The sequence below is a fragment of the Nelumbo nucifera genome, chromosome 1, assembly GCF_055504915.1.
Source record: "Nelumbo nucifera cultivar China Antique chromosome 1, China Antique-T2T, whole genome shotgun sequence".
In the NCBI taxonomy this organism is placed as follows: Eukaryota; Viridiplantae; Streptophyta; class Magnoliopsida; order Proteales; family Nelumbonaceae; genus Nelumbo; species Nelumbo nucifera.
This window is the reverse complement of record NC_142649.1, coordinates 164,925,134-164,997,222: the sequence shown is the minus strand read 5'-3', so window position 1 is coordinate 164,997,222 and position 72,089 is coordinate 164,925,134. Positions and strand designations below refer to the sequence as shown.

Sequence of the window (72,089 nt, the reverse complement as noted above, 5' to 3'; positions counted from 1 at the left end):
TAAGGGCAGAAAAGGAATTTCTTAAAGGTATAAAGTGAGGTGGAGTGGAAGGGTCATGGTACTTTTAATGGGTCCCTTAATGGTGGTGCATTCCTGAAAAAAGACATCCTTGAGGTAAGAGTATGTGAGAAGTATTGTCAACACCTCTTTCTTCTCCCTACAAAAAAGGCTAAGATTATGTGGTGATGCATGAGGACAACACTACTCTGGGTGATCTGGGAAGAAAGGAATGCCAGATCTTTTAAAGATAAAAGTCAGACAAAAGAAACACTAATTAAAAATATCGTGTGAGGGTTATTGATAAAAAATCTATGGAGGTATTTTCTCTGTTCACTGATGATATCATTGGAAATTGGCAGATTGTGGTGTGTTCATCTTTGGCAAGGACAACTAGAAACAACTCTTGGTCCCCTCCAACCATAAATGCCATTAGGCTAAACTTTGATGGTTGCAGCTTGGACTGTCCAAGAAGCTCTAGAATCAGAGGAGTGTTTAGACAAATAATGGTAATGTTTTAGCTACATTCTCTTGTTCATTAGGTTTTGGGGGCCTCCATGGGCAGAATCATAGTTGTCAAGGTGACGAGGCGAGGTTAGGCGACGCCTAGGCGATGGAATCTATAAGTATAAAATCTATAGCCATATAATCATATTCATATATATATTAATGATAGGTTCGACTGTTAAAAACTGAAGTGAGAAGTGAGAACAATGACTGAAGTAGTGAAGGGAGGAGAGGAGTATAGGGTGGAGCCTCTGCTTTTTCAAAATAAGCAAAAAAAAAAGATGATGAGTGGAGAACATAGTTTTCAAGGCGCCAAGGCGAGGCTAGGCGACAGGGGGGCGCCTTGTCGCCTAGTCGCCTAGGTGGGCACCTGGGCGACGCCTAGGCGATGAATTTTTTTAAGTGAAACCATATATCCTAGGGTAGTTACCTAGGTTCCATAACCATCTTTCCTTAATAATTATTCATAATTTTCATAAGAGAAGTATAAATTTCATGTTTAAGTCCAGAAAATCAACATTTTATGAGACGAAAAAGAACAAAGGAAAGAAAATTCAAAAAATATAGGGGCTGAACCCCTACTTTTGTTATAGGAAAGAAGAAAAGAAAAGGTGGAAGAAGAAAATCTGTTGATTAGACAAAATTTTAAGTTCTTCCCTTGCTTATTGGTTCAGGTTTTGAAAATTTTGAGGGTTCAATCAAGGATCAAAATTTCGATACGATATGCCCCTCGCATCGGGTGTATTGTATTGTATCTTTGGGGTTCCGATATATATATATATATATATATATATATATATATATATATATATATATATGAAATTGAAAACCAAAGAAATAAAAAAATAGGGGGAGTATCGTTATAAGTACCGGTACACCTCTGCCAATACACAGAGGTGTATCGATACTTTGAACCATGAGTTCAATACAGCTGTTAGCAATGTTTGCGTTGATTAAACCCTAAAAAAATAAGAAAATAATAAAAAGAAATTAGTATATAAACACGTAAAATGAATATTCTAGTTTAATAATATCTATTTTATAATTATGATGTTAAAAAAATTAATAATATAAAAGTATTTTATACCCAATGCACAAAACTGCTTGGCGATTGGGCGAGGCGAGGCAAGCCTCCAAGGGCGCCTTGTCGCCTAGGCGTCGCCTTGACAACTATGTTTTGGCCCATATATAAAGAGATGTTTTTGATTTGAGGATTGAGAATCAAATGTTATTTGATGAAGAATGATATTAAGAAGGATGAAAAAACTTGTTTAGGCTTGCCTCAAGGGGCTTCATCGAGGGTTTGGGGGCAAAATCTCCTGCCCTAGCCAATGTTCTTAAAAAAGCACATGACTGGGCTGAGGCACAAGGCAACACCAGGTGTGCACCTGGTCTTAGGCGTGACACATACCTTGAAATGTGTCTAGGCACACCTGAGTCTTGCATCTTATATCATTTGAAGTATCTGACATGATACGATTTCCTTGTATTGGGTATCATATCTTGGTAGTGGAAGGAGACTCCACAAGGTAGTAGTGTGCTGGTTCAAGCAAAACAAAGAAATGTTAAGGGTATTAGTGCTTTCAATTGAGCCAAGAGTCCAAGGAATCAAAGATTGGTCCATATTACATAAGCTGGTTTTTTTTCCCTTCCTTTTTTGGGGGTTGGTCCCTATAATAAATTTAAGAGGGTCTACAAGACTAAGGCTAAAAGAAGATTTTCTTTCTTCTACTGAACGTGGTGATCAAGCTGGATGCTAATGACATTGCCTCTATAACCACATGCAAATACATACACATTTCTCCTCATCCATCATATTATCACTTGGTAATCTCCTTCTATTCTCTTCTCAAGGCACAAGACATTTATCAGTTCTTCAATAACCATGTAGAAAGATAAAGATCAGCATTGTTAACTTGCTATTGCAATCGGAAGTCTAACTTCATCAACAACTCCATAGTCCATATAAATCAATGAAACTTCTCATGTTTATTTGAGGGTTTAAACAGTTTTTTTTTTAAGTTTTATAAACATATATTTTAGCTAACAAAATATACTTTACACAAAGATTGTCATACTGGGTTATTTCGGTCTAACTGTCTAAGAAGACTTCAATAATTTAAGTAGGAGAAGCCTCAGTACAAAAGGGGTGCAAAACTCTTCCCTTTTAAAGCTATTTCTCATTGAATGTTTATTCATTGCTGTCTCCTTGTGGCATTATTTTTTGAGGTTGATGTGCTGTGGGCATTTGATTACTTAGCATCTATGCAATATTGCAATATACCAAACTGACAATGGTAATACCTGTAAATGCGTTATTTTTTGTGTCAAACATGATGTTTCTTATCATGCATCTTGATACGATTTCGTCTTTACAAGCATCAACTTTGTACCTGCTAATTAGAAACTGAGAACAGGGTTGCAAGATTAGACGTGCATTAGCTAAATTACACCTTTAGTGATAACCTTATTATATAGTCTATTATTTTAATTCTTCTAATATTGTTTTAATAATTATGAACCTTGACTTTTTTTGGTGTGTGGTTCCCTAAACAGAAACTGGGAGTGAAGATGATGGTCAATATGCTGAGGATGATTTTTTCTTGACTGGAAGCTCAACTGATGAAGCAGATGCAGATGATGAATGGACAGATAAAAGTACAAGGTATTGGCATTTAATATATATGAAGAAATATGGTGCACCATCCAACTCTTTGTTCATATTTCTTGGTATTATTGTTTTGCAAAATGTTCTTTAATCTCTTCTTTATTAACCAAAGTAGTATCCCAGAACATATTTATATTTTGTCAGTCCCTTTGGACAGACATACAGAAGCAGCATAGTAAAGGAAAAGAAAACATGGGTAAGTTTGCAACTTCCCTTTGTGATAACTACCACAGCTTTGTGTCCTTAATTTTCAAAGTTGTCAATGTACAAAATTATGTTTTCAAGATGTCAATGCAAAGCGAGGCATCCAAGCAGATGCTAGGCACTGAGGCATGATGAGTTTCTGCAATTAAAAAAATCCAAATCCTAAGTTGTTAAAACATTTACGTAGTCTATTTACGTGATCTTAATTTAGATCTTAGAGTATAAAAATTCTTAAAAAAGGAAAAAGCCTTCCAGTAAATAGATGCAGAAAATATGAGTTCAAAATTGTTCATAATTATTAAGTATTTTAGTATATCATGTTTATTTTAATAGAATGAGTCAACCAACGAAAATATGCTGGTCATGTTTGAAAAATGCCTACCAAGCATCTTTAGAAGCCTGCTGATAAAAAAATTCATCTTTAGAAGCCTAGCCTTGTGCTTAATGGGCTGAGCAAGCACCTTTTCTAAGATACTTGAGACATTGCAATTAGGTGACCTGCCAAAACTGCCTACTTGCCTAGGCATTGCCTTGATAGCAATGATTGTTTTTAAAATTGAATTGGATGTTCTGTTCATGCTTGCAGAATATTATACAGAGTTATTGATAATTTTTTTTTTTTTTTATACAGAGTTTCTTTGAGAATGTAACATGTGCACTTCCATGTATCAAAACGAAGCATATAGATGAATACCCACATATAGCCAGAGCCCACTTATTGCTATTCCTTGTAACAGTGCGTAAAATGTACATATACAATAAACTGGAATAAAAAAGTGAAGATGATTGAACTTTCCTTGAGCATTATTACATGGGCAGCCATGACTCATGAACACAATTATTGTTATTCCTTAATAACTGTTTATTTGAAGGTGACTAGATTCTCAATAATTGGGGCCATTAGTTGGTGTAATGGTAAAATCTTGGGCTGGCAAGCATGATAATGTAGGTTCAAATCTGAGAGTGGCCACTTTGTGCAAAAAATGGCAAAGGTTAGGACCATATCCAGTCTACCCCTCCCAAGACCCCAGATAGCTGGGACCAACATTGGGCAATGGCCTTATTAGATTCTCAGAAACCCTTGCATCCCCACCCCAACCAAAAGAAAAGAAAATTAAAATGTTGTCTACAATCCAAGGTTCTAAATATCGATACGCCTGATACGCCGGTAGGGGCGTATTGGGCAGTATCAGTACTTTTTTTTAACGTTTTTTTTTCAAATCTGGTTCAGGAGGCCGGTTTAAGGTTCCTCCACCCCTGAACCGGTCTGTAGGGGCGTATCGGGGTGCTCCCGATACGATACGTATCGGCCGATATGGGCTGATACGTGTTGATTTTTTTAACCTTGCTACAATCAACTTACTGCAAGGGTTGTTTGCCATATGTTGCTTTTGCTTGAACCCTTGAGCTGCTGCCCTTAGCAAAGATGCATGATTGTGTTGCCATCATTTTGTTTTGTTTCGCAGAGAACAAGCATCAAGTGCTTCTGGGAAAGCAGCATCTGGTATGTCCAGTGATGAAAAGAATCAGGTCAGATTTTTTGTTTTATTGATCAATAAATCCGGTCGTCTATCTAATATGGGTATTTGGCACAATCATAGGAGGATATATATTAAACTATTAATTATTACTAATTTTCCCTTCACTTTATTGTACAGAGGCAAAAGTCTGCCCGAGCACTGATGCCACCTCCTCGCCCATCAACCAATTCGTTAAGAAGTGGAGGCCATGGTCAAGTGGGACTTGAATGTTCATCAAGAAAAAGATCATCCAGGGGGAAGGTTTACTTGTCTACAAACAACACATCGCATAGCAGGAGTGGTTCTTCCTCCAGAAATTGGGGATCCTCAAATGGACAGACAGGTCAAAGTAGTAATCTAAGTTCCAATTCTGATGCTCACAAACCCCGAAGAAAAAGGAGGCCAAAGAAGAAAAAACAACAGGTTTATTTCTTCAAACTAAAAGCATGTTAAAGGATCTTGATTTTCAAAAATGCGTTATATGGATTTATTTATAAAAAAAAAGTGCTTTATGGAAGTTGTTATTGACATTGTTGTTATTGTGAACTAGAAATTCGGTTTCTGTTTTGATTTTGAATTACTTGATGTCTGCTTTGGTGGGATTCTGAAGATAATGAATGCCCACTAGTTTAGGTTTTTCTTGATTGGATCTCCTTTCTCATGGTATCTTGCCTAAGAGTGTCATTGGCAATACTTTTTATCTGATCTTAGCTTCATGAGTTGTTTGAGTGCACAAGTGCTTTTCAAAGTGTCAATAAGACATCCAAATGCTGACATGGATATGGACCCACTAGTTTTGGAGTATCCTGATAAACAGATGACTGTTACCAACTATCTACTAGTTAGGTCCAAATTCTTGATTTCCTACCTTGACTCTAACCCTCAATACCAGAACTAAATGCTAGAAGAGGAGAGTGTAAAAACTGATAAAAAAAAAGAGAAGGGTGTAAAGATAGAGGAGGCGGAGTGTGGAGAAGATCTTGTTTCAATTGACGAAGTGTGTAAAGTTGGTAATAAAGTGGGTCTTACCAGGGTAGTTGAAAATGAAATAGAGGTGGGCAAGAAATTAAGAGTTTTCTTTCATGGAGGTAAGAGATGGACAGAGAAGCGTTCATGAAGCTAGAAGAAAGGAAAGAATAGAATGCAAATTTTAATAGCTATAATGCGTAGTCTAACAAGTAACCTGGAAAATTGGGGAGGAGAGGGTGTAGTTTAAAGAAATTTTATGAGGATGGTTTTGGAGGGTTGAAATGTAGATAGAGTTGCAGGTAGGAGGTTTGGTGGAAAGGGTAAAAACATTAGTCTTGTGTTTATTGTTTTGCTTGTTCTGGTCATATTTGGGCTGTTATATCTTTTGCCTTTCATAGTTTCTTTCTCACTTCTGGAATAAAAAGCATTACACTCTTCTGATTTAATAGAATTATTTTACCGTTGCTAATAGAAAAGAAGGATCTGTGACAGAATTCTCATTTTCTTACATCTTCAGCATTAAATGTTTTTTCTCAAAATAAAAATGGTTTGTTCTACCAGTTTTGTAGGCATTTTGTTGACCCCAATCTCTTGAGTACTATTATTGCATATTAACTTTGCTTGGAAATATAGGAAACTTCCAGTGTTTTGATCATCTATATGGTAGGATTTAGATGCCGACTTTCTTTTTAGGTGTACATGCCGAGATTGGTTTAAAAGTTGATGCATGAAAGTTTGATTCTTACCTGAGATTTTAACACTTAAGTTTTGATAATGGAAATTGAGTTTTTAGTTCTTGGTTCCTAGTCATTTTGCAACCTATCCTATTTTTGCTCATACACCCTAATTGATCTACTAATTTTCTATTTGGTTCTCCTTTTCACCCCATATAAACCTTGGATAGAATCGTAGGACCAGGTTTGAGCTCCATTTAGTTGAGTTTTTGAAGTAATTACGTTACATTACCCTCCACAAACCTCCCATTACTTTACCAATAATCTTGTGTACCCTTGGAAATTTGAATAGCCATAACTCAATGGTGATCCCAGCTACCCAGGATTTTGGGATGGTTGAACTGGATACGGATTTAATCTTTGGCATTTGTTTTGCACAAAGTGGCTGCTCTCAGACTAACCTGCCTGCTCACTCATGTAAGCAGTCAGCCCAAGATTTTTACCATTGCACGAAGCAAATTGTTATTTTGCAAATGACTAAAATGCCACTAACCTGAGGTACCTACTTGAAGTAACAAAATGTATGAGCATGAGGGCAGAACAATGTTATCTCTTGGTACATTAGATGGAAAGTCCTGACAACTGTTAGGTTTCCAATTCATAACTTCTGGGACAACCCAACTCAATGTTTAGATCTTGGCGCAGAAAGCCAGGTCATGGTGCTTCTTATTTTATAAAGTTTATAAATATGTGTATGACTTTGGATAAACTGTTCAATAAAAATACATCATGTAATGCCAGTTTCACAACCAGTCTACGATCCTGCATCAGAGAATGAATTGCATAGAGAGGTTCAGAATCTCAAAGCTTGGGAGATGATGAGGCTGAAGTTTGAAAGAGGCAGAAGTGGTAGGAAGCTTGAGGCAGGAGTTTCAAAAAGCAAAAGCAGCAGAGAGGGGTAGTGGAAATTAAGGGTGTCAATGGACTGGTTTTGGATTGGACCCCATCCAGTCCAAAAGCAATTTGGACGGATTGGATGGACCAATCCGGTCCAAAATATTTATTAGATTGGATTGACCTGGTCCGTCCATAACAAATTTATATTGGATTGGGTTGGATTAAGCCAATATCTGGTCCATTGATATAAGATAAGAATATATGTATCAATGGACTGGGTTTGGGTTGGAACCAATCTAAATCAAAATGAATTTGAACAGATTGGACAGTCCAGACATTAAATTGGACCGGTCCAAATTGGTCCAAAACATTCATTGGATTGGATTGGACCTGGTTCATTATAATGGACTCACATTGGACTGGATTGGATTGGACCAAATCCAGCCCAATTGACACCCCTAGTGGAAATGACGTGTTTATAGGATGGGTGTTGGCTGTGTTCATGCCTTCATTGGAGGGTGATGGGGTTTGTGACTTTTGGATATGTTCTGGATTGTTTGGGTATATTGTTGTTGACTTTTTGAGGGTCTAAGTTGGGTTCTGTCTGTCTGAGTTCTTCAATCTGGCTTTAGCCTTTTTGTCCATGGTCTTCTTGGGTATAGCAGCTGCTGTATAGGTGATTGGGTGTGGGTATGGTCCTTTTTGTTGTCACTTCAGAAACACCACAGAGGATGCACTAGCTAGATTACTATCCTTTGTCTTCATCTGATAATGTGTTAAGATCTTGCCAAGAGCCACCAATCCTGATTTTGATTTCATGCACCTCTAATCAGCTTGCCATAAAATGGCTTTATGGAAGTCACCTTCTGTTTTATTTTATTTTTTTTGTTTGGTACAACAGAAGTCACCTTTTGGGTCATCCATCCGTTATCCTTTTGTCTTCTAGGTTCCAGCTGGATTAACTCTTAGGTATACTCAGTATCCTTGTACATTCAATTTTCCAATCTAATAATTATCTACCAAAAGATGGATTGTATACCACTCGCTCCTTTTTTCTCTCATAGCAGGGATCATTGTATTAGCATCTAACTCACTTGTATGGATGGCTAGAGTCTTGTACTTCTGGTTACCAGCTGCCGTTACTTTTGTGAAGCAAAATATCTTCAGATATCAGATGAATTCTTTTTGTGTTCTACTAATTACTCCATTCTTTTATATAGTAGTTCATCTAGATTCTCTTTGTATAGAATCATCAGAGCAATGAACAAGGACGATGAATTGATTTAGAAGGTGCCCAAGGGGATTTCTGTGGAAGCATAGATTGAGTTATTCTTCATGAGTGAATCAAATTCCACTTTTCAAATTGAGTCAATTAATTATAGATATTAGTATGTCTTTGTTGTCAGAGGTTTTGCTGGAGCTGAAACATGGTGTAACACTTGGTCCATTTCATTACTTGAACATCTAGAAATCTCAACATATGGGGGCCATGACAACTTAATAGGTGGGGTATTTGCTACAGCTAGGGGTGAGCATTATTCGGTTAAAACCAAAAACAGAAAATTTTGGTTTTGGTTTTTTCGGTTAGGTTAATTTGGTTTTAGGGTATTCTAGTTTTCAGTTTCAGTTTTCAGATGTGAAAAATTAGTTGACAAAAAAAGTGAATTAACTGAATTTCATTGTCGGGTTATATATATATATATATATCAATTTCAGTTTACCCTCTAATAATTTTGGTTTATTTGGTTCGGTTTTTAATTGAATAAACCAAATGCTCACCCCTAGCTGCACCAATCCTTGATTCAGATTAAAGAGTCACTTGATTTAATCTAGCAAAAAATACAGTAGGAAGGATGCTGTCAGAGAAAGTACAGTCTTATGCCTACAATGTAACCATTTCAATAATAAACTACTTCATCGTCTTCTTTTATTCATATATATATATATATATATTTCTCCAAGGGGCTACACAACGGGGGTAGCCCATCCCCCAACCCAGGTGCAGGCAGGATTTGATCCCAAGTCTCCGCTTCAACCAGCAGGAGACCTTACCAACTAACCGGTTGGCACCTTGCTCTTCTTTTATTCGTAATTAAGTAACTGGATTTGGATACTTTTTTTGTGGAGTAACTGATGATCGAGGCATTGCTTATCATATCCTCAGTGCAATTAATGATAAAGAAGAAAGTTATTTTGGAGAAAAAGTAGTGGTACAATTTATGAAAGAAATTGATTACTTATATATTGACATTTTAGAGAAAATTCTGAACTATGTATTCTGTAAACCTGTCTCTTCTTTGAGCGGTACATCTGTATTGATAGCTATAATCTTTACATGTATCGAGTCATAAGTTCATATCTCTAATTTAATTTATTCTTTTATTTTTTACATCTTCAGGCATGAAGAAAAAGCGCTGTATCAGAGAGTTCCTATGTTGCAGTTTTGTGTTATATTTATCCAGACATGAATGGGAAGGGCACTTCAATGGAGGATTTCACTTCTGTTCTTAACCTTGGTTCGGTTGGTGTTCCCACTTCAATGTGGATCTTCATACAAGCTTCGATCCCATTCTAATCATCATATCTCATTGAAAATAGACGCCTTGCATTTATTGGGTCTTATATGATGGTTAAGGTTCCTTGTTGAAAATTATTTATAAGAAATGAAGCTTTCTTACTCAATTTTGTCATGAAGTTGTAAGATTCCATGTGATTCCATTGAAGTTGGATGTATATGAGCTTTCCTTCTTTTTTTTCTAATTTGTTTTAGTGCAGCCTGTGCGTAGTCTGCAGATAAGTGGGGTTGCAACTTCTAAATTTTGGTCACTAATGCTGTGTTTGTGTTTAATGTGAGCTGTCTGTGTTCTCCCACATTTCCCAAAGAATATTAATTTTATGAACCAGGCAATCTGCTTAAAACGAGTTTACCTGTTGATCTGATCAAGACTGGTCATCAATGGAGTAATGCTTGGATGGGAAATTCACTCTCCCATGTCAAAATGGTCCTATTTGCTTTTATTCATGGATTCATTTGTGAATTTCTTACAACGGCTATTCATTAAAAAAAAAATCTTACAACGGCTTGGCATTGGCTCTCCTTTTTCCAGTACTCTATCGGATTTTTAAGGCATTGGCACGTTGCATGGGTGGAATATTGAAGTATCTTTACCATACAATTCGTCCACGGTCCACCTTAGAACTTCATAAATGTTAGTTTGTATTCTATCATATTGGTACTTGTTATTGGTTTACATCGATACTCTTTACTCTCGAGTCTTTACTTCAGTTTCAGTCAACACCCAATTACTACTATTTAAAACCAATTCTCATTTAATATTAACTATAAATTAATTAAAACAAGGAAAAGGAAAAATTAAAGAAAATGATTATTCATGTCCCATGTTGATAAAAGTTTCTTTAAAGCGGAGTGGGTGTTTGTTTTGGCGATGTGGCTCCTTGTTCCTCAATTAAATGGTATCTGTACGTGTTGAATAGATCACGAATGAGAGTCTGACGTTGTATTCAGATGTTTGCTTTTTTTTTCCCTTTCATTTACCATATCAATCACGTGTGAAGATATGTTGTCATTGTTCGTCTTTCACCAAAGTCCAATGATATACAGAACTTTATCAATATCACCACCATTTATTAGTTATTGGACATCCCTCCCTCTACAACTCCAACGCCCTCCACCACCCCCACCGGTCCTCCGCCTCCAAGGCGTGAGCAGCCACCACGTTGTACAGCATGAATCCATTGGTGATCTGAGCTTCGGTTGTGTTGGCGCTACTTTTGGGTTGGGTGAGAAGCAGTGCATTTAGTTTAGTCCAACGTCCATTTTCTTAATTTTGCCATTTCGTTTCTCTTGATCATAAAAAATCTCCCGCAAGCTTTTCTGTGGTTCTGCAGCCGCTAGATCTCCTGTGAGGGTTGAGCATAGAACTCTGTTTAGTTAGCTCATCATATGTATGGTGTTGGTTCTGTTTTAAAAGTAATTTTCTAGCAGTAGGCACTCTGGTTTCATAGACCTCTTCTGGGATTCCAATTCAGGGGGACGCTCAACAGTGGTGATGGACCTGATGGTAAACAAGTGACTACTCTCAATAGATGTCCATTACTTCCGTTATTACCGACTTAATCCATTTTTCTTCTGCATGTTTAAATTACAAAAAATATTAATTTACAGGTGTCTTTTTTCAGATTAAGGATTACAAGTATGATTGTTTTTCTTATTTCTTTTTACAGATTAAGTAATATCACCTCCTAACTCTCTTACATTACCTTTATTTGCTCAACTAATCTAGAACTACATAATCCAAAATTCAGTACAACCATCAAACATTTCATTTTACTTAACAACTAAATGGATAAAAATATAAAAAATTAATAATTAACTTCAACCGAATTCACACCATGTAACTATAATGTACAGAACAAAAAAATAAATAAACAACCCCATGCTCAGCATGGGTTACTCCGCTAGTAATAATTTAAAGCAAAGGTGAAAGTGTGTATATATATATATTTATTTATTTATACTTATATTTATATTACCTATAAAAGTGTGAACAAGGTATTGGCTTCGGCAATTTTTGTTTACTAAAATACCCCTTCTCTTGAATTTGTTTCATCTCCATTGTAAGGGCAGAAAATGTAATTAAAATAATACTATTAAATACATTCAATTACTTCTCATTAAGTCGTTAAATAAATCACACCCTCTCTCATTGAATCCAACATTAATACTTATGTTTCTCTCTATAAATTCTACTAATAAATCTATACACAATAATTATTAATACAATGAAATTTGATATTTTTAAAATAAACCTAGAAATGAAGTCATATTTTTCCATCTAGGTGGTGGGTAAGTAGTTCAACCATTTAGGTCAAATGGATAATTTTATGATGTCATAAATAAATAATAAAAATTTAAAAATACAAAATATAGAAATTAAAGAAATTTTAAAAAATTGGATACAATTATTTTATTATATATTTGTCATATTTAAAAAATAAGTATGATATAATAGACATAATTTTATTAATGATTGACACTAAATATACAATTTAAAATCGATGGGAAATGAAACAATTTTCCTATCTAGGGGGTGGGTTAGTGGTTCAGCCGTTTAGGTCAAATGGCTTAACTCATGATGTATAATTAAAAATAGAATTTTTAAAATAGAATAATACAAAAAATACAAAACAATTTTCAGCACATCTATTATAGGGGTGAGCATAATTCAGTTAAAACCGAATTGAAAATTTTGGTTTATGATGTCATAACTAAGTAATAAATATTAAAAAATATATAGAATTTCAAAGAAAAATATAAGCTTTTTATAAAGCATTTTGATACAATTCTAATGTTATATATTCATAATAATAAATATGAAAATAAGAATTACTTTTATTAATGATGAAAATGGAATACAATATTTAAGTAGAAAATGCAATTAAAATAATACTATTAATTGCATTCAATTATTACCTCTCATCAAGTCTCACATTTAAGTCATTAAATAAATCACATTCTCTCTCTCCCTCTCTCTCTCTCTCTCTCTCACACACACACACACACACATTCAATCCAACATTTATACTTTTGTTTCTCATCATTAAATTCCACTAATAAATCAATACACAATAGTTATTAATATAATGAAATTTTATATTTTTAAAATAAACTTAGAAATGAAATCATATTTTTCCATCTAGGTGGTGAGTAAGTAGTTCAACCATTTTGGTCAAATGGATAATTCCATGATGTCATAAATAAATAATAAAAAATTATAAATATAACAATATAGAAAATAAAGAAATTTTGAAAATTTTGGACACATTTCTATTATTATATATTTTTTATATTAAAAAAATAAGTATGATAAAATAGACATAATTTTATTAATGATGGACACAGAATATAAAACTTAAAGCTGATGGAAAATGAAACAATTTTCCTATTTTGGGGGCGGATTAGTGGTTCAACTTTTTAGATCAAATGGGTTAACTCATGATATATAATTAAAAATAAAATTTTTAAAATAGAACAATACAAAAAATACGAAACAATTTTGGGCACATCTATAATATTATATATTAATCATATAAATAAAAAATAAGTATGATGAATAATAACTATTTTATTAGTGATATAAATTAAATGAAAATTTTAGAACCAGTCTAAAAATGAAAACAATATCATATTTAGATGGTAGGTTAACAATCTGATCTTCTAGGTCAAATGGGTCAATCTATGATGTCATAACTAAGAAATAAATATTAAAAAAATATAAAGAAACTTAAAGAAAAATATAAGCTTTGTATAAAGCATTTTGATACAATTCTAATGTTATATATTCACAATATTAAATAAAAATAAATATGAAAAATAAAAAATACTTTTATTAATGATGAAAATGGAATACAAGATTTAAAATCAACCAAAAAGTAAAATGGTTTTTTCCATCCAAGTGGTGGGTTAGTGGTTCAATTGTCCATACCAAATGGATCAACACATGATGTTATAATTAAATAATAAAACACAAAATTATAGAAAAGTGTAGATGAATTTGGGTACATTTTATGATATTATATATTCATCATATAAAAAAAGTGCGATAAATGAGAATTATTTTCATTAATGATGAAAAATGGGATAAAAATTAGAAAAAAATAAAAAATTAATGTCTAACACATGACTCCACTAACCATGTCAAATGGTTCCATGATTTAATTAGCTTGGCCACCATAGGCAAGTGCTTTGGTGGTAAATGAACCTACAATCTTGAATTGGGTGGTTGGTTAATCAATCTAATAAATTGATTTGACCCCAATATTAAAATCCAATATCAAACAATATATTGGGATTTCATTTTCTCTTGTTAAATAAGTAATTTTTGTTATTCCATAAATTAAATAATAAAAATAAAAAATATAGAATTTTTTATAAATTTTATGAAAAAATTTGAACATGTATTAATATTATATATTTTTCATATTGAACAAAAACATATTTGAAAAAAATGAGAATTATTGTTAGTAGAAATAGAAATAACTAAAATACAAAAAAAAAAACAAATTAATGTATTAACCATAGTCCATTTTCTTGGTTAAATAGGTTAGTGGTTCTACTTGTAAGGACCTAATTTGGTTCTTGACCAAGTCAATGGTTTTTTTTTTTTTGCAATAAATTGGTTTAGGTTAAAACTTACTAAAAAAATGTATCCAATTGACAAACCAATAAATCCAACTCTATGGTTCAACCGCATATTGAAAACTTTGATAGAAATTATAAGAACATTTGAAGTTAGGTCTTTGAGTTGAACGAAAATATGTACATTGCCACGTGCAATACATGTACACTTTTTTATGGAACCTTTTTTAGCCTAGGTATCCGTTTGGGAGTACTAGAGCATTGGTTCAACTACTACTCAACTAATTTGGAGAAGCTTTAGTGGAAATTTCAAAGTCATGCTTTTAGTTTTTTAGGATTCTCACCATGGTTTTCAAAATCGGACTGGACCAGAAAAACCAGTAACCATTCAGCCCCCTGGGTCTAGTTATACTGTAAATCATTATTTATTAAATAACCGTTGAAAAGGTCAAAAAATCACTAACCAGGGTAGTCGAACCGCTAAAGCGTTCAACCCGGGCAGCGGTTCATGGGTAGCGAAATTCATTTCCATTCGATTTAAGAAAAAAAAATGCCATTCGTGTCCCCCGATTCCAGCCTTACGAGTTAGGGTTAGAACGAAAGTTCATTTTTATTCTAACCCTTCCAAGTTTCAGCTTTCCTCTCAAATTTCATACTTTGACGGCACGACCGACGACCTATGGCAGCTACGACCGGCATCGACCGACGACCTGCGGCAGCTACAACCGGCATCGACCGACAACCTGTGGCAGCCACGACCGACAATGAATCACGATGGTCAGCGACTACGGCGGATTTCCTTCCTCAAAAGGGCTTCATCTACGGTGGTGAGCAACAAGGAGTAGCGGCGGATTTCTTTCCTCTTGTAATCAACAACAACAAGGAGTAGCGGCGATCGACGATCGGCGATTTTGCAACAGTAGATTTCCTTCCTCTTGTAATAAGTAGTAACAAGGAGCAACGATGATTGGCGATTTTGCAATGGTGGCTGACCTTCCTCTTGTAATCACCAACAACAAGGAGCAACAAGGAGCAACAACGACTGAAAATTTTTGCAGCGGCGGCTGACGGTGAGCTTTGAATTTTTTGCTTAATTTTTATCGGAAAACTCAATATGATAAAAATTTTCATATGCAAATTATCATATTGGTTTTCATATGCAGATTATCATGGTTCAGGAAAATTGCTTAATTTTATTGGAAAACTCAATATTAAGACAACACCATCATGATTGATTTTCATATGCAGATTATCATGATTCATGAAAATTGCTTAATTTTTATTGGAAAACTCAGTATGATAAAAAATTTATATGCAGATTACCTTATTGGTTTTCATATGATAAAGCAACACCATATTGGTTTTCATATGCAATCCGTAAGGATTGCACCCATAAACCAAAACCATGAAAATTGATTTTTATATGTAGATTATCATGATTCACGAAAATTGATTTTCATATGCAGATTATCATATGCACCCATAAACCACCCATGAAAATTGATTCTTGATTTTCTACATTATTAATTTTTGATTCTTTATTCATGCAAGGATATATTGAAGCAAGATTACATTGCATATATTTTGTGTAAATGAATGTGCTTGTATGGAGTGATTTTATATTTTGGTTGGTTCCTTTAGTTAATGAATGTGCTATTCTAAAATCTAAATTTTATATTTTGTGTTTGTACGAAGGGATTTATTTTTGAGTTGGGTTTCTTTGGTTGAATTAAGATGATGGAACCCCAAAGTCCAAATACTAATACATCTGATCCAGCTCCATCACAAGAGTCTCCATTTCATCAAATGCTAGAGCAAAAATTGGCTATGCTTGGGAGCATGTTTTCCTTAAAGTTGACTCTCTTAATGGATCAAAGCCAATGACATGTCTTTGTTGTTAAAAGACTTTTAAAGGGAGAGGGATTAATAGGATGAAACATCTTTCCCAAAGGAAAGGTGATATTGCAATTTGTCATAAAGTACCCTATGGTGTAAAATAAAAAATGGAGCAATCGTTGAATGAAATCAACGAAAAAAAGAAGAAGTGAAAATCAACCAGTGAATTTTGTTGACACTAGAAAACAGTGTGGAATGAATGATAATGATGAAGGTGTTGAGATTAGGGAAATAGATCCACCTAGTACACACGATACTTATCAAAAGAAAAAACCAACTACATTATCAGGAAAGGGAAAAGCATCTTCAGGGCTAATAACTAGCCATTTTGCTTCACGAAAACACTCCAGGTGCACAACCTGGTATTAAGAGTGTATTGGTATCTAAGGGAGCAATTAATCATGTGGATCTTGCTATTATGAAGTGGTTGTGTGATGCTTGTATTTTCTTGAATGCTTTGCGTTCAAGATATTTTTAGCCTATGTTGGATGCACTTGTTACTATTGGTTAAGGTACAAAGCTCCTTCATATCATAGTTGTAGGACCAATTTGTTGAAGGATTTAGTTCAGGAGGTTCAAATGTCAGTTGGTAAACTCCGTAAGGACTATGCTACATATGGTTGCACTATAATGATTGACAGTTGGATAGATACACGTAGTCAAACATTGATTAATTTTTTTAGTGTATTGTCCTACAGGAATTACATTTGTGAAGTCTGTAGATGCTTCTAAAACAGTCAATAGTGCAGAGAATTTATTTATTTTGTTTAAGAAAGCTATTGATTGGGTAAAATTAGAAAATGTTGTTTAGGTGGTCATTGACAATGCTGCAAAATTGTTGGAAGCAAAATTTCCATGGATATATTGGTCACCCTGTGCAGCACATTGTCTAAACTTGATATTAAAAGAAATTGGGGAAATGGATAATGTTGCAAATGTGGTTCAATGTGCATCTAAAATTACCAAATTTTTCTACAATCATATTTTTGTACTCTCAATGCTAAGGAAGAAACCTAGTTGGACTAAAATAGTACATCCTGGAGCCACTTGCTTTGCAACAAATTTCATTGCATTGGATAGCATTTTGAAGCATATGCATGATTTGAAAATTTTGGTGACAGACCAGAGTTTTATTGACTCTTGGTATGCCAAAGATGCAAAAGGAAATGAAGTAATAAAAATAGTCTTGAATTTTGAATTTTGGGCACAATGCAAAATGATTGTGGGTTTCACATCACCTCTTATTAGGGCATTGAGAGATTCTAAGTATAGGCCTGCAATGGGGTATATGTATCATGCTATGTTGAAGGCAAAGGAATCATTGAAAAAAGTATTTTAATTATAAAAAAGCTGAATATGGCCCAATTATGAAGATTATTGATAGAAGATGGAATAGACAAATGGGTTAGATGCTTTATCTTGTAGGGTATTATTTTAACCCGACCTTCTAATATGATCGAAATCAAAAGTTAAATCCTCGGCCATTATGTCTACAATTTTTAATGTCATTGAAAAACTTGCAATCAAATCAGATGATTTGAAGATAAAGTTGAACAAAGAGCTTATTATTTTTGAAAGTTGTCGTTGTAATTTTGGAAGACTTTTCTCAGTGAAGACATTTAAGTCAATGCCTCTAGCTAATAAATATTTTTTTTCTTATAACATATTTATTATTTCAATTTTATTTTATAAATTAAATCAACTCTATTTCATTGCATATAGGTGAATGGTGGTTGAGATTTGGTTGTGGCACTCCAAATTTGAAAAGAATTATTGTACAAATCCTTAGCCAGACGTGTAGCTCATTTGGATGTGAATGCAATTGGAGTGTTTTTGAATGCATACACATGAAGAAAAGGAATAGGTTAGAGCACCAGAGGCTCAATGACCTAGTATATGTTCATTGCAACTTGCATGTGATGGATGGGTAAGTGTTTTATGTTTCATGATTAGCTATTTTTTTATGCTTTCATTGCATCTAATGTATCATTTATTGCTTTGTAGGGGAAAAATTGAAAGTCTTGACCCAATTGGGCATGAACATGTTGATGTTGTGGAAGATTGGATAGTGTATGATAATGAGAACCCTCCATTACTTGATGGTTATGAAAATGATGATATGTTTAAAGTTGTTGAGACAACATTTCCAATAATGGAATCACTATCAAGAAAAATAGCTAGGACTGATGGTAACTATTATTGATATTATCTCAATGACATTTCCATACTTGATTCTTTTGACTATTTTTTAAGTTCTAATTTTTTGTTTTTGTTCTTTAGATGGTGATGATGAATTTTTCATTGAGCAAGGGGGAATCATGGAGGAAAATACAGTCAACACCCAACTTGGAGATGCAGATAAAACACAACCTCCCGAAGATGAAGATGAAGATGATGGTGAAATACCACATGGCTTTGGTTGGTAGTTGGTACCATTGAGAAATGGGGCCAATGTATCTTGATAATTTGGATGATTAGATTAGTGAACTCTATGTTGAACTTGAAGTTTGATTTGTGTTTAATACTTGTTGAACTTGGTTTGTGATCTTTTTATTACTTGTGATTGTGATCTTTTTATTTTTGAGTATCTAAGTATTATGTTTGATGAATTAAAAATGAATGATGTTATGGCAATATTTATAGAATCTTTTGCAAATCTTCTTTTCTTGTCTTCTTAGTATTTTTGAATAGGAAGTCTAGAGGAAACTCTGAGAGACTTGACCATCTAAAGGGGTTCCTTTCCATTTGTATAGGTAAGGGCATTTATAAAGTAAGTCTTGCTTTTATTTAGTTTTACTTCTTGTTATGTACAGATTCATTGAGTTGCAATTTCTGATTTACAGTTGATTGCATATGACCATATGCCAGGAATAAAAGCGACTTGGTTAGAGTAGAGAACTAGAGAAGTTTGATTTTCAAAAGGCTCAAAGGTACTTGAGTTTTTCCCTCCTTTTCTAAGGTATGATAGATTATAATGGCATGAATGTTTAGGAAAACATTGCTTGAACATTGAAGTTCAGCGAACTTTATGTTTATATGAACTAGATAAGCAAATTGTTTGAACTTTAATGAACTCTAAGTTTATATGAACTCAATATTTTCTGTTTTATTTTTTGTTATTTTTTTTATATTTTTTCAGTATTTTTCTATATTTATTTGTAATTTTTCGTTTTATTTTTCTGTATTTATTTGCACTTTTCTATTTTTGTTTCTGTATTTATTTTCACTTTTCTGTTTTATTTTTTTGTAGTTTTTAGTATTTTTCTATATTTTTTCAATTTTCAATTTTATTTTTCGGTATTTATTTGCACTTTTATGTTTTATTTTTCTGTATTTTTTGTATTTAATTGCACTTTTCTGTATTTATTTGCATTTTTTGTTTTGTATTTATTTTCACTTTTATGTTTTATTTTTTTGTTTTTGTTTCTGTATTTTTCTCTATTTATTTGCACTTTTTCTGTTTTATTTTGCTCTATTTATTTGTATTTTTCTGTAATTTCTTTATTATTTCTGTGTTTTTTCTATTATTTACAATTTTCTGTGTTTTTTGTTTTTTTTTTTGTATTTTCTGCACATGTATGAGTATGACTGAACACATCCTAATTTATCTTTATCTTTTTCTGTATTTTTTAGAATGTTTCTATACTTTTTTTTGTATTTTCTATTTGTTATGTACTTTGTTATTTTTGTATTTAGATAGTTTTATTTTTCTGTATTTTTTTGAAAATTTCTGTATTTTATTTTTATATTTTCTATGTTTTTTGTATTGTATTACTTTTGTATTTAGATAGTTTTATTTTCTGTATTTTTTCAGGGTTTTATGCTTGTAATTGTTGATGTTGGACCTTAAAGTGGGGGTGAAAGTCCAGTGGATTTGGTTGAGTTTAAGCTCAATTTAGCTCCAACTCTAAGAATTGAGCATAAGGCTTGAGCCCTTCAACCCAAGTCAATCTGAACTGAAATTTGATGCACTCGGGTTGGAGATCCCCTTCCCTGCTTGAAGCAGATCTGGGAGTTAAAGATGCCATTTGATAGATAATTTGGGATCTGGGAGTTGTAGATCCCCTTCCCTCCATCCCGTTTGATAGATTTGGGAGCTAAAGATGGTGCTCCATTTGATAGATTATCAATTCTCCACTGATTTTTAAAGGTAAATAGCACCGCCAATTGGGAATTCACCGGACGCAGATGCAGCGGATGAGCACCACCAATTGGTTCCCTGGCAGCTAACGGAAACTGATGAAGGAAGATTTGGTCCGACCTCGTGACCACTCAACACGTGGCAGAGGAAACAGCTCGGCACGACAGTACGCCCAAGGCGCGAGCTCCGAAAGGAGGAACCAGTGGTCCAAGCTCCCCAAAAGGAGCCCGAACCCTCCCTTTGATCCCGAGCCTTACGAGGAGCGCAAAGGGTGAAAACCCGAACTGGCCCGCCCCGGGGTAGTTCGGGCCACACCTCTATCCGAACTCAAGACTTCACCTCGCACACCACTCCAGCACTTCGTCTCCAGGACGCCGAACTGAACAACCGTACCTGACCTGACACCAAAGGAGTCCGTATCCTGAGGCGGCGCACCTGACTGACTTAGGATCTGACACTTGACAGCCGCACTTCAACGGCCACCTGCCACCGCCACCTCCAGTCACAGAGACGGCTCCGACAAAGAGAGCAGTGGCGGTTGTCTGCCCCAGCAGAGGTGGTGACACCCGAACTGGCAGAAGTGCAGAGGTAATGATACCCGACCTGACAGGAGCTTGGGAGTGAGTGCACGAAGTGGTTATAAAAGGCTCTCTTCCCCCCCCCCCCCCCCAAGAAGGAGGTATGTGATAACATTGCGCCAGCTAGTTTTTTATCTTGCCTTTGAGGAAATACTAACTTGAGCTTCGGAGCACTCTCACCGAGTTCTTCGCCGGAGATTACTCGCTTTCTCCTCCGTTTCAGGCACCTTTTGCTCCAACCAGAGGCAAGATCGTTGACAGCTAGGACCGGCCGGATTGCGCTCCATCAATTGGCGTCGTTTGTGGGAAACGCTTCTAAAAGCCTCCCTCTAAAACTCTCATAACCCCTTTTTTCCAAGAAACCCCAACACTCATGGCTTCTTCCAGCAATGCCGGACGTAGCACGGAGATGAATGCCACCGGGGAACAACTTCAAGTCCCTGTGGTGTGCATTGGACAGTTCACCATCCCCCTTCCAGTGGATGGGATCCCCGGCCTGAATGTGCCACGAACAGTGGCGCCCGTGAATCATCCCGCCATGAACGTCCCCCTTCCTCTCCCTGTTGAGACAACCTTTACCAAACCAACTATTGTCCCCCTGGCGACTAGCCAAAACCAATTTGATGACTTGATGCAGTGCATGCGGGCAATGCAAGCCCAAATGCAGCAGTTCCAGCAGCACCAAGTACTGCACCACATCTCTCAGTATCACTATCAGTAGCAGTTCCCCCAACTGCCTCTGAACCAACCACAGCTTCCCCCTCGGCACCCCGCTCCAAAGCCGGTTAAGCCCTCCCCTCAGGGCGGACACAATCACCGAGGAGAAGCCTCCCAACTTCAAAACCCCCCCAAGAGCCAGGCCTCATCCCCGGGTCGGGGGGAAAGAAAAATCACCCCCGCCTCACAGCTCACCGGCGGGTCGGGAACCTCGCCTGCCAAGTCAGCACCTCGGCACTCCAAGTCTGAGCTCCCGCCCACAGAGAACCGATTCAGCGTCCTAGCGGCGGACTACCAACAGTCCGGGCCCATCGAGCTCGGCAACACAGAGGCTAGCAGCACCAGTACCAGGCCCACCCAGCAACAAAGCCACCGGCAAAGTCGCCGAAGTGCCACCTGTGTCCTGCCCGAGCTCCGAGGTAAAGAAGAAACAAGGTCAGACGAGGTAAAAGCTGCCCCTATTCTCTCAGTCCCTTCCCCCCTCTCATCAGAGCTCCTTGCGGTCCCCATGCCCAGAGATTTCAAACTCCCCCTTTTAGACAAGTATGATGGGTCCTTCGACCCCAACGACCACGTCGATGCCTTCCAGTCCCAAATGCACCTGGCAAGGGCCAGTGAATCATGCATGTGCGTGGCCTTCACTACCACCTTCAGAGGTGTGGCCCGCACGTGGTACAGGAACCTGGCCCCCGCATCAATAAGAAGCTGGACCCAGTTCGTGCAGGTCTTCACTGTGCACTTCGTTACCAACAAGCGGTGCCCCAGAACCGAGGAGAGCATCTCCGGAGTAGTCTAGAGGGAAGGAGAGTCCATCCAGGGCATCATCAAGCGGTTCAATGATGCGTTCTTGCAGATACCGCGACTGGACCCCGCGGTGCAGCTCGCGGCAGCCAAGAGAGGAGTGACACACAAGGAGTTCAAGTGGCACATGGTAATAAACCAGCCCGCGATCATAGATGAGTTCCTCAAGCTCGCGGATAAATTCATGAGAATAGAGGAGGAGATCAACCAAAGGACCGAAAGCGGGATCGAGAAAAGGAAGAGGGAAGGCGAGCCCTCCAACCCGGATGACAGAAGGAAAGATCCAGCCCGGGAGACGCCGAGCCAGCCGTTCCAAGCTCCCTTAGCAGCTCGGACGGACTACACACCCTTAAACGCGAAGCGGGCTGAGATCTTGATGATGATCAAAGACGCCCCCGTACGTAAAATGGCTACCTCGCCTAAAAGGAAACCCAAATGAGAGGAACAAAAAACTTGTACTGCAGTTTCCATAGAGACCACGGTCATAGTACCGAACATTGTAATAATCTCCAAGACGAGATAGAGGGACTCATCCGTCTTGGGTACTTGAGAAATTTTGTACAGCATAATAATAATAATAATAATAATAATAATAATAATAATAATAATAATAATAACAATAATAATAATAATAATAATAAGACAGGTCGGCAAGGGGAGCACTGTAAGGATGCCCTCAAGTCCAGCAGTAGGCCGGCCGAACCATCGCAAAGACAGCCTCCAGAAGAGAGGCCAGTTCGGGGAACCATCCACGTGATAGTGGGAGGTTCGGTGGTAGCGGGTTGTACTTCGGCAGCGGCCCGGGCGTCAGTTCGCGAAGCTTCCCGAGAAGAACAGAACCCTCCGAAGTGGCCAAAGACGGAGGAACCGATTTTCTTCACGAAAGATGATGCGCGAGGGGTCCACTACCCCCACGATGATGCGCTTGTCATAAAACTAAGGATCAGCGACTTCGAAGTCAAGCGCGTACTTGTTGACTCAGGCAGCTCGGCAGACATTCTCTTCAAATCAGTGTTTGACCAGCTTCAGTTGCAGAGAAGCGAGTTGAAGCCCGCAAACACTCCCCTGGTGGGCTTCAGCGGAGAGGAAGTCAGGCCCCTCGGGAAAATAACAGTACCTGTGGAAGTCGGCACATGGCCCTGTACGGTCAGACTCAACCACGATTTCCTGGTGGTCGCGACCCCCTCCCCATACAATGCCATAATAGGGCGGCCAATCACTCATGTCCTACGGGCAGTGGTCTCCACCTACTACTTGGCGATGAAGTTTCCTATAGACTTCGGTGTGGGGGTAGCGCGGGGCGACCAACTTGAGTCCCGCAAGTGCTATGTTGCCACCCTAAAGGGAAAATTCAAGGTGGCCGACGACCTCGAACTGGAGCGGCCTACGGAGCAAGGCGAAGAACGAGCTTCACCCACAGAAAAAACGATCGCAATCCCAACTTCAGCTGCGGACCCAGCTCGGACACTATAGATCGGTGCTTCCGTCCATGAACCTCTACGAACTGAACTGGTGAGTTTCTTACTTCAAAATTTAGATATTTTTGCATGGTCTACGGCCGATATGCCTGGTATTGACCCCAGCCTTATAACTCACAAACTTAATACTGACCTTGTAGTCAGACCCATTAGATAGAAGAAACGCAACTTAACCCCAGAGCGCTGAAGGGCGGTTGACGAGGAGGTCGAAAAGCTCATCGCAGCAGACTTCATAAGGGAAGTTCATTACCCGAGCTGTGTAGCCAACCCAGTACTGGTAAAAAAGGCAAACGGCAAGTGGCGCATGTGCGTTGACTACACCGACCTGAACCGAGCTTGCCTGAAAGATTGCTTCCCCCTCCCTAGAATTGACCACCTAGTGGACGCGACCTCGAGACATGAGTTGCTAAGCTTTTTGGACGCCAACTCGGGCTACAACCAAATCAGAATGGACCAGTCCGATGAGGAAAAAACCACCTTCGTAACCGAGTTCGGCCTGTACTACTACAAGGTCATGCTCTTCGGACTAAAGAATGCTGGGGCGACCTTCCAAAGACTTGTGAATAAGCTGTTTCAACCCTTAATTGGCACGAAGATAGAATGTTATGTAGACGACATGGTCGTCAAGACACAGTTTTCGGATGAATTAATACAAGACTTGGATTCTGTCTTCCAAATTCTGCGTCAATTTAGCATGAAACTGAACCCAAACAAGTGTGTCTTCGGAGACACCTCGGGTAAGTTCCTAGGGTACATCATCAACCGGCACGGTATTGAGGCCAACCCAGACAAGATAAAGGCCATCCTAGATATGAGACCACCCCGAAAAGTAAAAGAGGTTCAGAGGCTAAATGGCCGCATAGCTGCTCTGAGCCACTTCATGTCCAAGTCGGCAGATCGCTGCCTGCCTTTCTTTAAAGCAATCAAAGGCAAAGGTTTCGAATGGACCCGAGACTGCCAACTCACGTTCGACGAGCTAAAGAACTACCTCGTTAGTGTACCGGTCTTAACCAGGCCCGAGGAGGGCGATGTCTTAGAACTGTACCTCTCGGCAAGCGACGAGGTGGTCAGTTCGGTATTAATAAAAGAAGTAGATCGGGTCCAATGACTCATCTATTATGTTAGTAAAATTCTGCAAGGAGCAGAGACGAGATACCCGTAGATAGAAAAGCTGGCATACGCACTGATAATTGCAGCTCGGAAACTCCGCCCATATTTCCAGGCTCACATTGTCATCGTCTTGACTGAGAAACCTCTGAGGCAAGTCTTATTCAAGCCCGAGGTTTCCGGTCGGCTGACGAAGTGGGCCATCGAGCTCAGCGAGTACGACCTCCAGTATATGCTATGAACTGCTATTAAGGCTCAAGCCTTAGCAAATTTTATCGCCGAGTGCACGTTCAGCCTCGAAGTCCCTAGGCCGGTTGAGCCCGAGATTCGCAGTTCGGGTGAGCCCAGAGCCCCTAGGCCAATAGAGTCCGAACCCCATGAGGTAGCAGTCAGGGTAGCATCTCTCCTAGTTAGGCCAAACACGAACTGGGATGAGGAGCCCTGGATCCTTCACGTAGATGGCTCCTCGAACCAACAGGGCAGCAGGGCTGGAATAGTTCTACGCGGCCCGGGTGGCACGAAATTGGAATACGCACTACGCTTTGAGTTTGCGGCATCCAACAACGAGGCGGAGCATGGGGCATTGATAGCCAGGCTGGCCCTAGCGCAAAAGGTAAGAGCGAAACACATAGTTATCTGTAGCGATTCCCAGCTTGTGGTCAACCAGGTTACGGGCGAATACGAAGCACGCGAGCTAACTATGATCGCCTACTTAGCAAAGGTAAAGGAGGCTCTGCTCAACTTCCAATCACACTTCATCAAGCAAATCCCGAGGTCGGAGAACACTGAGGCTGACGCCCTGTCCCGGTTAGACAGCATCAGTCACAACGCCATGAGAACCGTGTACATAGAGGACTTACCTCAGCCTAGCATTCTCGGTGGGGCAGAGGAGGTCGCTCCCGTCCTTGAAGCAGAGCCGAGCTGGATCGACCCACTAGTGAGCTTCTTGCTAGATGGGACCCTCCCTGCGGACCGCAATGCAGCCAGAAGGGTGCAGCGCCAGGCAGCCAAATATGTCATAATAGACGAACGGCTGTACCGACGGTCCTACATGCTCCCCTACCTGCGTTGCTTGCGACCTACCGAAGCCGAGCTCGTACTCCGCGACACTCATGAAGGTCTATGCGGCAGACACTTGGGGGGCAGGGCCCCCGCCCAAAAGGCACTTCGACAAGGGTACTACTGGCCAACGATGAAGGCAGAGGCCATCAAGCTCGTCAGAAAATGTGACAAATGTCAGAAGCATGCCAATATCCACCATCAGCCTGCTGCCGATCTCAAGTATCTCACTAGTCCATGGCCCTTTGCGCAATGGGGCATCGACCTCTTGGGGCCATTCTCGCCAGCAACAGGTGGGAGGAAGTTCCTAGTGGTGGCGGTAGATTACTTCACAAAGTGGATAGAAGCTGAACCTCTCGCAACAGTTACAACTCGAAACGTACAGAACTTCTTTTGGAAGAACATAGTATGTTGCTTCGGGTTACCTCGGGTACTGATCTCCGACAATGGCAAACAGTTCGAGGACATCAAGTTTCAGGAATGGTGCCAAGATATGGGGATTCGGCAGAACTTCACATCGGTCGCGCACCCGCAGGCAAACGGTCTAACAGAAGTGATGAACAGAGCTATCCTCCGCGGACTGAAAGCGCGACTAGACTGAGCTAAAGGGTTGTGGGCGGACGAGCTACCAAGTGTTCTATGGGCTCACCGAACTACGGAAAAAACCGTCACAGGAGAGACCCCCTTTAACCTCACCTACGACACTGAAGCGGTAATCCCGACGGAGATCGAAGTACCTACACTGCGACTAAAAGCATATGACGATAAGACAAATGGAGACGAGCTACGTACCAACCTCGACCTACTAGATGAGGTAAGAGACCTCGCGTACATCCGGATCGTAGCTTACCAGCAAAGAGTAGCTCGGTACTACAATACCAGAGTAAAAAAGCGGAACTTCCGCATCGGCGACCTGGTTCTCCGTAAGATCATGGCACTCGAGCCTGGCGTGGGCAAACTTGGACCGAATTGGGAAGGGCCCTACCGAGTAAAGAGAGCGCTCAGGGGAGCATACGAGCTCGAAACATTAGAGGGGAAACAAGTACCTCAAGCGTGGAACGTCGTTAATTTAAGACGATACTACCTATAAATTACCAAGCGAAGTGGACTAGGAGTCGCTATCAGAGCCTAAGGGTTAGAATGACAAGCTAACAAGGACCTCGGCATGGGCAAGCACAGGCAAAAAATGCTAACCAAAAGCTCAAGCAAAATGCTAACAGCGAACTAATAGAGACATCAACATCTCAGAGGCCAAGTGTTAACACCAAAATAGGCCGCACGAGTGCAGTAACCCGGGCAAAAAACGGATTGGGCATATGGTCAGTTCGGCAATATGGTCAGTTCGGAAGAAAGAGTGACAACAACACTTAACCAAAAAAAAATCATTCCATTGCAAAATACTTTGTTTACATTCCAAAAAAAAAACAACAGAAGCGAGCTCACAGACCCGAAGGTACTTCTTCACCATCGGAAGGCACTTCAACGATACCCGAAGGTCCTGCCTCATCCTCAGAATCTGGTTCACCGTCAGCAGCGTTGGCCATCTCCTGAGTAATGCGTGAAGTGGTTATGGCGCTAATATCGAGCTCGGGGTACGTATTCTGGATCATCCATCGGCTCAATTTAAAGCTCCTTCTGTACGAGCCCACCATCAGGTCGTCAAAGCGCGGCGAGGCGATGTAGTCATCGATGACCTTCTTCTTGGCATCCTTGATACCCTGAGAAAAGATCTTTGTCCTCTCTCTAATATCCTCTCGAAGGTATTCGACCTGATGCTGCAAGTACAACCTCAGGTCCGCCATGTGCTTCACCACCAGTCCCATGGCCTCGGTGTCTCTCTGAGACCTCACCAGCGTGGCCTATGCAGCGCGAGAAGCCACTTCGGCAGTACGGGAAGCCTCTTTGGCAGCTCGTGCCCGCCTCGAGCTCCTTTCTGCTTGGGCCGCTAAGGCATGGATGGAGGAGTTCACCTACCAAAAGGAAAAATAACGAGAATGTTCAAAGAGCAATAGCAAGAAAGGTAATGACAAGGAGCCTGACAAAAAGTTGCTGACTTACCACCATGGCATAAGAGGCAGCACGCCCGACTACATGGTTCAAAGGAAGCTTGGTCCATGCCGTGACCTCCTCAGGGTAAACGGCCTCCCTACTTTTTTGAAGAGCGTGGTTCGGCGACAACACGCTCCTAAACTTGCCTTGGCCTCCCGATCCTGAAGGTCCAGCTCGCGTATAAGCAGACTCAGTGAAAGGAGGAGCCCCTGTATAAGCAGCCTCGGCATAAGGGGCCCCTACCGCTTCTTGTACCGGAGGGGCCATCTCGGGCTCCCTGGGCGGATCCACTGGCGGGTAGCCCGGTACCTCGGGCTTCGCATCTCGGGGCAGTTCGGCACGAGTCTGTTTGGCAACTCGCTTCCTTCTCTTCATGACATGAAACAGGTTCCCACCGCAAGTCTTCTCAGCATCCATCACACCTGCAAAAGGAGCTCGACATCAGGAAAACGAAAGAACAGAAAGCAAAACAAAAGGCAAGCCTCTGAGCAAGGAACTTACCCGAACTCAGGCCGGCCTCGATGAGCTTGGCCTCCGTCAGATAATGGTGGCATTTTAGCCCAAGCCGTGCCCATTCCCGGAGGCCCTTCGTCGTCTCCCTATCGAGCGTAACACCGGCATCGGGGGCAGCCATCCCCCACTCGGTTTGGAACGGACACCCCATTGCACTTCGCACCCCGAAGTAGTCCCGTTTCCATGCTGGGACCTTGTTGGGAAGATCGTGTAAAAGCTTGAACCCCGGACGAGGAGACAGGTAATACGCCCGCCTACGCCCGGGAAGGGGACCCGCTTGCTTCTTAAGCATTAAGATGGAAGAAATGATCTCCAGGTCTAAAGGCAAAATCTGTTCGCAAAAGAGGGAGATAGTCCCCACCAAGTTACGGATAGAATTCAGGTGGAGCTAGCCGACGGTAACGCCGAAGTGGTTCATAACCTCGTCAATGAGGGGTTGGAAAGGTAGGTGCAACCCAGCGACGAGCTGCTCCCAGAATATCACGATGTCATCAGGACCGTGTTCCCAAGGGAAGTCGCCCAAGGGTATAAAGTAAGTGTACTCCCTAGGCAGGTTGAACTGGGTGATAAGAGAGTAAAGCCCCTCAGGCGTCATGGTTGAGGGCCCAAACTTGTCTAACGACTGACCTTGATGAACCTACAATTTATCTATATTTTATGAGGTTTTTACATGAAATTTTATGATAGTTTAATTAGATTTTGCCCTATTTTAGCTTGATTGCAAGAAAGATTTCAGGGGCAGCCAACTCAAGAAAAAGAAGGCAAAAGCAAGAAAAGATAGCCCAAAATTTATCAAATTCAGCCCAACCCAGCCATGAGAGCAAGGGAGTTTCATTCGGCCCAAGTAGTGCAAGCTAACTCTTTTGAAAACCCAAGGGAAGAAGCTTAGCAAGAAGGAAATTTCGGCCTAGCCCATTTTCAGCCCAAAGAATAGCCTAGAGTGCAGCTTACATGTGCTCAAAAGCAAGCTAAGTTACAGCCCAAATAGCAGCCCAAAGGGAGCTAGGGGCGGCAACTCCTAGAAGTTTCTTGAAGAGAAGGAGGGAGCACTCTAGAAGGTTCAAGAGGGATGTAATACACCCAATTCTAGAGACTTCAAGAAGAGGCAAGAGCTTCCTTGAAAGCCTATTTAAGGAGGCCTCTAGAGGGGGAAAAAGGGTCCAACACCTGATTTCAAACTCTCCTTGAGTTCTTGTTCTAAGAGAGAAAAAGAGAGAGAGATAGGCGCAAGAGAGGAGAAGAGAGGAGGAACAAGCAGCTTCAAGAGAAGAAGAAGCTGAATTCGAAGGGGGAGAAAGCAATTGGAGATCAAGGTTTCGTCCTCACTTGATTTCTGCACAAATTGGTAATCGAATTCAGCTAAGATTTATGTAATTCCTCCATCAAATTTTCCTTTCTTGTTGTAATCAAAGCATGTATTATGCAAATTCAATTCTGTAATTTATTTTCTAAGTTCATTCGAGTAAAGTAGATTCAATCTTGAAATTTCTTGTTTAGAATATCAATTGTGGATTGTTGGCCGAACTGCTATTCTGAAATCTTAGATCCGAAATTTCAGATCATGAATTTACAAGGTCTGAATTGCTATTTTCCAATCTCAGATATGTAAATTCAGATCATGAAATAGTGAGATCCAAACTGCTATTCTATAAAATCAGATCTGTGATTTCAGATCATGAACGTGTAATATCTGAATTACTTGAGAAAGAATTCAGGTAGCTTTAATTCAGTCTGGCCGATTTGTTCCTCTTTCTTGGAATTCCTAGAGTGCTTGAGAAAGACTCTAAGATTTCAGATCTGCCAATCAAGAGCCGAATTGAGTGCAAGGTTAGAGATAACTTGCACAATTTGGTTGGTGTTCATTCAGCTGAGTTGATGATCATCTAGCTGAAATGAAGCCCTAGAATTGCTAGATTTGAATGCATGCATGGTGATTAGATCCTTGATAGAGATATAAGGACCATCACTCATGCATAGATTGAACATGCGCTCGAGAGAGGCTGTTCATTGCTTTGGGATTTCACCAAACCAAGGCTGAATCCTATTCTACTCAAATTGCCTAGAAAACTAGTTGCTGAATTTATTTTTCTATGCATCTTTAGCTTGTCTCCTCACTTGCATACAAGGTGTTTGGTCCAATGTGTTAGAAATAACTTCGTAGTTAGAATTTCAGTTTTTCATTAATTTTACATTTCGGCTGATCAGATAACAGTATACTGATTTATTACTAGTAGTTGCTACATAAGTCCTCATGGGAACGATACTCTACTCACTACTCTATTACTTGAGCGGCTAGTGCACTTGCTAGTGTCACAATGAGCAACACATCAAGTTTATGCTCCTCCTCGAGCTCTACCTCGGGTTCACTAAGGCTATCGGGGGATGCAACTCGGTTCGTAGAACCTGCATCTGACCCCCTCGAAGAACTGTCTGAGCTGTCCGAGCTAGACATCGGGAGGAAAAGGATATTAGGAAGAAAGTACTCACCCGGAAAAAGCAAACGAACTACGAAAGGTTGACGCGAGCTAAAAACTTGGACGCGAGCTAAAACTTGGACGCAAGCTCAAGAAGCAAACGCAGGAGAATGGCAATGAAAAGCGACTGGGGTCCCCCACTATTTATACCCATAGTGACCAAAAACCGACGGTTCTGATCGAGGCAAATCCAATGGCCCACGATCACGCTGACCGCATGCCTCCTAAGACCGAGATGTGACTGGCCGCATGTCTTTTGAAACTAAAGCAGCGCCGATGCACGTCTCCCCGCATTAAAGGCAATAGCGACACGCTTTTTCAAAATTGAAATAACGCCCGCTGTCACGTCTCCCAGCGGCGCATTTTTTAAATTTTGAAATAAATGCGCGTTGTCACATCTTTCAGCATTTATAGACGGATTGGCGCGTTTCCTGACTTTTTGGCGCTCAAGAAACCCAAAAATCTCCTGATGAATGCGCACTTCGCGCTATCAGTCAAACCAGTTCGAAGTACGGGTCAAATCCACCCGCCACCTCGCGAACTCCCCGCGCCAGGGCAAGCCCCTTAGCGCGAGGAGTGGAGGGCAATTGATGAAGGAAGATTTGGCCCGACCTCATGACCACTCAACACGTGGCAGAGGCAACAACTCGGCACGACAGTACGCCCAAGGCGCGAGCTCCAAAAGGAGGAACCAGCGGTCCGAGCTCCCCAAAAGGAGCCCGAACTCTCCCTTTGACCCTGAAACTTACGAGGAGCGCAAAGGGTGACCACCCGAACTGGCTCACCCTAAGGCAGTTCGGGCCACACCTCTATCCGAACTCAAGACTTCACCTCGCACACCACTCCAGCACTTCGTCTCCAGGACACCGAACTGAACAACCGTACCTGACCTGACACCAAAGGAGTTCGTATCCTGAGGCGGCGCACCTGACTGACTTAGGATCTGACACTTGACAGCCGCACTTCAACAACCACCTGCCACCGCCACCTCCAGTCACAGAGACGGCTTCGACAAAGAGAGCAGTGGCGGTTGTCTGCCCCAGCAGAGGTGGTGACACCCGAACTGGCAGAAGTGCAGAGGTAATGATACCCGACCTGACAGGAGCTTGGAAGTGAGTGCGCGAAGTGGTTATAAAAGGCTCTCTTCCCCCCCCCCCCCCCAAGAAGGAGGTATGTGATAACTTTGCGCCATCTGGTTTTTTATCTTTCTTTTGAGGAAATACTAACTTGAGCTTCGGAGCACTCTCACCGGGTTCTTCCCTGGAGATTACTCGCTTTCTCCTCCGTTTCAGGCACCTTTTGCTCAAGCCAGAGGCAAGATCGTTGACAGCTAGGACCGACCGGATTGCGCTCCATCAATTGGCGCCGTCTGTGGGAAACGCTTCTAAAAGCCTCCCTCTAAAACTCTCATAACCCCTTTTTTCCAAGAAACCCCAACACTCATGGCTTCTTCCAGCAATGCCGGACGTAGCACGGAGATGAACGCCACCAGGTAGCAACTTCAAGTCCCTGTGATGTGCATCGGATAGTTCACCATCCCCCTTCCGGTGGATGGGATCTCCGGCCTGAATGCGCCACGAATAGTGGCGCCCGTGAATCTTCCCGCCATGAACGTCCCCCTTCCTCTCCCTGTCGAGACAACCTTTACCGAACCAATTGCTGTCCCCTTGGCGACTAGACAAAACCAGTTTGATGACTTGATGCAATGCATGCGGGCAATGCAAGCCCAAATGCAGCAGTTCCAGCAGCACCAAGTACTGCACCACATCTCTCAGTATCACTATCAGCAGCAGTTCCCCCAACTGCCTCTGAACCAACCACAGCTTCCCCCTCGGCACCCCGCTCCAAAGCCGGTTAAGCCCTCCCCTTAGGGCGGACGCAATCACCGAGGAGAAGCCTCCCAACTTCAAAACCCCCCAAGATTCAGGCCTCATCCCCGGGCCGGGGGGAAAGAAAAATCACCCCCGCCTCGCCGCTCGTCGGCGGGTCGGGAACCTCGCCCACCAAGTCAGCACCTCGGCACTCCAAGTCTGAGCTCCCGCTCACAGAGAACCGACCATGCGGGCCGTACCATTTGCAGATCGGCATGAACTTGGACCGGCTCAGCATGGCCTGGCATGACGGTCTGCGGGTCGTGCCAGGCCTGACATGACCTTGCGGGCCGTGCTGGGCCTGGGGTTTTAGGTCCACAGGCCAGCACAGGCCAGCACGACCCATATATATATATATTATATATTTATATATATTTTATATATAGTTATATAAATTATAATTATATAATAATATATAGTATATAATATATTAATAAAATAAATATATTTTTTTTAGTTTTATTATACTAATTTATTTAATTATTGCATATATAAGCAATTTTATACATAAAATTCATATAAAATTAAAATTTTAAGTTTTTTGTCAATTTTTTTTAAATAAATAGCTTTGGCCTGATGCATGGCCCGACCTGGCCCAAGGCTCGGCCCATGGGCCAGCTTGACCCGCGGCATAGCATGGCACAACACGGGCCCGCACGAGCCTGGGCCGTGTTGAGCTGACCCCCAAAATTTTCACCGGGGAGGGTGGCACGGCCTGCGGGCCGCCCATGGGGACGAGCACCGCCAAGTATGGTTTCCGTTAGATCTCCTAGCTGTAATTCACTGGATGGAGATGTAACGAAATGATGGCAAACGATGTATTGAAAATAGAGAGCAACGATGATTCATTTATTCTTTTAAAGGTGGAGGAGTAGGGTCCGTAGTCTACCAACATTGCAACGGAATAACCATGAATTAAGAGAGACATGAGACTCACGAACTTATTTAAAGGGTAAAGTTGTCTTTTTATTTTTTTGTTAATGGAAAATTAAAGGATGATAATGGTAAGAGAAGTATTAGTTAATTGTCAAAAAATAGTAGGGGTAGCGTAGCGTTTGTCCATTTTCAAACATTAAGGGTACATTTACTCAATTCACTAAACCATCGGAATTTGGACATTTGGAGCTATGGACGGTTAAACATTTTATATTTTACTAGTGGGGACTTGTGCGATGCATAGGATTTGTTAAACGAAAGCTAAATAATAGAAAGGATCATTTACTAAAACACCCCTTATAGTTTCATGGATTTATTAAAATTTACCCTATAGTTTGTATTTTACTAAAACAACACTTATAATTTACTATGGATTTAATTAATCTTCCATTAGATGATAGTGGAAAATGACAGTGTTGACACTAATGTTCATTTAAATAAAATTAATCAAAAGAAAATAAAAATAAAAATATCATTCCTACCCTTATATAATTTTGTTAGAATATTTAAAATTTTTAATCTAAACTTTCTTTAGATAGATATACATAAAAAGTAGGGGAGAGGATAAATAGGAATTAGAGATAATTTTGGAGAGAAGCTCTCTATTAAATTAGAGATAGCTTTGGAGATAAATAGGAATTAGAGATAATTTTAGAGAAAGCACTCATTTTAGAAGAATAGATTATTTAGGTTATTGGGAAAGTGCATCTCATTGGTTTTTGTGAAAATGACGTGGAATAAAAAAATAAAAATTCAAAAAAATGAGAAAATTTTTTGACCCATTTGTTTTAATATATATATACATACTTTTTTGGTATAATAAAAAATAAAAAATTGATGGACGGCCTATATCAGTCGCTAGATCTTTCCACGTGGCAAAAGTAGATAGATTCGTGTAGATTAGAGAAATAAAGCTGGAGTAGGAGTAGTCCCAGAATCTCTCGAGAAAAAATCTACAGCCTTCTTTTGGCACCGCGCGAGAGCGAGCGAGCGGGAGAGGGAGCGATGGCGTCACTACAAGCCCAAGTAGTAGTAACGAGAACGAGGTATATCTCCACTACTCTCCCACTCCCAAACCCTCCTGCACTAATAAAAGCCTGCCTCTCCTCTTCTTCGTTGCGATTAACAAACCCTCTCACTTCCCACCATCTCTCCACTTCTTCGGCCACAACAAACAACAAACCGTTGGGGTTTCATCGCCATCTCCGATGCTCCATCGACTACAACGACCACAACGACTATTACCACCACAACCGAGTGGTGTACCCTAGACCCTCAGAGATTCAATGGAAGAAGGAGCTTTCCAACTCGGTTCACCTTATCGGCAACGTCGGAGCTCCAGTTCAAATCAAGCACCTCAACTCCGGGAAGGTCCTCGCCTGGACCCGCCTCGGCGTCAAGAAATCCGCCTCCGATACAGTCTGGTAATCTACTCGCTTTTTTAGGTCGTACTGTAGTTATCATCTGGTGTGCTAAAAAGTCGTTGATTTGAAAATTTTGAACACTGCTGCTTCTTTGTATCTGCTTCCCTTTGCTTGAATTCTTGATTCCAGGGTTTGGAGAGAAGTGGGAAATACATTAGTGTGGGATTGTGTTTTCCATTCCTGTTTTGAGGATTTCGGACCTTGGCTTGCCGAAGTTACTTGATTGGATAAGTTAATTCTCACGTGTTGAAAAGCTTGCAATCTATGCGTATGTAATAGCATTATTAATTCTTGATCATAAAAATATGTATACTCTGGTTTTGAACTCAATAATATTTTGGAGTGTATTAGTAGCATGTGCCAAGATTCGCATTTATGCCTTAGTCCCAATAATATTGCACATATAATTGTATGTTAGTTTGCACAACCTGCACCATGGCTCCAAAGTCCAGAAAAGTAAAGCAAAGCTATTCACATATTGTTGCTGAAGAGAAATGGACCAATAACTCGATGTAAAATAACTCCATCTGTTGAGTTCATTGTCTTATCTTTCATTGATTTGATATGATACCCCCCCAAATGGATTATTTTGGTGGTTGATATTTATGGTATTACATAGAAGGTCTTTATCATTTCTCAGAAATGATTGATGATTCTCTTCAGGATCAATTTGACATTCTGGGATGAGTTGGCACACATTGCTTATCAGCATGTTGAGAAAGGCCACCGAATATATGTTTCTGGGCGCCTGGTCTCAGATACTGTTCGAGGGGATGAAGAGAAAATGCAGACTTACTACAAGGTTCTTTAAATTCTATGGCCTTAAAACTGATTACCAAAAAAAATATGGCTTGAAACTTCCACTCCACCAATCATTGTATTCTAAATGTCTTACAGTCTTAGCATCTCCTGCAGGTTGTTGTTCAACAACTGAACTTTGTTGAAAATAGCTTCTCACAATTGCCAGTAAATGAGCATGGCAAAGACTCTATAGAAACTGGTATCCTTTGGTTAAATTTAGCCTGGTTAGATTAGTATATGTGTTTTTTTTTTCATTTTTTAATCGTTGTTTTGTTTACCTTGATATTACAGTTGGGAAGATTGGAAATGATGGTGGTACTGATGCAAGCAGCACAGAACAACTTTGGCAGGCATTCTTTGCCAATCCAGTTGACTGGTGGGATAATAGGAGGAACAAGGTAGTCAATTAATTTTTCCCAAGTCAAGTAGATACATGTCTATTCAAGTATTTTAACAGGAACATGTGTCTTTACATGATGGATGCTTGTGTGGTTTGGAGTGGTAAATATTATGATCAATGATAATCCACATATACAATAGTGATTGGTTAAATAACTCTATTGCAACTTCTAGCAGAGATCTCATTGACTATGTTAAACCAACTCCATACATTTCTCCTTGCCAAATGTACATTGCCGACCGTTGTCTGTTCTCATGTTTATTACTTTGGAAGACTTAAATTCAGCCTTTGGTAATTATAATTCTAGGATTTTCTATATTTGCAGAGAAACCCAAGATACCCAGATTTCAAGCACAAGCATACTGGAGAAGCTTTGTGGATTGAAGCTAAGTACAATCCACCGTGGGTGAAGTCTCAATTGGCAATACTGGACTCGAGGATGGAGTCTCTTCATGCTTATGAAACTAATATGCCTGTTTCCTTCATGTCTGGTGATGATTTAATGCCTTTCTAGTGGGTGGTCCTGACCTAATACTACTTACTACAGAATTGATTCTTGAGATTAATTTCTTCCCCTCTATGTTTCTAATTTCTTTTCAGAGCTTATTTTTGTATGATGTGTTCCCACTGGCTTCAGAAGTGTTTTCTGGTTAATTTTACTTCGTATTATAATGGTTCTAGAAGTTATTTCGTTCTTTTGTCTCCCATAACCTTTAGAAATTTGAACTTCATCATAATTGTAATAAAAATACATTCATATTTTTTACTAGGTTCTAAAAATACCTCCTAAACTTTGCTTCATATTTAAGGAAGATTAGTCACTTTTCTAGAACACTGAATATTGTTTTAAAATTTTGAACTCATCATTCTGCCCCTCCAAGTCAGAGTTGGCAGCTATTTGTATTTGTTACTTCTCTTGAGCATCTCCTGGGAATTTATCATGCATCATTATAGCCATCGTTTCACATCAACTGTCATGGCCAGCTGGGATCCAACTATGTCCCTCACTCTTGGCCACCCAACACTTGTTCTGCTTGAAAAATGCAGAACAAGGCATCACTTCAAACAAATCTTGGCTCAAATGATGAGAAACCATCTTATCACTGTAAGATTTCCCATGAGTAGGCTTCTCTTTTTTTCTGCTATCTCCCATCCTGAAAATCTAGACATGGCAATCATCCTTTTCAATCACTATACTCCTCGGTCCAATCTCTATATCTACAACATCATGATCTCTGCTTTGCCCACATCAAACAAGTCATTTGAACTTTACAACTCCATGCTCCGATCTGACATTTATCCAGATAAACACACTCTTCTCTATCTACTCAAGGCCTCTAAATGTTTATCAGAGGGGAAGCAAATCCATGGTCATGCCATTGTTACTGGCTTCTCATCCTACACTTATTTGCAGAACTCCCTCATCAAAATGTATTGCGAGTATAGACAAATGAGTCTTGCACATCAGGTGTTTGAACGAATGTCCAGTCAAGACACTGTCTCATACAATATCATGATTTCTGGATATGCAAGGAATGGACATGCCTTAGAAGGACTAAAGCTATTCTCTGAGATGATTGGTTCTGGCCTTGATCCAGATGAGTTTACTATGGTTGGTCTCCTAATGTCTTGTGGGAATTTGAGAAATTCATGGTTGGGGAAGGCAGTTCATGCATGGATTGAACGGAGAAAGGAGGTCAGTCATTGGAATTTAATCTTGGGTAATGCTCTTTTGGATATGTATGTAAAATGTGAAGAGTTGGATCTTGCTCGTAGGATTTTTGATGCATTTGTTGAGAGGGATACTATTTCATGGAATACCCTAATATCTGGAAGCTCCAAGGTTGGAGAATTGGAACTTGCTTGCACTTATTTTGATGTTATGCCTAACAGAGACCTTGTTTCTTGGAATTCTCTGATTTCTGGTTTTGTACAGAAGGGAAACTACCCTGCTGTGATGAATTTATTCAAGGGCATGCTTTCTGAAGAAGTAAGGCCTGACAAAGTCACTATTGTCAACTTGGTTTCTGCCTTTGCAGAAGTAGGGGCTCTGGATCAAGGGAGATGGATACATGGGTGGGCACTTAGAGCACACATGGAACTAGATGAATTTTTGGGTTCAGCACTGATAGACATGTATTGGAAGTGTGGGAGCATTGAGAAAGCTTTTCTTGTTTTCAAGGGAATCAGTGAAAAGGATGTTGCCATATGGACAGCAATGATTGCTGGGTTTGCATTCCATGGTTATGGAAATAAAGCTTTGGAATTGTTCTGGGAGATGCAGGAAGATCTCATGCCAAATCGGGTAACATTTGTTGCTGTTCTTGCCGCTTGTAGTCACTGTGGAATGGTGGGCGAGGGGCTTGCAATCTTCAACAGTATGGAAAAAAATTATGGTATACAACCGGGAGTTGAACACTATGGGTGTCTGGTGGATCTTCTAGGAAGAGCTGGGAGGCTGAGTGAAGCAAAATCTGTGATAGAAAATATGCCAATGGAGCCTAGTAGATCCATTTGGGGGGCAATGCTGAGTGCTTGTAGAGCTCATGGAAACTTAGAGCTTGCAGAAATGGCATTGACAGAACTTCTGAAACTAGAGCCAGAGAGAGAGGGTGGTTATGTTCTATTATCCAATATATATGCAGCTTGTGGGAGGTGGAGTTATTCAGATAAGATTAGAGAGATCATGGAAAGCCGAGGAGTGAAGAAGACAGCTGGTTGCAGTAGTTTGGTTGTTGATGGAGTTGTTTCTGAGTTTGTAGCTGCAGATAAATGGCACCCAAGGTGGTCAGAGATCCAGTTCACTTTGACCTGCTTATATAGAGAAATGAAGCCAGAGGCCAATATTTCTTCAGGCTTCCTGGAACAACAGATGCACGTAGACTGATGTTTGAACTTTGAACTATCTCACGTTCAACATGGTTTATCAGAGCCTGTATGATTTTAGTCCACAGTTGCTATGATGTTTTATGCATTCCACCTAAGAGATGTACTTTCATCCCAAACAGCTTATCTCCATTCAGCTTTAGTACAATGTTTCAAAGTAGAACAAAACTCCATATTAACAGCATTTTTTGTTCATCCCTTCAATCAACAGCGTTCCAATTGCCTAATTTTTGTGGCTTTGCAAGAATTCTGTCATTTAGGAGGTGCTTTCCAACATCAGCTGATTTCTTTGTTCTGATCAGATAACTGAGCCCATCAAATGGTTTGTACAGGACATTATCTCTTAAAGCTAATGCACAGGAAACACATTCTTGGTTGTGTAGTGTATTTTGCCAAAGGCCAGACTAGAAACATGTTTCTTGAATTTTTGTTTTTTCATATTATATGTTTCATAAATCCAACTTCGGGTCAAATGAATGTTATTTGAACTTTGCACACATAAGAGTGTACAAGATATTTTGGGGTTTGCTTCAACACCAAATAGTGGCTCATATCAGGCTTATGGGAGTGAAAACGATTCTTGTTTTTGAGAATTTTTTTTTATTTTTTTTTGGTTTGAGAAACAATATTATTTTTCTGAATCAAACTGAAAATGTTTTTGTTTTTGTTGTTTTCTCCGCTTTGTCATTTTCTAAAAACATTTATGTTGAACACCCCTTGAGCCTGGAATGTCTAACAAGCATTAGTTGAGATGGTGAGAAAAATTATACTAAAAAGTGACTACCTTGGTTCCTGATAGACCCAATATCATCACTTGTGAACCATATTTTAACTCTTGGAGTGGAGAGTTTAAAAACAAGGAATTGCCAAGCCTGGCTAGTCCTGGTCTTGGTTTTGCTGCCATGTGGATGTGGTTTGAATGAGCTGACCAAATATGAAATCCCCATGCCAAATCATTGCCTGGATGAGCCAGAAAGACAATGCAAACATCTTTTTTCAAGTATATGCATGATCGCAAGGTGGGGTAGGGTTTCTGCTGGTCGTAGCAGAGACTTGGGGTCGAATCCCATCTGCAACTGGGTTGGGGGATGGCTACCCCATTGTTAATTTTACTAATAAGTGGGCACGGACGTGGGAGGTTATCATGGTAATGATTAAAAGTATGAAAAATTAAAAAGATATTGTAGAAAAGGAATTGCCACAAAGGAAAGGGGCAGGAAGGCCCATTTTCATGCTTTGCAGTTTCAACTGTTTTGTAGAAATAGAGGCTTTAAATGTAGACCAGGGGTGGATTCGAGTCAATTCGAGCCGAGCCGAATACTTGGCTATTCGAGCTCGGCTCACAGGAATAATATCAGGCTTGAGCTCGAATTCGTGCTCGATTGAAGTTAGAGACTTGAGCTCGAGCTTGATTGAAGCTAGAGATTTGAGCTCGACTTGGTTCATAGTTCACAGGTTCGAGTTCAGCTCGACTATAAGCCAAGTTTTTTGAAAAATAAAAATTATATGTATAAAATTTTTAGACAAAAAATTAAGAATTATAAAATTATTTAATATTATATGTATAACAAAATTATAAAAATTATTTACTATTATACATAAAAAATAAAAATATTATTATTATATATATAATAAAATAATTTATTAAGTATGTATATAATAAAAATTATTTATTTAAAACTAGGATCACGAGCCTTACGAGTCGAGCTTCATTGGGTTTAAGTTCGGCTCGATTAACAAACGAGTCTATATATTGGGCTCGAATTCAGCTTGAAGTTCGGTTTAAACAAAATCGAGCCGAACTCGAATAGCTTATGAAAGACTCGACTTGTGGCCACCCCTAATGTAGACACATGACTTCTTTTAATAAATGGGACTGAACTTTTGTCTATCATCACAATACTTCATCTAGTCAATTGAGTGGTTGATAGCTTGACTATTCTGGTAGAAAATAGAGAAAACATGTTCTATATCTAGTCACAACGCTACCAAGATTGCATGAGGATGCTCATAATTGAAATAGATAAAGATGAAAATGGGATGGTTGTTCAATTTGGCAATTTGACCCTACTGATTGCTGAAATCCTTAGTTATTGATCTTAATTTTAACATGCCCTACCCCCACATTTTGGTGCATTGAACATTTCATAAACAAGTTACACATTTTATTTTCAATTTAATGTTTTAAGTACAACTAAACCATATCTAATCAGGGTCCAATAACACTTGTGTAACCATATGAGGTACCAGAGGTATCATAAAACCGATTGAAGGATTGGGTTATTACAATTTAATTCATTCTGAATGTTATGCTTTGTAAGTTTGTAACAATCTTGTGGTGAATTTTCTAGTCCACTTTGGCTATATATCTGTTTTACCAACAGCAATTGCATTATTTGATAAGAACATAAGATCATTAAAAAGCTGTAGATATCTAGAGTAGCATGTCCATATATGCTTGTGACCTTAGGCTCAATTTGGAAGGAGTACAAATACAAATTTGTAGAGTGCAAAATTTTGTATTTTGTATTATTTTATATATATTTGCACTGTACATATTTGAATTTGCATTCCTTCCAAACTGAGCCTTATGGAAGAATCCACTTCAAAATTCACACTATCTTTCAAAGTATGTATTATAATATTCTCAACTTTTTTGTGATGTCAGTTTTTTTCATCCACACATCAACATGGATTTAACCCACTTTGTATGACAACCTATATGTCTTCTCCCTGCCACATTAATAAGACTACTATTGTTGGATCTTTTTGTTTTGTAGCGTGAGACTCAATTAGCTCGAAGGAAACCCAAAAAGGCTCAAGTGGTGCTTCTTCTTGAGTAGTGGGGTATAGGGGTTCGTTGCTAATGCTAATGCTAAAGAATGTCCGTATTAGATTCATATTCTAATTTATAATTTTATTCATTAAAGTCAACGTTTAAAACATAAAAGCCTATACTGATACATTAATTGTATTAGGGGATAGGAGACTAGGGGGAGAGATAAAAGGTGATAGAGAGAGTGTGTTAGAATAGCATAATAGAATAGGGGTAGAGAGAGAGAGAGAGAGAGAGAGAGAAAGACGTTAATTGACCAAAAACCCGCAAATCACTACCTGGGTCGAATGGTTTAGAGGTTCGACTACTTGGGCCAATGGTTTTTTGACAAAGTCCACGTTTTTTCATAAAAAGCAGTCCAACCCAAATTGGACCCGAAACTATGACCAATTCCTAGGTCAAACAGTTTGGTTGTTTGATCCGGTATTTTTTAAAATAGTCGTTTTTGGGTTAGCTTTTCTATTGGTTTATAAGTAGTTTTGCCCAATCTTAAGATGTTTGAGAGGGTTTCATCCGAAATATCCATTTCAAGAAGTCCTTTTTTTTTTCTAAAAAATTAGTCAAATAGAATTAAAAAATTGATTTCTAGGATTATGAGCATCCCATATTTGGGTGCTCCAATTATTCAATGCATAATCGATAAGAATGTTTCGAATAACATCACAACTAAAATTAAGAAGAAAAGTTGGGGTTGGAAATTGAAAAATCCTTTTAAAGATGAAAGAACTATCCTTATCAAATAAGTTTTGAATGTGGTTCTTCTATTTACAAGCCGCCAACTGGCCAGTCGATAAGGTTTCTTGGTGGTTGTAGCTGAGAGACTTGGAATCAAATCCCACCTGCACATAGGTTGGGGGGTTATGGGTTTAGGGAATGGGCTACCCTTGTTGTGTAGCCTCGTGTAGCCAAAAAAGAAAAAAAGAAAATGCAATTCCTCTATTTCAAATGTTGTTCAAATGAACATTCCCTTAAAAGATCGACAAAATTCAAACTCAGTTCTTTTGAGGCCCAAGAGAAGGTAAGGGAGCAATTGTAAGACAAGTTAGAAAAGGCTTTATAAATTAGTGACTTTCATTTTTTGGAAAAATCATTAAGAACCCCTAGAGTTTCTAGAAAATCTAATGCTTTCGTATTTGAATTTGAGAGAAAATCAAGTATTTTGTTAATTGTCTAAAATGAGATCAAAACAGGATAAATTGAGCCTTCCATTGTTAACTTCTTCTCGAATTGTATAAGATGACATAAATGGAATTCTTTTATGCATCTTAAATAACTAAACATGTCTGATATATATATATATATATATTTGTTTTGAATACTCACAATGTATTTAAATAGACATCTATAAATCACATAACTTAAAGAATTGTAATTGTAATTGTAATTAAATGGAGTATTTAGTTGGACAAATTTAACTACTCTATACACTTGGAGTAGTATGTTGATTTGTAGATGAATTACAATTTACTTGAAATCTATAAGAAGTGGCAATAGATCTCTAAGGTTTTTAAACTTTTCTTGACTTAAAATACCCTTCTCTTTAAATTTGGTCTCTCTCTTTCTCTCTCTCTTTCTCTCTCTCTCTCTTTATGTAATATATGTATATATATATATATATATATTATGAAGATATAAATTGTAAATTGAATACTATGTTTTATTTCATTCCATTCTCTCTCATTGAATCATATGTTTAATGTATTTTTGTTTCTCATCATTAAATTTCACTAATTAAATTCATAAATAACAATTTTAATAGTATAAAAACTTGCATATTGAAAATCAACTTGGAAACAAAACCGGTTTTTACGTATGATAAATAAGAAAAAATTTTATTAATGATAGAAAGGGAATACAAAATTTAAAACTGCCTTAGCAATGAAACCACTTTCATGTTTGTTAAATGATGGAAATGGAATTCAAAACTTATGAAAAGAGAAAATTAATGTCCATTTCATCACCCTACTAAACAAATCAAATGATTCAATGGTTTAATTAGTTAGATCACCATATTGTTGGTCAAGTCAATGGTTTTATACAGACAAGTAATTTGGTGGAAAATGAACCTAAAATCTAAGTCAAGTAACAATTCAATTAGTCTAATCGGTCCCTAGGCAATCAATTATTCAATTAGGCACTATAAATTGAAAATATTGATATAAGCTATAGAGTAAGAAGATTTGATACAAGTTATTAGGTTGAAAGGCGATAAATCACCAATATATATATAATTATTGTCTATGCATAATCACTCACAAACAAAACTAACAACTTGGCTACTGATGGTGACTCGGTAGAATCTCTTACTTGTTAGAATCTCTTACTCGGTAGAATTTCTTACTTGTTAGAGTGGAGACCTGGGATCAAATCCCGCTGCCACCGGGATTGGGGGTTACAGGGGATGGGCTATCCTGTTACCTGTATAGTCCCGTGAATAAAAAAGGACATTAGGCCTCCAGGAACAATAAAACTCCCACTTGTATGGGTGGTTCGGGCTTCTAAAAGAATAGGAAAATGAATAGGGCAATTTTCTCTCAAAGCTTGTGTAGTTAACATCAATAGAGATAGTATTCATTGTAGGTGGCGATTCTTGTAAATACCTTTCAAATGTTTTGTTCTTTTAGGCTATGGAAAAAGTAGGGAAAGGTTAGGGAAATCTTTACAAACCTTGTATGGATTTCCCTACCTTTCCCTTCTTTTTCTTACCTTTTCCTTCAAACCAAACATAGCCTTAAGGCACAACAAGCACAGAGTCGCATTTGCAGAAAAAACTACATACAGATGCTTTTTTCTTTTTTGATAGGAACTGATAATCGTTTCATTCAAGAAAAAACCAAACACTACAACAAACTGAGACAGGCATAAAGAAATACAGAAAAAAAACAAACAACTACAAACAAAGGTCGCAGAAAAAAACATACAGATGCACATGCAATGGAAAATAACAAGCGGATGGTTTGTGACTTTTGCATAATGAGGTGGTTGATATGGAAAAAACCGAGGTAAATTGGGTTCAATGGCTAAGATTTTTTTAGTATACTTTTAGGTACTTCTAAAACACCATAGCTTTGTCTTTTGTATGTAGTAATGCTAAATCTAGTTAACCCTAACTAGCTAGTCTTCATTCTGGATGCGAGATTTTTTTTTTTTTTTCTTTTTTCTTTTTATGCAAAACGAAGTGAAGAAAGAGGGCCAATTTGAGCCTAACTCAATAAAGGTCAGGTTAGGTTAAGGTTGAGGATTCGGCCACTTGGATTGGATTAGGATTGATGTCAATCCAATCTAAACTGGTTCAATTTGCACCTCTACTCTCAAACAAACCAGATGACTACAACTTTGATATAAAAATAAACCATAATGTGCACTCACCAGATTCTCACATTCATACATCTCCACTACTGTAAAATGAAATTTGCAAAAAAAAAAAAAAAAACAGAGCCTAATTGTTAGGGTTGAACACGGACTGGGCCAACTTTAACACCTATAACCTAGGCTGGAGCTTGTCCTTGCCCGCACCTATGCCTAAAAGGGTAAATGCAAACTCAGGTCCAGGCTGAGTTGGGCCAAGTTTCTATGCCTACAAACTTTAAATATTTAAAATATATTAGAGAGAATGACGGTTCAACCCAGGGTCAGAATTTTTAGGTTTAAAGTATATTTGGGATATGTGCCAGCTCGGAATTGATGTCAATTCACGGGTGGGCATTCATGTGTAGAGTGGGGGTATTTGACATTTTGAATGTTTATAGTTTTGCAATAAGATTCATAAATCTATAATAGGCCTGTCCATACTTCTCCAAATATATTATATAGTATATCACATATCATATAATTTTTTTTCTACAAAAAAAATCATATAATTTTAGGTCAGGCCGGGCCCAGGCCTGGTTAGGGTTCGGAAGGATCCTCAATGCATGGAGCTACTGTCTGTAAGTAGTTAAGTACGGGTGCAACTTGGGAAGGCCTAATCCGAGCCCAACCTGAGCCTGCACTTTTTGGTTTCAGGTTGGGTCTGGGCCAAAAACTCGGGCAATCATAGTCCAGACCAACCCAACCTAGGCCTGACCCAACCCTAGTCTGCCCATACATGTATTATATTTATAAAACCATATTTTTTTTACTTATTATATATACATTTATGAAAAACTCTATGATGCTGGACAGACATGATATTGGAAAGACTTTGACCAATCAAAATCCTCTTGAATTTTGATGGAAGCTCACCTGATTGACTACTAGTTTTATGATGCTGATTGATTGGTTATAAGTTTCTTTTGGTATTATATCTTTTTAGTCAATTCTACTCTTAAATAGGGGTGTTCAAATTGGGTTATTAAACTGAAATCAAACCGAATTAACCAACACAAATACTTATGTTTATATTTTAATTATAAATATTAATATTAATATTAACATTAATCTATATTAACATTACTATTTATAATAATAATAATATGTATTTTAATTATAAATGTTGATATATTTTTATAATAATTATTAATATAAATATAAAATACATTTATATTTTAGCTAACTAAATTAACTAAATTAAAACCAAACCGAACTGAACTTATCTGAGTTCATACTCTTTCCAAACTAGGCATTAGGTTCTATTTCCTAACTGAATTGGGCCAACTTAATGACTCTTCCTTATTGTTTACATATTGTCTTAAAAGTACCCCTAATTAACACCATCGTTAAGCTAACAAAAAAAATGAAATATTGAATTTACCCTCTGCTATTTCTCAAATTTTCAAAATAAAACCCAAATTGATAAAAATTTCCAAGAAGATAGGAAGTAGATCGCTACTCCATCTTCTCCATTTTTCGTCTCCGCCTCCGTCTCCATTTTTTGTATACGAAAACCCATCATCATCCAAACTGTAATGGAACTCCATCATCCATAATGGAACTCAACAACTTGAACATTAAGGACATCAGAAAAAGAAGATGTTTATCTTAGTTGAAAATAATAAGATATCACAAATTCAAAACATTAAAACAATCTAGCGGTGGAAAACACATCCATAACAATAAAATTTCAGCAAAACAGAGGAACCAATCTCGATTATTTACTTAAGGGTAAATTTCTTAAACTACCCTTATGGTTTAGCTAATTGACTAAGTGTACCCTTACTGCTTGAAAATTGACTAACCCTCCCCCTATTGTTTATGACAATTGACTAACTCTACCTTTACCGTTAATGTCCATTAATATTCCATCAAAATTCATTTGCATGTGATATATAAATTTCTTTAAAATCCAATTTTACCCTCCACCTCTCTCAACAAAGATTTAACCTCAAAGATTGAAAGACCGAGGTTGCTGATTATATCGACTTGCGTCAGAGAAGAATACTGACCTGGAAAAAAGACGTAGAAACTCAGTTAGGATTGATCATCGCATTGAGAACAAGACAAATTAATGCTACTGCAACAAAGAGAATCATACTCGTTAGTATGCGGTGAGCAAGAGACCCAGAATCCACATTTGGAAGTCTAGCGGCACAATTTTCGTCGCTGACATCTTCATCTCCGACGTGTGGAATAATGTTCATCCTTTAATTAAACCAAATCAACCCTGTCATTCTTCAATCGAAACCGTAATATGAACAACTTCTAAGCATATAAAACATTAAACCAAATAAAAAAATGATCTAGAAAGCCTAACACCGACGACTTTGTTAATCGCAGAAAATTGTATAAACCAATGTAACATAGAACAGAGAAGACCCTAGAAACTTCTTCCGCTTTTCATGAACTTTATCTGTTGTAGGTCCCTTGCTACAAAGCAAGATATGCCGAAACTTCTTACATGCTTCTAATAGTAATAGAACAGAGAAAGCCCTAGAAATTTCTTCCGCTTTTCAAGAATTTATCTATTGTGGGTCCCTTGCTACAAAGCAAGATATGCCCAAACTTCTTATTTGCTTCAAGAGTTCATTTCAAGAGATTTCTCTGAAAGACCATCGTTGATTGGCTTGAGTGGATGGTCCTGGTAATTCAAGTTCAATCCTTGCAAAATTGAGGAAGAATGCATTGGTGCCATTAGGAATGTTGATTGGGTTTGTTTCCCAAACCTATCTCGCACTCGATGGAAATTTACCCTTTAATCAATTCCCAAATTCAAGTTCATTTCATAAGGGTAGTTTCAGAAATTTACCCTTTAATCAATTCCCAAATTTAAGAGAAACCTAAATTGACAGACCCAAGAAAAAGGAAAAGTACTTACTGACAAGAAGAACATAATCTCCGCCCAAGACTTGCGTCTCCATAGCCATTCTATTAAGAAGAATGCCTTCGTCATTGTCTGGATGGACTCCCAGAACTCGTGCTCCACCAGCATGGAACGAAATGCTCAGCCTCTCATTGCCCAATTCCACCAAGTTTATTACGACCAAAGGTGCAATGTAACTCATTTCAAAATTAGAACGGGAATAACCACCAACATTCTGGTCTTGGATTTCATCGGAGATTGTATGTCCACTTTCTACCTCCACTTGTTATCAATTAAGGGAGCCTGACGGGAATGTGGCATTCCTGAATCAATGCATGATACCTCAGCACCATGTAGGTAATGACTTCAGATACATCTCAAACAAACCTCATATGTCTTGACTATCCTGGTATCACCTTGGTAGGGCCGATCTGTGGATACCTCGACGGGGTTAGGTCGGCGATCTCAGGACTAAGGTAGCGACCTCGGCATGAGGGGCAATCTCTTGTTGCTGACCTAACTAAGGCCCGATCGGCGACCCGCATGACGTGGTGGCTTACCTCCATTACGTAAGGGCTATTGTCTCTGAATCCTCTAGGATCACATCACCTCATTGATGGAGGTGACTCCTGCCCTGCTTGCTTCAAAGGCAACTAGATAAGCTCTATCACTTTACGCGGAAGTCATCTCTAAGTGTGAAACCACCTTTGAATGAGGCAGACATGTAAGTCACGTCATTTTGGAGATCTCGGACGCGCTACATGAAGTTCATGGCAACTTGTGCCTATATAAAGGCGTCCCATTGATCAGAGAAGGTATACATGATTTAGCTCTTTGAATCCTCTAGCTATCTTGTGTTCTTGCATTCACAAAGCTCTTTGCTAATTTAAGCATTTGAGTGCCCACCCCAGGTAAAACATCCCAAGTACTCTGATTACTACCTTCTTGCAGTTCGGCCAACTGACCTTGACAGCCAAACGTTCAAACTGTCTTCCAACAGGGAGCACTAGATCGTGCTCTATCAGTAACAATATCATCAATTTATCCCTCGGGGTGGTAGTACCATAGTGGTACAATCTTTGTCCCTCTCCAATGCCACCATTATTCGGAACAGGACTACTTGAGGCAGTTGAGAAGAGGCCTAGTGGGATTGCTATTGGAATTTCGGTGGTTTACTGATGTTGGCCGGTGTAGGGTTGCTGTGGATGGGATGGGTTGGATTCAACGGTGGAACTTCAGGGCTGCACAGATGCAAAGAGAGGTGACCATGATGAACCAAACCTCCTTTGATAAATCGATGACACCATCCCCTTCTGGAACAGTTTTATTGTCACCGAAAAGGCGGGGGTCACTGAAAAAGCTACTCCAATGGTAACACCATCCTACAACAGTTTTTCTGTCCCACAAGGGTGTTGCCCAATGATAGTAATTCTGTTGATAAATCAGTAACCCCAACACCTGAAAAGGTTTTAACGATAAATGAATACTAGTAACAAAAATGGTATTACTGTCATTTTCTCAAAATATAACAGTCACGTGGTGTGGTATGTGAGTAGATTGTGATGCAACCCTAACGATAAGGGAGTAATTAGTCAATTGTCCGAAAATTTGGAAGTACTTTCAGACAATATATAAACTGTAAGGGTAGAGTTAGTCAATTAAGTAAACATAGTTTAAGACCAAATCAAACTTAACTAATTTGAATTTGATTCAATTTGGTTTAGTTTTAAGTCTAATTTATTTCGATTCATTTCATAAAAATGACTTAATCAAAATATTGGCTAGGCTCAATTTGGAAGGAATACAAATATAAATATGTAGAGTTACAAACCTTGCATTTTACATTATTTTATATGTATTTGCACTACACATTTTTTAATTCATACTCTTTCCAAGCTGAGCCTTAGGTTCTATTTCCCAACCAATAGAATGAACACCCCCTATGTTTATACATTGTCTTAAAGTATCCCAATTTTTTTTTGACAATTGACTAATTACTTCCGTATCATCTTTGAAACCTTTTCCGGTGCCATAGTATTTTCAGTAGCTCTCTCTCAACAGATGTGGGAGTTGATGGGGCAGCAGTCATGCCGAGAAATCATTGCTTCTTCACCGGCTCCTTGCATTTAGCGTGAAACAAGGGCGAAAACAGGGGAAGATATTCGCTAATGACGACCATTCTGTCTGCAACTCTGCAACTCAAACGAGAATCGGGTGTTAATGTAAAAGAAACATTGGGCACAAAAAGCCCTCATCTCTTTTCTTCCTCATCCCACTGCTGCACAGACAATCGACCAAAATGAGTCATTGGCAATAACTTTCTTCTTCTTTGCTTGTCGACGCACTGACTGGAACCGTTGCCATTTTGAAGAATTTGAGCCAAAGTTCAGCATGAAAATAGCAATCAACGCACTGAAAATAGCCGGAAGTTCTTCTTTTCTTCTTCCGTCATATCGTCACACAAACGTAGTTCAGCCTCCTTGTTCCTGTTTCCCCCCTTCTCTAACGTTTACTTTTTTTTTGCAAGTTAGGTCGATCTCCTCCTTTATTCAACTCTCTTAGCCAAACCCCTTTCCAAAAGATAAACCTTATGCTTTGTTTTCTGGTTATTTGTTCCCTGAAATAAAAAATCTAATGACATGAGTACGTTGCAATTTTTCATTTTAGTCCGCTTCCATTCCTGATCAAAAGAGAAAATTTTTCATTTTAGTTTGTTTCCCTCATCGGTTGCACCTGGATGCTTATGACTTTGGTAGATAACTTAGAGAGAGGTTGAATTTGTTGTTGCTGCTGCTGCTTGGAATTCGGAAAATTGACGGTGGTGACGGAGGCAGAGAAAGAAAACGAAGACAAAGGCAGAGACCGAAAAGGGAGAGATGGAAACGGAAACAGAAATGGAGAAGGAGCAATATTTATTTATTTTTTGATCAATAATACTTTCATTAATTCATCAAAATAAAAGAAGAAAAACACACTTATCTTCCAAGAGTAATAAAGAATCTTAAAAAAAGAAAAGAGAAAAAAGAAAGAAAACACAGTTACAGTTTAGCCCAAAAAAGTGAATCCCTTTCTGCCCCTTGTTTATCTAAACCGTTAGTTAGGGAATTAGCCGATCTTTTAATTCAAAAGTATCTTAACTTCCATCTCCCGCACCAGCCACTTGAAAACGATATGCTTCATATTTTTTTGAAGATTTTCATGAATTTGGGTTTTATTTTGAAAATTTGAGACATAGTAAAAGGCAAACTCGACATTTTGTTTTTTCAGTAACAATGATGTCAATTGTAAGAAACATTAGGGATACCCATGTAGGAGCTATGCCAACGACACGAGTACACGTGGCGGAGCACAGTGTGCAGAGTGGACCCAATGGGGGTGTGTATAGAGCGAGCAGAGGCCGATGCGCGATGTGGGGCCAATAGTGTGGCCACACGCTTGAGATTGGATTGCATCCTGGCCGTCCGCATCCACCTACCTCCAGGCGGTCCTGAGTATAAATAGGGGGTGACCCCCAAGGTGAGCATCTGGATTCTTCACAGCTAAGAACTGCCTTGCTTCCTTTGTGGCCTCATCTGAATCTACCTACCTTAGGCTTCGGCCACATCTGATTTCACCTGTACTAACTTGATCGTCGGAGTATTCGCCTTGGGTTAGTACTCGGGGCCTCTGAAATTCTCTCTTCCTCCTCAGGTTTGACCTTTCAGCCCTCAGCCTCAGTAGACTTCGGACACATTGATCAGCCCTCAGCTCCAAAACAAATTTACCTTATTGCCCCCGACCCATCCTATGTAGCAACAAATACTTTAACACAATTTATAAACAGTAAGAGTAAAATTAGTCAATTAGCTAAACCATAAGAATAGTTTAAGATTTTTACCCTAAGTTCTTTTCAACTTTCGAGCCCAGATTGAAGCAACCTTAATTATGAAAGAAAGTTGTGATGTTCTAAGTTTGGATCCAAATTAGGTAGGCATAACATGAGCATCTAAGAAATTTTTTTTTACACCCCCATAAAATACCACCAGCCTACCCTTAGACTTTTGACGGTTGTTAGATTATTTATCAAGTACGCATTGAATGTATTTACTATAGGGATAAGTAGACTGTACAATTGTGCCATCTAGATGTCTAGATTCGGTCGGTCACTAACGAGTAATAACGGTGTTTCATATTTCTTTTGAGGTTGCGTTTGATTGCAATGCAAGTGCAAATATATACATTACATATTTATCCATTTTTTGTTCATAAATGCAAACACAGTTCACATTTTAAACAGCTTTTTTATTTATCTTGTTTGCTTGAAACGATGCAAAAGTGTGCATCCATTATTAAATGCTCCAACTATCCTCCAATACATTATCTTTGGTCAAAAGGTTAATTATCAAAAGAACAGAAGATTTATCCAAAAAATGTTAGAAATACATTTTTACTCTGATAATAATAGTATTTTACGTTATAAACAAATGCTCGCAAATGTGAAACGAGTACATAATTCGGCGTTTGTATCGCCAAAAAGGAGCCTGAATACCAAAAAAAAAAAAAAAAATTCTTTTTCTGCGCGACATGAGATTTTAAGTTTTCAACCGTACTTATACTCCTTTTTGCCGCCATGAGATGAATCACGGTCTCTCACTTCTGGTAGATAGCTGCCGAAGTATCAGATCAATAAAATCTGTCCATGCCCGTCTTCTGATAGATGGCTCGCTCTATTCGTCTGAGCTCCTTCTCAACAAAGTCCTCAGGGCCTATTCGCGCCTAGGAGACATAGAATACGCTTGTAAACTTTTCGACGGAATTCCACGACCAAATGCTTTTCTATGGACAGCCTTGATTCATGGCCATGTAGAAAATCGTCAATATAATGAAGCTTTGGGGGTTTTCCGTCGTATGCTGAGTAAGTCCGTACCACCCTTGAACTTCACTATTGCGTCCGTCCTCAAGGCTTTGTCTCGGCGAACAAGATTGAAGGATGGGGCGGTCATTCATGGGTTCGTCTTGAAATCCGGTCTGGATTCTGATCTCACCGTACAGAACTCCGTACTCGACTTTTTCTCGAGATGCGGGGAAGTAGATATCGCAAGAAGGCTATTTGATGGGATGGTCCACAGGGATATTGTTTCGTGGAATTCTATGATCAATGGCCATGTAAATAATTGCAGGATTAATGCTGCACAAGAATTATTTGACAGAATGCCAGAGAGAAATGTGATTTCATGGACAACCATGATCTGTGGGTATGTAAAACTTGGCAACATGGCGGAGGCACAGGCTGTTTTTGATAGAATGCCTGTCCGGGACTTAGCCTCATGGAATTTAATGCTTTCTGGATACGTGGATGTTGGTGACATCATGACCGCGTATCGTGTTTTTGAACAAATGCCAAATTGGGATACTGGTTCTTGGAATCTGATGATATCTGGATTCTGCAAAGCAGGGGAACTTGAATCTGCAAGAGACTTTTTCAATAGAATGCCAAAGAGAAACATCACATCATGGGCCATGATGATTGATGGCTATGCTAAAATGGGTGATATTGATAGTGCAAGGTGTTTGTTTGATCAAATGCCAGAGAGGAACCTGGTGTCTTGGTCCACCATGATTGCTGGTTATGTTAAAAATGGGCATCCACGTCAAGCGCTGGAGTTGTTTGAACAGTTTAAGGAGCAGGGCATTAAGTTGGATGAAGCTTTTATCTTGGCAATTGTATCAGCTTGCTCACAGTTAGGAACTCTAGACACAGCTGAATCTATGGTTTCCGAATATGTGCCGTCTTACTTGTCCGATTTACGTCTGGTTACGAGTTTAATAGACATGTATGCAAAATGTGGAAGCATTGAAAAGGCCTTGCAAGTGTTTAATAAGGCTTTTGGAAAGGATTTGCTTTGCTACAGCACCATGATCACAGCTTTTGCAAATCATGGAATGGGTCAAGATGCAATCAATCTGTTTGATGAGATGGTAAGGGCAAATATAGAACCCGATGGAGTAACATTTCTTGGGCTCTTGAGTGCTTGTAACCACGGGGGCCTCGTCAAGGAGGGTAGGATGTATTTTAAACAAATGACTGAAAATTTCAATATCCAGCCATCAGAAAGACATTATGCTTGTATGGTTGACCTCCTTGGTCGTGCAGGATGCCTTGATGATGCATATAACCTTATAACTAGTATGCCCATGGAACCCCATTCTGTTGTATGGGGTTCCTTCCTTGCGGCTTGTAGGGTTCACAATAATGTTGAATTGGCTGAAGTTGCAGCAAGTCAATTATTCAAGATTGAACCAGAAAACTCTGGTAATTATGTCCTTTTGTCCAATATATATGCTGCTGCTGGGAGATGGGATGATGTTGCTAAGGTGAGAGCAATGATAAGGGAACGGCGGGTCAGGAAGAACAGAGCTTCTAGCTGGATTGAGTTGGGCTCTGTAGTTCATGAGTTTGTAATGGGAGATATGTCACATATACAATCAGATAGCATTTACTTTATTTTGGATTTGCTTGTGGAAGATATGAAGATATTGGGGTATTCTTTATACTCCAACCAGGAGGTATTGTCCTCACCCTTTAGTCAATTGGTTGCAATGGAGGTTGATTAATTAACATCAACAGGGAAAATGAACATGTTGGTTGTACAATGTCAACCACAATTATGTGCACATATAGCTTCTCAGTGACTGTTAAGCACCATCAACTTGGAGATGCAATTTTCCTGATGGATAGAATATGGCTAGGGCTAAGTAGAATGAGACAGCCTTCACTTCTAATTTGATTTTGATTACTGTTGACAACAGATAATGGGATAGTAAGGTGACCTCTTCATGTATCTTGTTCACAGGTTGTCAAGGAATGCCAAATCTTGAGTTTTTCATGATATCAAGCTTCAAAGAGTTAACAATAAAGATGTTCATCTTATTCAAGAGCATTCATGGTTTCCTCTGTGCTGGTTTCCTTACAACTTTATCATCTTTTTATGATTTGAATGCGTTGAATTTGTGAACAAGAGCCATATGGTGAAGAGATTTTCTCACCCTTGTAACCACATTTACCTCACAGGTCCAGTTCAATATTTTAGAAGTTGTATGTGATTTACACCTTGAGGCTTACTTGAAGCAACAGTTTGGGAAACTTGAGGAATATCCTTGGAGGCTTAAATCTCCAAGGATTAATGATTAAGAGTTTGAGGGGCACTACCATGCCAAGAGTCACCTGATAGGGTTCTTGTTGCAAATTCATTTTTATTGTTACTACCTTGGCTATAACAGCATTCTTATCCCAACTATCTAGGTTGGCTACATGAATCCTATTCTTCCATTCTTCTTTGTTTAGGGTCATATTTTTTTTGTCATATCATTGAGGATTGTAAATCTCATATTTGTTCTTGTTTATATCTCTGAAATAATGTTCTATTTATTATGCTAACAGCTTATAATCTTATATATATATATTAATTATATGTTTTCGTATAGCTCATTTGAAGCTCTATTTCTTCTTGGGAGTTTCTGTAATGGAAGTATTTTGGAGCTACCAGCCTGCAATGTAAATTCAATGTAATTACCTTTTTACCATGTTTCGAAATAAGAATGTATAGTTCTATTACTTTTTGATCAGTTGATGACTGGACATTGTTTCTTATTAAAGATATAAAGAAATGGAAGGTAGGTTTTAATAATGATATTTTCTTTCTCCATGTGATTTTGTTTTATTTCAATTTTTTGGCATGTGATTGAATCATTAACGAATTTCTTTTCTTAGACATGCTTGTAAGTTATGTGTGCACTTTATAAGCCCTTTTTGCATTGATATTTCATTATTTTTCTAAAGTTAACACCTCATACATCTAGGTTTCTAGTATCTTGCCTTTACCCTGTACAAAACGTAGTCCCAATTAATCATTAAAAGAAGGGTAAATCCCTTAAACATCCCTTGGGTTGTCTGAAAAGGCCTTAAACCTCCTCTCAACTTTGACCTGTTCTTAAACCTCCCTTGACTTTTGGGGATAAAGGGACTTCTTACAGACCCCTTCCATTACTTTTTAAGTGGACATGAACATTAAATGTCTATTATGCCCATACTAATTCCTCCTATCAAGTTAGTAGATTTTTCCTAATTCCAACTTCACCCTTAGACTGTTAATACGAGAAAATATGTTTAGTATTTCATTTTTTTACTATTAAACATGTTTTTGGGTAAAGAGAGGTTTAAGGATGTTTTATTTTTTTGGTTAATGGTTTAAGGGTATTTTACATAAGGGCAAAATTGCCAATATAATTTGTTAAATCCATGACATCAGCAGTTGCCTTTAGATTTCTAATGGTAAAGCACCGGAAGGGGTATATAAGTCCCTTTATCTCCAAAGGTCGGGGGAGGTCTAAGGACAGGTCAAAGTTGAGGGGAGGTTTAAGACCTTTTCAGAAAACCCAGGGGAGGTTTAAGGGATTTACCCTTAAAAGAAAGGTAAACTAGCTAGCAAAATAAAGAAGGTTGTGTCTATTTATTGTTGAGGTTTGGACAATTTAAATTTTAGTAGTTGGAATTTGTTTACATGCATGTTATACTAATTTTGGATGCCATCTATTGACTATCTGATCATTAAGTCACTTTTAGTAGTATGCATAAATAATAGGGAGAATGACTATTCAGCCCACCGTCAGAATCCTTAGCCCCACCATACAATTGTGGTAGGTGCCAGCTTGGAATTGATGCCAATACATGGGCGGGTATTGGTGTTTAGGTTGGGGGTGTTTGACATTTTGAATTGTTGTAGGTTTGTAGTAGAATTCAGAATTCTACAGTGGGGTGCAGTGTACTTTTCTGTAAATAAAAACATGTATTAGTATTTCTCAACCATACTGGACGTTACATGTACTAGAATTCTACAGGAAGGTTGGGCGAAATTTCAAAAAATCTCTTCCATGTGGGAATCACATTCCCTATTTTAGAAAACTGCACTTTCAATGATCAATCTTGAAACTAAACCAGACCAGATCTGAAACCAAAAGGTAGGAGAGGGATATACCTGATACGGAGTAACAGTAACTCCCAACGAAGGTGTTCACACCCAAGGAGAAAACCAAAGACTGCTCCCACTGAAGATGACACAGTGTGAGGTGGAGCAGAATCAACAGGATGACTCTTCAGCAAGAACCAAATTCTTTAGCAAGAATTTGGTGGAAGGCTGGTGAGCACGACTTCAGATTACCTTTTCTACCAAAAGGTAATATCAAAAACCTTTCTTGATCACTCCCACAGATGGAGATCGAACTGACAGGGACGACAAGAGCAGGAAAGAGCAGAAGAGAGGAGCAGTCAAACTGTAGGTTCTTCTCTCTTTGTAATCTATGAACTGAATGTTGTGTTTTGGAAGTTCTCCCTGCTCCTCTATTTATAGCCTTTAGAGAGAGCATCTCCTAATTTCATTAGGAGTTTCCTAATCCAAATCTTGTATTTGGATGTGGACTCTCTTAAGAGATAAGGATAATCCCTTATCTTATCTGCAGATAAAGATCAACCTTCCTAATCAAATTAGGAGTTTCTTGATCCAAATCTTTATTTGGATCTGGACTCTCTGAGTGGATAGGGATAATCCCTTATCCTATCTGCTGATCTAAATCCCAGAACCGCCCCCTTTTAATTAATCTCATTAAGCCAGTTCGAATTGGGCTTTAGGCCCATTAAGTCTATCTGCTCACTAGCCTCTCAATCTGCTGCCCAGTTGGTTATACTTGTATGGCATGGGACCCAAACATTGATCTACACATCAACCACATGGGTTCAGCCCAGCCTCTGTTACAAAGCCTGGCCGAATTCACTGTAGGAGATAGTGAACCCCTAAGTCCATCACCATGGGCTCTTAATGGGCCAAACATTTACACTAAATGGTCATTGGGTCAAGTCACCTTATAAAAACCCAAGGACTGTGGGCGGATACAAGATTAACCCATCAGGTATTACCCTCAATGGTCTTATACTTAACCTCTCAGCCCATAATGATCAAACACTGCCCGACAAGAGAAGACTTCTCCCTTGGCTGCAAGGTTCAGTGCTACATTCTCTACTCACATGGATCCCGGGAATTAAAACCTTTTGCAAACATTTTGAAACCATAATATATATTTATATAAATATATTTTACAAAACAAATTTCAACGGTTGAAATCGATTGTCGATAGTTTTGGTTTCCATCAGAGAAAGTGCATCCCTGATCATTCACTTTGTCCAACAAAGTGGTTGATCCTGTCACTATGATCACCCACTCAGATGAATTCTCGAACTGTCCCAACATACCCAGGTTGACCCCCTCTAAGGATCTCACTGATTGGCATATCAAAGACAGCCCAATCCGACACCTAGTGCAGTACCATAGTTGAGTTTAGGGGTCAGGTGTAACATTCCAGTTTTGCCCATCTATCTTCAAGGTCCAGGGCAATATTGGAATTTTGGTCCGGTTAAGGGTTTCAAGAAAACCCACATTGCATGTACCTCAGGTCTCACCCTGACAGCTGAGACAAGCCACTCCAACCAACTTGGTGGCACATTAGTGTCAGCCTTGGCAGGATAAATCTCCCTAGATCTATCCAACAACTGTGAAGATTCTAAACTAACACGAGTCTCATATGTGTCCAGTTTAAGGGTATTACACAGAAACACACTATAATAACATGAATCAAATATGTACTTTATTCATTTACATTAAATGTCATAATGTACATCATTCTGATTGGAGCTAAGGGCATACACTATCTAACACATTTTTCCTATGGCCTGTTTCTATTATTCTCCCAAAAGGTTCCATTACCTTTAGAAACCTCCTAAATTTAATTATCATGTAGCATTCTCACATATGACATTACTATCTATACTGCTATTTTTAGTTGGGTTTTCATACATGAATCTGGGTTCCAAACTGGTCCTAACTTACCCAACTGCCCCAAACCCACTAAAAACTAATTGTGCCCAGCCTAATTGTCCTTTCTCACAGAGAAAAGGGTGCGGTTTGTTGATTGGTTAGCTCTATAATGTCAATGATTTTTATAATTAGATAACCAGTCACATTTGGTATCTAAGCTTCTTGAATTCTGTTTTCTTTTGATTGAGCAATGTTCCCCTCATATTTTCTTCACTATAGATGAAAAAAAGAGTAATGAAATGTACGGAAAAATGAAATACTGGAAATTCTGTTGTATAGTGAGGAGTTTGATTTAAAAACATCATACTTGAAAAGAACGGAAAAAAGTGTTTTGTGTTTGTTAGGTTTTGGTAAAATTGGGAATGAAAATCTATCATACTTTATAGATAAATATATTTAGTTTATAGAATACTTGCACTTATATATACGTCTATATTATTTATCCAAAATAAAAAAAAATTATTGATATTTTACTGATAAATATATCCATAATATTTGTGTTTTCACCTTTTTTCACAGTTTATTTCTTTTCCACATTTTTTGGATTACAAAAATGCTAAATTCTTTTTTTCTTAAAAGAATTTATTCATGCGCATATATGATATGCATATTAGATGCAAACTTTCTAGCTATGTTGCTTTCCAGAGTTCTAGAACCTCAAGATTCAAATTAGGGAAGCCTACTCACTTTGACCATTATTAGACTTGTGCACAGGAATAACACTAGCATTTCTCTTCATTCAAGCCACCCTCATATCACTAACATTTATTAGACAGACAAGAGCTTTGAAATTGTATCTCATAAATATTATTCATTACTATTACTAAAGTTTTCTGTACCTTCTGATTCATCCATGAATTTTTGGAGAACAAAAAACATATTTTAATGACCCACTATACCTCACAAAGATGAGAATTTAACTCAATTATTCATCAGTCCGATTTGTATTTCACGGGTCTTTCATTTACAGCTCTGGACTGTGCTGACCTTGAAGTCCTCTCAGCATTCAATCTTGATCATAACTCTAAGGGCAAAGTCAAAATTGTCCCTTTGTAAAGTGTGGACTGTGGACTCTGCAGGCACCACAGAACATGTAGGGTCTGGTTGGTTAGACTCATTTTTCATATTACTGTCAAAGAAAGAACCTTTTTCCTGTTAGGGGACAAACGGGGTCGTGCCATCATGTATTGTCTGGTTAGTTAAGCTCAGTCTTCTTAAAAGCCTTCATTTAAGAGCCCTTATACAGGTTAAAATGTTTAAACCTATCAATGAAAATCAAGTTCTGAGAAAAAAAATTCTGTCTGAGTGCTGCTAATTTGCATCTCTGAGTAGTATGAGCTTAGAAGAGCTAGAAGATCTTGAGTAGGTGAGCTATTCATGTCCAACCAATAAGTTTGAGCATCTGTTCATAACTTTCATAGTGACCATTACAGTGCTAAAGATGACACTTCCATGACAATTTACAGTTCTCTCTTTTGCAGCAACAGCACTTATCAACTTTTATGCATTGGTTTGTTGTTTGTTGAGATATTGCATTCTAATTGATACATTCTGAAGGAACTAAAATAACATCTTATTGTTGCTAATAAAAATGACCTTTAGGCCACTTTGCTATGGCTCATGGCAGGAGCTTTCCTTGACCAATATCCGAGTTTGGTTGGATGATCATAGATATACAAATCAATCATATCTCAATGGATAGAAGGTTATGGTGGTGTCAACTATAATGTGAATTGGTTTTGTGGTCAGATTTATTAGATGGTGTCAAGTTTTAGACACAGAAATATTAATTGAAAAATACCATAAATGACAGATCGGCTTTTTGGACTGGAATTAGATTCAGAAGTGACATCTTAGGAGGAACCTACCACAATTGTTCATAACTCGTGACCCTCTCTCTCTACCACATGCATCATGTGAAGTTGTCTGCTACTCTGATTTGCTGTTAGCTGCATTAGTTTCAACTCTTTCTTTCTGGGAACTTGCGCCAAACTCAGCTGGAGAAAATGACTAAAGGTTAAACTGATCTCAGATTATAATCGGCATAAAAAACAGGAAACAAATTAACTGATCTGACGTGAAAACAGTCAGCAAGGAGAAACTCCAGAAGAAATCAGAGATCTGATATGGGTGAAGATCCATTATGTGTTTTACACTGATAACTATGCCTAGTTATTTAGCGAAATGCTCTGTGTTCAATCTTGATTGATCTGAGAATGGTTTTCACCAAGAATCACTCTGATGTCCAAAATGATACTATCTGTGTCGACCCCGTCAGCTCATCTTTTCATCATCACCATAAAACCCTATCCATGGAAGATAAACTGGTAAAATTTGGGATCAGAACCCTAGAGGGCTAGGAGGGAGACAGCATATCCATAAAGCCAGAGTGAATGATCCTACCGCCAACCTAACCATGTTGGGACTTATCTTGCTTAATCAGTCATTAAATATTGAACCATTTGGTTAACTTGGTTGGATTCAGTGGTTCAACTGGTTTGACATTGGCAACCCAGCCAGGTTATCAACCCTAAGTTTGATAAATCTTCCATGTCAACCGCTGGATATTTTTACCATTAAACAGATGAAGAAATAATTGTAATAATATGGTTACTGTAACTCAAACTCCCCTTATTCCGCGTTTATTTTATTTTTCAATTTCAATCCCCACACTATAATGCTTATACATTGTATTCAAGCTTATATCTTTTTCAACAATAACAATAATAGAAACCATAAAAAAAATTAATAATAATAATACAATAACCAAAACTTGGGAGAAAGATGTAAATTCCTTTTTCCTTTATACACAGTTGCATTGATAGCAAGATTCTATCTCTGTATGTAGTCTCGGTCTTGGATGACTATAAGAAAAAACATTACAAAGGCTCAAAAGGAGCCAAAGAGCTTGTTTCACAAATCTAATATAAAAGCAGAAAAGTATAATCTGGCGAGCTTCTTTTTTCCATTGTTTTTCCTGTTTGGCACCTCTTGATCCATCTTCAGAAAACACATCAGAGAGATCCACATCCAAATTTGATTCTTGGAGAACCCAAGCTGAAAGATCTGTTTTCATGGGAGGCATATCTGTTTCTCATCTCCAAATCCTGTGGTTTGTTTTGGCTGGTGGGTTTTATACATAAGATCCCAAACCTCTAGCTTCTGATCCTTTCATGATTCTCAGCCTCTTGCATGAGGAGATGAACATTCTGCAATAAAAACAAATAACTTAAATGAGTTTATTGCTTGACCGTTTGATATTCTGTGTGTGTATGAGAGAGAGAGAGAGAGAACTTACTCCCATGGAACATCTCCAACCAGCATCCAGTCACCATCTTTGTCCTCGTAGGTAGGTGCATAGTCTGATCCATTGTAACCTTCCCTCTCTGAGTATTGACCTGATGTAAAAAAGCAAAACCATGATCAAGAACATGTCTACAGACGTATCATTCATTATCTCTTCATCTTCATCATCATGGATATAAGTCTTACCGATGGTGAATTTGAACATGTTCTCCAAGGCCTTGAGGAGCTCAGGATAGCCTTTGTAGCTCTTGAGGTCAATCTTCCTCAGGTAAGGAGCTCCATCCATGCTTACTTTCACGTAAATTCCAGCAGCCTCGGCCTCCGTCTTCTTTGGTTGGAAGCTGTTCTTCCTGTAGGATCGGATTGGTGGCCACCCAACCACTTGAGCCCTGTCAATTAATTCACATCCCCGTCAGTCCATCGGCTCCTGATATAGATCTAATATGCTTCTAATGTTTTAACAAGAAGGTATCAGAGAGGACTTACTTGGCTGCAGGCGCAGTTTCTGTGTCATCATTTCTGGCATCAGACGTGCCCGAGTTGCTCTTCGACCTGCACTCCTCTGTAGTCTCGGACAAGGTCCTTTTGTTGCTCCTAACACCAGACGGTGTTTGTTTATCAGAATCATCTGTTCCCGGCAGCCCAAGTCTAAGCTCGGTAGCCTTGAGGTTGAGATCGTTCTCGTAAGTCACCGTTCTTTCCATTTTCCGAGCCGATCGTTGAAAAAACAATTGCTTGACTTGAGACAAACCCAAAATACCAACCACCCTGAACTTCCGATTGCTTTTCTCGTCAAACCAACGAATACCACCTTGCTCAAAAGCCGTGTAGAGGGCGTACAAGAGAGATGGAGGTAAGACTCCAGCGATCTTTCCGGTTAAATTTTCCTGTTTTCCGGTTGAGGTCGGTGGAGAAGAACCGTGTTGATGAATGATGGGGGAGGTTGTAAATGCAAAGGTATTATATAGATGGATACCAACAAGGGATGGACAACCTCTGCCTCCATGGACTCAATCTCTATTCCTCTCTCAGAGGCACGAAGGTGGGACATTGACAGCGAGGTTGTCGGTCTCATGAGCTACAGCTCTGAGGTGGCTGTCCCTACAGTGAGGAGACAAGGGTTGGACAAGCACAGCCGCCCATATGGAAGACTAAGCCGGACGGGACGGCCAAGATGCGTCTTAGGGGGCGTCGGAGTGAAACCAGGAGCGTCGGATCACGAGGAGGAGAGAGAAGCAGCCCATGTGGATGGGACCCATATCATGTCGTTGATGGCCATGACATGCCCATGTGCCATGTGAGTTGAAAAAGTCGGAACCTACTGATTTTCTCTCTTTACATTTATGATGAATGGATGGATGAATGAATGAATGAATGGATGGATGAATGAGGGGAAAGCACATGACATGTGGGATGTCATGTTAACATGGTTTCACTTCACCCCATTTCCGCTTACAGCATTTTTTTTCCTCGAAATTCAGGTATTGGGCAGCCAAATTACAGTACATGTATCACAGTTGATATACAGATCCTGTGCAAAAACCATGGAATTGGAATCTTTTGTTCTTGGGACCTGAGATAATATTAATTAATTTATCCTTAAAATATTCTAAGATTAAAACGAATCTATTCGAATCGTCCTTTGATATGCATGGAACCATGTTAATACTAATTTTTTATGAATACCCAACTGCTAAATTTGCTCAGTTCTGTTAATGGGTTACATTGCTTGGTATCTGTCTGCATTTTCTTTTCTTTTCTTTGAATGGACAATGAGCAAGCAACATTTTTTTTTTGTGTGTGTGTTTGTGTGATTAAGAGTGCAACTTGCATCGAGTTGGGTAAGAAATTTGTTAAATTGTGAATGGGTCTGTGTCAATGTAGTTGAAATTCTTCTAATCGCGGGCAGTCTAACTTGCAACCCTACAGGTGTTGCAGCTTTGTCCCCATAAGGATGGTTGTTATATTCTAGATCCAGTTAGTAGAGTTAGTGGGATTAGTAGTAGCAGAGATGCAAAGGGATGTAGTCTTGTTCAGTGACCAACTGAACTGCTGGGTCGTCCACATGACTTAGTGATTAACAATCATTTATTTTGTTAGAAGATATGACTATAAATTGATTGTATTGGAAGAATAGGAAAACAATTTGGGTCAAAAAGCTTTATTGAATAAGTATGTATCATATTAGCTTGTTTATTTATTTATATTTTTTTATCATTCCAATTACCAACATTTACATTCAATCTAATTAACATTTTTAATGGCCTGAACTAGCTCCATCTGAAGATTTATCTTTCAATTGAATTCTGGTGTTTTAGTCTGTAATTTTCTTTTCCAGAGAAAAGAATGGAAGAATATGATTCATGTAATTGGACCCATCTAGATAAGGATGATAGATGATGATAGTAATGACGTTATTATAAGATGTTCTTTCTTGTGACAGGGTCGGAGTTGGAGAAAAATAAGGCATGAGATGAGATCAGTCAAATTTGATGTAAACCCAAACCACGTGTGTTTGGATGTACGTGCAGGTGAATACAGATATATGTTGTTTGAAGGGAAAGGAGGTAGCGTTGGGGTAAATGCAGGTCAGGTCAGGTCAGGTGGTCTTGATTCACCGGACTGACTTGGGAGTTGAGTTGGGACCATGCCGATTACTGAATCGTTTGAACTTTATAAGGTTTAAAGGGGTATTTTGGCAAACGCATGATAGACATGGAAAAGTAAAGGCGTTACGCGTGTAGCTCAATTATTGGAGACGTGTGAGGGCATTCTCGTCTATAGCCGTACTCCTCGCCCGTCAGCGCTGTCATGCTCTGTCCGGATGAAACGATGGTGTGGTGTATGTGTGTGTGGAGACAAAAATCTTGGCAGACTAAAATCATGAATCATGAGGCCCGTGCACTGTGCACAACAGATGGACCGGTCTACCCTCTATCTCTGTGTGTGTACCGCCACAGGCTGTCTGGCTGATGATGGGATGGACAGTGCATCCAAGCCATTCGGATGAGACACAACTATAGACTTCTATTTAGCTTTTTTACCTAGGTCGATTTGAGAAAGTCAAACAATTGATGTTGGACCTGTTCAACCGTCGGATTGGTATCAGATGGATTATGCCCAAGGGGGCATATATAGCACAGACCCGGACCCTGGCTCAGCCTGCATTCCGGACCAGACTGGGCCGGGCTTCTGGTCTGGTCTTGATCCTTCTTCAACCTTGGGTGTGAATGAATGATTCATTCCTTCTGAACCAGAATTGACAGGCTTGGATCAACTCGAATGGTTGAACCGGTTACTCAAGGATGAAGGATCTTTCTATGTATCAGTTATTTGATGGTTCTCACAGTCAAGACAATCTAATAACCCGCTAGCTTGATCAGTAAATGAACGATTCCATGACCCAGCGAGCAATCCAGTTCTGAAAGACTTTATAGGACTTTAGCTCAGTGTTGTCAGAATCAGAATGGACCGGATGGTTGAACTGGTGCCGGTCCTGGTTAACGGTTAAAACTGTGACTCAATAAGCTTTTTGGTTTTTTATCCGGTCCGACTCTAGGCCAAGACAAATGGCTACTGTTGCAAAGCGGGAGGTTTGGTAATTAAGGCTCCATTGGATAAACTTCCGCTTAGCTTCGGCCCGAACCCAGAAGGCCCATAATACTTCAACCCACAAAGCACAAATATAGAGTTTTTGTAATTTGGGCTTTGAAAGTACAAATTCTGAAGCCTATCCAAACAGAACCTAATTCTAGCTAAACTCTGGAGTTTCTAGATGATGGTTATTCCTAATTCAGCCACTTGGAGGGACCATCTGAATTGGCCATGTGTTCACTTCTCCAATCCATACTGAAGTGGTTTGAAGGTTAAGGGAAACGTGGGCTCTATACTCCTACCACCTCTGCCTTTATGTCTGAAGATCATGTTGCAGGTGGAACTGGCTTGATTAACTAAGTTTCTTAATAAATTTCTCAGATAATTCCATCAACATGCTTTCTTTTTTTTTTTTTTTAATTTTCTTATATTATAATTACAATTTGCTTATTAATTATCAGATAATAAAATGGGGATATGACCTAACTCTCATTCATTATTATTATTATTATTATTTTTTTTTTGCTGTTGAACCAATTAGCTTCCCCCAAAACTTGGTAAACATACCCAACTCTTCTTAATTCTTCCTTTATTATAAATCCACCACCTCCTTTTTTTGTACCTTAATTTAGATTAGAGTCACAAGGAAAACCACCTACTCTCCTTGGTCCTTTAGTGTTTTTTATATTTTAATCCCATAATTCAAGCTTAATTAATTTGTGATTAAATGATTGCTTTGATAAAGAAACAAAGATTCTTCAAGTTTTTCTTATTTCCAAATCCACTTTCTCCCATTCTTTTTTCTATAAAATATGAAGTGGATTAAAGAAAAATCAAGTGGTGAGGAGGAATCTTTAGGGCTTGTTTGCATTTATTTATAAAATCTTTTAGTCTTGACATATATATACATACATAGAGCTAACTTCTTAACATGTTCAATTTACTTTTGTTTACAAAGTTGATGACTTGATGTGATCAGTGAAGTAATAAACTACAGGCTAAGAGGCGTATACATATCAAGATCATGATTGAAAGATCTTATCTTTACATATTAAATGCAACCGACCAGTTTTGTTTAGCTCTCTAATGCTTCTTTGATATTCCCATCAATCTTATTAATGAACTTCACAATGTTGTTCAACAAACAGAAAATTCTCAGGGTGGTCCATCCATGCCAAGATCTAGCTATAACCGTATCAATCAATTATTCGAAGCAGACTAAAGGAATATTGGGTGGTCAGAATTTCACTGAGCTGGCAAATATTCATCAAGTAGAGTGGACCACTAAATCTTCACTACCCCAAATAGTCTTCCAAGTTGAAGTACCTAGTTTAGGATCTCAACTATTCTATGTATAGAGTACTTGCACTGGTTTCAGGGGCACAGATGAATAATTAAGAGGGTGTTTGACAATATGGTTGGTTTTGTTTTCTCGATCGAGTATCCTCTAAAACAATGTGGTTTCTTTAGGCTGTGTTTGGTTTAATAGAAAATCACAAAGTCAATTAACAACTTTTGTGAAATTCTTGATGAAATGCTTCCCTCAACTCTCTGTTAATTTCTCTATTTCTCTTTTGAACCAAAAAAAAAAAAAAACATCCCAGGAAGAGTTTGACAAAAGCTTTAATGCTAGCTGACGATCGACCTAACACAACCCTCCTTCTTTATCTACGCTTAGGCTTGGGACCAAGAAAGATACTAAGACAAGCTCACACTAGCAAATATAGTTTCGGATTAATTAACTCTTTACATTACCGACATTTGATTCGTTAATATTGGGTATCGAAGACAATGATACATAACAAATCATCAGCAATTGGTGCTGCTTCAGCTCAATTTGCTTATTACATCTGTATTTATCAACCCTCAAGAACCCAGTTGGCTGTGACATAACTAATCGGAGAAGTTCCAGCCAATACTCCAATTGGCATGGATGGTGCGGAGTTTATTGACCTCCTGCTAGTCCCTTTGCCATAAATTAAACTTTGGTTTCATGGAGGACTTAAATCGACTGTGACTTGTGTTCTCTGGCCTTAAGACTGCAGTTAATGCAAGAAGAAAATGTAATTAATAATTTATAACCTTCTCAAAATTTAGAAGTAATTAGCTAGGCTTAGGCATCATACATGAATAATCATGTCCCCCCCCGGTTAATTGACGACAGAGATAAGCATGAAATTAAATTCAGCCAAGTAACCTAATGATCCATCTAGTTGAACCACTGAACCTTTTGATTGATCACTAGGTGGATTCAGATTGATTATAGGATTTCAAATATGATTTGAATTTAAAGTTTCAATAATCGGATCATATATATATTAAAATGGTGGAAAAAATACAAGTCAATGGAATGGATTGAAACACCCCTCAGATGACAAATTGTAATTGAAGTCCCAATCAACAAAGACTTTTTCTTTAGATAGAAATGAGTTTTGAATTAGGGTTTCTAATTTTAACTTTGTATTAAAGTTTGGCTTTATGCAGGAATTGGGGAGTTGCCATTAATCATGATAATCAAGTTTTGGTTAGTGACAAGCTAAGGATATTTCTAATATCATGCTAAATTGTTGTTTTAAGGAACATAACAGGCTAAAACGGACATGGGTTGAAGTAGTAAAAAATGATTGTTTAAGACCAATAATTTATCTATGGATATGACAGAATAGGATTCATGTAATCAACCCCATATAATTGAGACAAGGCTTATATGAAGATGATATATATTAAGTGGCGGTTTGGAGGCCAAGTAAAAGAAGGTATCAACTTGCACGACCGTGTCTCCGTACCTGACTAGTATTGGTTGAGTTTGTTTTGAAGGGGGTTGGGTCCTAAACACAATATAGGGTTATGCACACGAACACAATCATAAAGCTTCTGTCTATCATCACAAAAAGGAAGAATAGTGGACAAATTAGGAGTCACAGTGTGACACATCTCACTTCTTTTGAATCCTTGGGTTCTTTTCTGAATCCAATTCATCTTGTAAGGAGTAAGGACCACAGACACAGGGGTCCACCATCTTCGCTGGACTCATGTACTCCAATCCTTCAATGGAAATTGGACCACATCGTGAGTTTTAAGTGCTTGACTAGGGGTGCCCCCACACCTATAGTCTAGCCATCTAATTCCCCTCTTTTACATCATAATACTGTGGACCCTTTTCTATTTTGGACTGATGGGCACCCATGTTGTACCTTTAATTACATGAATAAACATTATAGATACGGCCTTGTTCTCGTCTTCGTTGTCTTCGTCGTCTTCTTGTTCTTCTTCTTTTCCATCCTCTTTTAGTGGCCCTTATTGTCAATTTTTTCTCAAGTTGAATATTCATTCGAGCATGAATTTGGGTAAAACAACAACCCTAAATCGTAACAAATCAATGCGCATTTACGCATTTTTTTACATTCTTTTGTTGTTGTTTTTTTCCGAACTCTTTTAAATGTTTGGTAGGTAAGAAGAAGACAATCTATCAATTTATATATATATATATATATATATATATATATGTATATATATTCATGATCTTAATGTCATGACAATCAAATCTTGTTGGGAAGGGATGCATGAGGTTGATGATGACAACTCATGGTTGAGAAATTGCTAACAATGACATAGCTAATTATCAGTATCATTATCTTCATGAATCACCATTGAGCCATTTGTGGTTCTGAAATTTAGATCAAGAAGCTCAATATCTCTCCAGGATATATGCTTATATATTTACTCTAATATTTGCTAGATATGAGATGCATTGCTATATATGCCTTGTTTGGATGCCACTTACAATGAAATAATCTTATTATATGTTCGTTCATTACATTTTTGCTAGGCAAATGAAGGGGCTTAATCCTATTGGCCCCTTCTAAAATGAATCCATTGGAGTTATAAGACAAACCCATTTTTTTTTTTTTTACTTTTACAATTATAAAACAATAAAAATGAATTAATGAAATGATTTTCTTTCAAATGTACTGAGATCAGAATGGACTGTGGAACAAGTGTAGCAACTATTCAAAAATTCCTGTCCTTATCAATCACAAGCAAATCACGTGCATAATGGAAAGGTAGCACGTACACGTACTAGAAGGTACCACTGTCCACTGAATATTAAAGGGGATCCTCTAGAAAGATTACTCCGAGTCTGAAGAGAAGAGAAGAGGAGAGGACTGATTAGCTGGCTTTATTATCAGCGCACAGTACAAAACGAACTGTACATTTCTCTAAGCTCCATGATTTGAGAGAACTGCAGAAAGGGTACCCTACGAATTTAGGGCACCTCCTGGAAGGGTATGGTGCCAAACACTTGAAGACATAAACAAGGATAAGGTGGTCAATTTGTGTAATTAATGGCTTGAAAACAAGTGAATCCAGAGAGAGGGAGAACCCAATCAATGTACACGTGTGGTGTTTGGATGTTGATGGTGAGGTAGATGTGGGGCCGATACCCACACGGGAGGGGTGGCTGCCTCCCTCTTGTTTGGAGTGGAAGCAATGTCCCAATCCAATCCTACTTTCGTTGCTGCTTCGTTGGCAGATTTTGGAGAATAATAAATTCAAACCATGCGGCCTGCTGGCCATCCATGTCCATGCATTATTACCCCATAATAATGATGATATTAACATGGTTTTCAGAGGTGGGCCCTGCCTTTGAACTGCTTCTATTAATATGGACCCCACTTTTCCTATAGCCCCAACTCTAGAAATCTTGGGTGTGGAACTAAATAGTGTTTTTACATGTAAAATCATTTTCAAATTTGTAAAATAGTGGAAAAAGTTTTCGGGGGTGAAATTTCAAATTTGTATATAATGTATTATAGCTCATTTTTGCAGTAAAAGATTAAAAATTTTGTTTTCTTTGCCATTTACAATTTTACAGAAACAAAGATAGATAGGTTAAAAGAATGATGAAAATAAATAATAGTTGAAATATTTTTGCTGAAAAAATTGCTGTCCATCAAAATTGCTTATTAATGGCAGTTTTTACAGGTGTGGCCCCACCATTTTATCAAGCCATGAGATATCAAAATTCAACCAGTGTGGACTAAACCTAAGAGATCACCTGGACTGATCCCCTCCCACCACCCAGCCCACCCTACTTGTCTGGTGTTCAAATGGGTTGTCCAACTATAATTCTGGTCCACCAGACCAATTGGGTAAAGCCTTTTAAGACTGAAAAAGAAGTTAAACGACAGGGACAACAATATGCAATATTACTTCAGATTCAAATGAATGGTTGCCATGGTTCTTGACCAAGTAAGCAGTTTTGATAATCAGGGGTCGTTTGGGCTTGAACCCCAACTGTCTCTGCAACTGATATTGGCTAGTCCAACCTGGTTTTTAAAACATTGTTTGGAAGGCATAGATTTCAATAATGGACATGTACCACCAATCTATGTTCCTCTTGGATAAGCTATAGCTTCAAAAATTACGTATATTGTGTGAACTATAAGACTCCTTGTGAAAATGTAAAGATTGATCCCAAGAAATTGTTGGGGTTGATTGTTCA

The 72,089-nt window shown here is 38.8% G+C and overlaps 5 protein-coding genes across 5 annotated transcripts in view; 4 read left to right on the top strand and 1 right to left on the bottom strand.

The window, feature by feature from the left end:
* Nucleotides 1-10,332, top strand: part of LOC104612452 (uncharacterized) — a 16,146-nt gene extending 5,814 nt beyond the window's left edge. Inside the window, exons 5-8 of the mRNA XM_010279870.3 lie at nucleotides 3,061-3,169; nucleotides 4,843-4,906; nucleotides 5,035-5,319; nucleotides 9,835-10,332. Of these exons, the coding sequence (XP_010278172.1) occupies nucleotides 3,061-3,169; nucleotides 4,843-4,906; nucleotides 5,035-5,319; nucleotides 9,835-9,840 (464 nt within the window). The 3' untranslated portion in view covers nucleotides 9,841-10,332. The remainder of the gene's footprint in view (nucleotides 1-3,060; nucleotides 3,170-4,842; nucleotides 4,907-5,034; nucleotides 5,320-9,834) is intronic.
* Nucleotides 10,333-35,142: 24,810 nt separating this feature from the next.
* LOC104612451 (protein OSB1, mitochondrial-like) lies at nucleotides 35,143-37,620 on the top strand. The gene is made up of 5 exons (XM_010279868.3): nucleotides 35,143-35,639; nucleotides 36,303-36,441; nucleotides 36,555-36,639; nucleotides 36,732-36,838; nucleotides 37,166-37,620. Exons 1-5 carry the CDS (start codon nucleotides 35,221-35,223, stop codon nucleotides 37,352-37,354), a joined length of 939 nt encoding a protein of 312 aa, XP_010278170.2. The 5' UTR covers nucleotides 35,143-35,220; the 3' UTR covers nucleotides 37,355-37,620.
* Nucleotides 37,621-37,645: 25 nt separating this feature from the next.
* LOC104612450 (Tetratricopeptide repeat (TPR)-like superfamily protein) lies at nucleotides 37,646-40,220 on the top strand. The gene has a single exon (XM_010279867.3). It carries the CDS (start codon nucleotides 37,781-37,783, stop codon nucleotides 39,725-39,727), a length of 1,947 nt encoding a protein of 648 aa, XP_010278169.2. The 5' UTR covers nucleotides 37,646-37,780; the 3' UTR covers nucleotides 39,728-40,220.
* Nucleotides 40,221-53,122: 12,902 nt separating this feature from the next.
* On the top strand, nucleotides 53,123-56,339 carry LOC104612449 (pentatricopeptide repeat-containing protein At2g20540-like). The gene is made up of 2 exons (XM_010279866.3): nucleotides 53,123-55,325; nucleotides 55,613-56,339. The coding sequence occupies exons 1-2, from the start codon at nucleotides 53,394-53,396 to the stop codon at nucleotides 55,646-55,648; spliced, it is 1,968 nt and encodes a 655-aa protein (XP_010278168.2). The 5' UTR covers nucleotides 53,123-53,393; the 3' UTR covers nucleotides 55,649-56,339.
* A 6,037-nt stretch (nucleotides 56,340-62,376) lies between these two features.
* On the bottom strand, nucleotides 62,377-63,934 carry LOC104612448 (auxin-responsive protein IAA4-like). Its single transcript, XM_010279864.3, has 4 exons — nucleotides 63,476-63,934; nucleotides 63,176-63,378; nucleotides 62,982-63,081; nucleotides 62,377-62,892 (listed from the first exon to the last, which is right to left on the bottom strand). Exons 1-4 carry the CDS (start codon nucleotides 63,691-63,693, stop codon nucleotides 62,817-62,819), a joined length of 597 nt encoding a protein of 198 aa, XP_010278166.1. The 5' UTR covers nucleotides 63,694-63,934; the 3' UTR covers nucleotides 62,377-62,816.
* Nucleotides 63,935-72,089: the final 8,155 nt, after the last annotated feature.

Coding starts and splice junctions, on each gene's coding strand:
- LOC104612450 (XM_010279867.3), top strand. CDS start 37,781: ATGCATCATTATAGCCATCGTTTCACATCAACTGTCATGGCCAGCTGG.
- LOC104612448 (XM_010279864.3), bottom strand. CDS start 63,693: ATGGAAAGAACGGTGACTTACGAGAACGATCTCAACCTCAAGGCTACC. Junction 63,379..63,475: donor GAAACTGCGCCTGCAGCCAA/GTAAGTCCTCTC, acceptor ATTAATTGACAG/GGCTCAAGTGGTTGGGTGGC. Junction 63,082..63,175: donor CATGTTCAAATTCACCATCG/GTAAGACTTATA, acceptor TTTTTACATCAG/GTCAATACTCAGAGAGGGAA.
- LOC104612451 (XM_010279868.3), top strand. CDS start 35,221: ATGGCGTCACTACAAGCCCAAGTAGTAGTAACGAGAACGAGGTATATC. Junction 36,442..36,554: donor AAATGCAGACTTACTACAAG/GTTCTTTAAATT, acceptor CATCTCCTGCAG/GTTGTTGTTCAACAACTGAA. Junction 36,839..37,165: donor GGGATAATAGGAGGAACAAG/GTAGTCAATTAA, acceptor CTATATTTGCAG/AGAAACCCAAGATACCCAGA.
- LOC104612449 (XM_010279866.3), top strand. CDS start 53,394: ATGAATCACGGTCTCTCACTTCTGGTAGATAGCTGCCGAAGTATCAGA. Junction 55,326..55,612: donor CTTTATACTCCAACCAGGAG/GTATTGTCCTCA, acceptor TCTTGTTCACAG/GTTGTCAAGGAATGCCAAAT.